The following is a 72,089-nucleotide window of genomic DNA, read 5'->3' as shown; positions in this document are numbered from 1 at the left end:
TGTGTGTGTGTGTGTTTGTGTGTATGCACATAAACAGTACACAGACATATACATAAATATGTATACAGATTACTTACATTAATATATATACATATATAAACATAATATATATAAATATGTATATATACCAAGGCAAACACCTTTGGCATTTAGTAACCAAAACAGAAGAAAGCCAAGTATTTATGATGAAGCTCAGTTCATACTGAGATCCTCCCTTCCACTCCCTTGGACTTAAGTCTCCTGGCTTCCCTTGCTATTGAATACTCAAAATGTGTTTTTAAGGAACTACCTTTTTTAAAAAAATGATAAACAGTATATTATAGTAATTAAGAGCATGTAGTTTGAAGTTACAGTGCTTGGATTAGTCATGAATCTGAATGATATTTGAAAAATTTCTTAAAATGGGGATAAAGACAGTGTCTACATCATTCTTCTGTTACTCTTCATCATGAAACAACTGGAAAAAGTATACCTCAGACAATGCTTAGTACACAGTAAGCATTCAATAAATTTTCACTACATCTATATCTGTCCCTCTCTTTCTGTTGTCTTCTTGCAGGATAAGGAACCTGCTTTCCTTTTTCAGGACTTCACAACTCTACAGTGCTTAGATTTATCAAAGAACCATGTCTTTTACTATTAGATTCTTTAATAATTTAAAAATGCCCTGCTTTCTTTTGAGACAAGGCAGGAGTTATTAGCCTTGTCCTTGGCAACCATAAGTAACTCATAGGCTGAATGGGGAGGAAAGAAATCATACAGAACCAGAATGAGATTTTTTGCCCCTGGTCTGGACAGGAAGTCCCACCAAGGTCCTCTCCAACAGCCAGTAGTCTATATTGGCCCACAGCAGGGAGTTGTGCCTGTGCATTTCACATCACAGGGAAACCCCTAATTGAATGCCTGGAGCTTCCTCCACTGGGGAAGAGTTTGAGCATCTGAGACCTCATCTCCTCTAACTCCTAATATGTGCACTTTCACTACAGCCCACAATGAACTCATCTCTCAAGGTCCTGTAAAGAAATGTATTTAGACATCTACTGTATATACTTACCTCTCTCTCAAGCTTTCACCTTACATTTGTAATTGCCTCTTCAATAGTGTGAAAACAAATGCACAGCCACCCTGCCACCATGACAGATGAGTATGCAGAAGACTAAAAATATAGAAGCCAGACTCCACAGTTACTCCCTAAGGTAAACAAAAACCAAGCAAACAAACAAAACCTAGGGTTCTTCTTTCAGGTTCTAGTACCCAAAACACTGTTAACGTTTCCTGCAAGTCAATGATTCCCTAACAAAAATAGCACAATGCTGATGTGCAAATATACAGGTGTGTGAGATAAAACTGCTGTCTTTTAACCCACACTTGGGATAATTGTAAACTTGATAATTCTGCTTATAATACTGTGTAATTTTTCCCCTTTTGCATACCTCTTGAATTTTTTCTTTGATAGCTGGTCTTTTAAAGTCTGGTTTTTCTTGCAAACTTTTCTAAATAAAATCCCTTACTTTTCTGAATCTTTCTCTAACAATAATTTACATTGATTTTTATTACAAATCCTGTTGACTAAATCCTACATTATTTTCACCTTCCTAACACTTTACCACCTAGCTTCCTAATTTCTATTCTCATCATTCAGGCTTAAAGCCTTAAAGTCATCTTTAAATTTGCTATCTCTCTCACTCCCTGCCTCAAAACAACAGTCAATTCCTGTCATTTCTTCTCTGCAATGTTTCCTACAGCACATCTTCCCATAGCTACTGCCCTTGTAAGTCATTTATTACTCATTTTATGCCTAAATCATTCCTGAATCCTATGGGTTTATCTTTCTGTATTTAATCCCTCAAAAGGACCTGGGGTATATTATAATATGGGTTCTAAATTTAACTCAAAAGCTGCTTCTATGGAATAACTTTAAGTCTTTTTCTAAAAGAGAACTCTCTCTAGAATCTTCCAATCAGCATTTGACACTTATCTAATTTTTGCTTCCTCAAGCAAATTAACTCTAGTTCTTTCATCCATATATCCTATAGTATAATTTTGAATTCCCAGTCTTGTTCACCCTCCTTGGTGTATGGAATCAGTACTGTAAGTCACTGCACAAAGGGTCTGGGATTAAGGAGGAGGTATGGAATTAATCATTAATGATTAAGTCAAGTTCTTCTTTAAAAACTAACAGCAACAACAACAACAACAAAAAAAAAACCCAAACAAATTCTGAGATAACTAGTGGCATACTAATTTTTAGAAACCCCAAAGAGATTATATCCCTGATGTTAAGTTACCTGCTTAAAGTCATATATCCAGTAAGTGATAAGGTGTAAATCTGAATCCAAGTTTGATAGTTTAAAGTCCATTCTCTTTATTCTATTTTCTCTGCCTTTAAGTGCCACACTCATTTAGCTTCTATTGCACCTTGCATGTAGTAGGTACTGAGTGCATATAAATTAGGCTAACAAACTAATGTGTAACTGGAGACAAAGGGTGGTTAATGCTGGTACTTTTTATATGCATTCAAATCCACAGAGAGTACTGATTACAAATTATGGGACTTTAAAGAAAAGAACAACATTTTACCTGGAGGTCAACAGCAGTCAAAGGTTTCTGGCCTCCAAGAGTAAAATGGTCTCCTTCTATGATCATGTTGGTGAGTTGCAGTTTGGAGGCTGTTTTCCTGTAAACTACTTCTTCCACAGTGTCTCAGCCAATCAGTCAAATAACTTTCACAGCTCTACACATAAGTCAAGGGAGAGGAGTGTGCTATGAGTCTGCAAAACTGGGGGGAAAAGCATGCCAGAAAAATACACCAAAAAGGAAACAGAACCAAAGACCCTATTCAGGAAACAATTCAAAGGATATTGGTCATTTGGACCTGAGCATTTCTTAGAGAGATCTGGCCTCAACTTCTCTCTGAACCTATCCCAGAAGAGTCAGGGAAAGGATGATGAAGTGACCACAGTTGGGACTTCATCTATAGCCAAGGACAACCCCTGGCAGGTATGTTATTCTGAGGTCAAAGGGTAGTTCTACAACCTCTTAACCCCATTTTTTTTTCCCTTTTTATGGTACTGGGAAACAAATCCAGGGAAGCTTTACCAATGAGTTATATCCCTAGACTTTTATTTAAAAAAAAGTTTTATTTTTATTTATTTTATTTATTTAAAATTTTTTGTAGATGTTGATGGACCTTTATTTTATTCATTTATTTCTATGTGGTGCTAAGAATTCAACCCAGTGCCTCACACATACTAGGCAAGTGTCTACCACTGAGCCACAACACCAAATTATTTTATTTTGAGACAGAGTTTTGGTATGTTGCCAAGGCTGGACTTGAACTGGCAATTCTCCTGCCTCAGACACCCAAGTTGCTATGATTACAAGTATGTGCCACCACACCAGTTTTCACTCCATTTTTAAAATGAGTTAGGTTCTAACTAAAGCCTAAAAGTTTCTTCTAATCATTTTGCAATTTAACTGTTCTTTATAAAAAAGTGAGACTGAATTGATCATGTGACCCTCGGAGCACAACTCTGCAAGTCAGTGCCAAAATGGGATTAAAACCCAGAGGTTTTTAACTGTTATGGGGCGCAACTTAAGAACAGACCAATCACCACTGAGAAGTCCAAATTTGAGAGTCTTTATTAAGTCAGCCGGCTGACTGTCTCACACAATGCCCCAAAAAATGGCTATTGGGAGAACAGTCCTGACCACAGGGTTGTAGGGGTTCTTATACCAAAAATCACATCAATCATAAGAATCTATTGCTATGACACAAACTAACATCATGAAATAATTGACAGAGGGGTAAGTGGGTCAAACTGACCCTCACCTAGGTACTAACTAAAGAATGGTTTCTACAAACTAACATCATGAGATCATTGACAGAGGGGGAAGTGGGTCAAACTGACCCTCACCTAGGTACTAACTAAAGAATGGTTGCTACAAACTAACATCATGAGATCATTGACAGAGGGGGAAGTGGGTTAATCTGACCCCTACCTAGATACAAACTAAAGAATGGTTGCTAACATCCACACAACTACTGTTTACATGGCACATTGGTTAAAAGCAATAGAGATCAAAGGAGAGCAATTTTTACTGCATAGGAGTTGCCATTGTATATTATTAAACATGTCACACTAAGTAACTGATGATTGGTAAAGAGGCGGGTGTTCCCATGGGAGAAACTTATTTTTTTTTTCATAACAGAGATTCTCAGAGCAAAATGGAGTCGATTTAGTCATTTCTCTTAGAGTCAGGCCTATAACATTCTCATGGAGTCAGATCTGTCAGCCCATCACATTCTCCACTGGTTTTTTGTACATAATCAAATCATTGATTTATTTGTGGTGTGCTTGATTGTAGTGAGTGTGTAACACCATTAGTTTAACAGACTGTATTTTATCTCCAATGTATTTAGTTAAGCAGTTTATTATGCATGGTCCAATTAACAACCCTAACATAATTAGGATCGCAGGTCCTGCCAGTGAGGTTATTAAAGTAGTTAACCAGGAGGACCAAGAAAACAAATTTTGATACCAATTTTGCTTAGGTGATCTGTTCTCCTCTTGCTCTTTGAGTCTTTTTCTGATTAAAGTTAAACTATCATGGGTGACACCTGAATGGTTAGTATAAAAGCAACAGGTTTCCCCCAAGGCAATATATAATCCTCCTTATTTTAAAAACAGTAAATTTAATCCTCTTCTATTTGTAAAACTACTTCAGCCAGTGAATCAAGGAAATTCTCTAAGTGACTTACAGAGTTTTCTAACTCACTTAAGTCCAAATCTATTTGTTTACTTAAAGTTTTGAAATTCTGGTTTCCAGTAATCAGGGCAGTGTTTCCTACAGCTGTGGAGCCTGCTATACTTATTACCACTAGGAGGCGAATTAGGACAGGGGCCCATTTAGATCTTAGTCCCATATGTTTTCTCCCTCCCTCTCCCTCATAATAGTATACCTGGGGATTGATGTGAACAGAAATACAAAATTTATCCCATTTGGCAATTTTAAAAAGTTGAAGAGTCAGGCATGGTGTTACTCCTGATGTACAAGCAAACCATGTTCCCTCAGGGGCCACAAGATGGTTATTATGTGTACCTGACAGGTTCCCAAGTATTATGGTAGATGTACAAGAGTGTCTGTAAGGGGAGTGGTTTATGTTAAAATTTAGGGTCCAGAAACAAGTTCCCTGTTCTTGTAAATCTCTAAGGGTTAGTTTGGGCTTTTGCCCCCACTTGCATAAAGTAGGATTAGTTCTTTTGTCCTTGTGGGAAAGATTTCTAATTTGGTCTGAGGAGGGGCCTAGAGTAATATTAGCTCCTATCCCTATATAATATGGGGGCTCTGGGTTCAGACACAGTCAGCAATCTTGAGTCATATTAGGCTCAGTAGCATTAATAAAGTAAAAGGATGGGCTGCTTTGACTAAACTGCTGATTCACTAAGAGACTTGTTGAAGTGCCTGGAGGGACTCTAAGAGATAATGGTTATCTATTTCAGCAAGTTTTTCTTCCCCAAGTTTAGGAATTAATGGAGGTGGTCGGCCAAACATGATTTCAAAGGGAGTGATGCCCATCACATAGGGAGTGCATCTGGCCCAAAGAAGGGCAAAGGGAAGGAGACTCTTGCCAGTCTCAAGCATTAGTTTTGTAAGGGTGTCTTTCAGGGTCCTGTTAATTCTTTCTACTTGTCCTGAACTCTGAGGCTGATAAATACAGTGTAACTTCCATTTTATATTTAAAGTTTTAGCTAATAATTGTGTTGTTTGAGTTATGAAAGCTGGGCCCTTATCAAACCCTATAGGTATTGGGAGGCCAAATCGGGGAATAATTTCTAAGATTAGCTTTTTGACTGTAACCTGAGCTGTCTCAGTTTTGGTGGGGAACACTTCAGCTTATCCTGAAAAAAGTATCTATAAAAACCAAAAGATAACAATACCCATGTAGTCCTGGTTTTAATGCAATGAAGTCCACTTCCCAGTGTTCACTGGGGGCTTGTCCATGAAGCCCAGTTCCTTTTGAGAGACCCACCTGGTTACTTGGGTTGACTTGTGCACATATTTGACACCTGGAGGAGACTTGTTTGACTCATGCTGTTTGATTTGCAAAGGAGTTCCCTAGGGCTTCTGAAGTACTGTTAGTCTGATGTCCTTTACAATGTATGATTGCTACCTTGTAGGGTAGCCAGAGGACTTCCAACAGGGTCAGAATTTCTGTCACATTTCTTATTTCTTTTCCTCCTGACATGATGTTGGGGGCTATGACATGCGAACTCACCGAAGATGGTGCCTGGCAGCCAGCCAGCAGCTGTTTTGATCACATTGGAGGTACGAATGCACAGGTGTTCTCAAGTGCTCCTGCTTGTGCCTGCTCATGATTGGGCAGCTGACTCCTCGCCTAATCTCAACTGGCGTGGCTCCGCCCTCCGCCTCTTGGAGGGAATATAAGCAGACAGTAGATAGAAGAGTGAGGAGCAGCAGCAGGCAGAGAAAAGTGGCAAGAAGTAAGGCATGAGATTAAGAGCAGCAGCTAGCAGAAAGAAGCAGAGGAGCCATTAGCAGAAAGGAAGAAGAAGAAGCGGCAAGCAGATAGAAGCAGCGAGTAGGGGCAGAGGTGGAAGGCAGGTCGCAGAGCAGAGAACTGAGAACACATCTTTAGGTTGCAGATCACAGATCGCAGTACGCTGAACACATCACTGGGGCACCTTGGGTAGACGCACCCTTAGTTCACAGTATGTAGGACACACCTTTAAGCAGAAGCAGCAAAACTAAGAAGACATGGATCTCTGAAAGTGTAGTCTCTCTCTCTCTTAAGCAAAGTCTTTCTCTCCAATAAGCAAAGCCTCTCTCTCTCTCTCTCTCCTCACAAAGCAAGCAAACCTCATTTCCTCTATCCTTTATACCCACGCAAAGTGTTGCTGCAGGTGGTGACAAATACCTGTGGATTTGGCACTGCAGAGAGCAACCACAACATGAGTAGTCCCCTTTCTTGGTATAAGGTCCCATGTACATGTGCTGTTGCAAAGGCATACCTATTATCAGTGTAGATATTAACTGGTTTCCCCTTTCCATTCCATCTCATTGCCTGAGTAAGGGCAATGAGTTCTGCCTTCTGGGCTGATGTTCCATGGACTAAAGCTTGGGCCCATACTACCTGATCTTGTGTGACCACAGCAGCCCCAGTGTACCTGACTCCATTGTGGATATAACTGCTGCCATCTGTAGAGAGCACCTCATCCAGGTTTAACCACAGGATGTCAGACAAATCAGGCCTTAGGTTTGGAGGGATTACAATACCTCCAGGCAGTTATGCAGGGGTTCAGATGGGTCATCATCCGGGAGGAGTGTAGCTGTGGTCTTGAGAAATTTAATCCGAGAAGTATCTAGAAGCAAGGCTTGATACTGGGTGAGGTGAGTGTTTGATAACCATCTGTCAGGTGAACTCCGTAATAGGGCCTCTACTGAGTGGGGTGCTACCAATTGTAAATCCTGTCCCAGAGTCAGTTTAGATGCCTCCTTTACTAAAATGACTGTGGCAGCAACTGCACGTAAACAATTTGGCCATCCTGCTGCTACATAATCCAGCCTTTTAGGTAAATAGGCTACACAGCTTTTCCAGGGCCCTAAAGTCTGAGTGAGAACTCCCTTTGCTATCCCCCTTGTCTCAGTCACAAATAGTTGAAAGGGCTTGGTCACATCAGGCAGTGCTAAGGCTGGAGCAGTGGTCAGTGCCTTCTTTAAAGTTTCAAATGCCTTTTGTTTTGATTCTATCCAGATTAGGGAGGTTTCTTTTCCTCCCATGCTTGCATATAAGGGCTTTGCTATTTCTGCAAACTCTGGTTTCCAAAGCTGGCAATAGCCTACTGCACCCAGAAGTTCTCTCACTTGTTTCTTGCTTTTAGGGCATGGGATTTTAAGAATTGCTTCTATACGCCCGGTTGAGAGTGTTCTTTTTCCTTTTCTTAACTCGTAACCTAGTTATGTGACTGTCTGGGTGCATAACTGGGCTTTCTTTGCAGAGACTCGGTATCCCAGGGAGGCTAATTCTTTTAATAAGTCCTCAGTAGCTCTTTTACAATCAGGTACATCTTTAGCAGCTATTAGAAAGTCATCTACATACTGAAGGAGAGTAACTTCTTACTTGGAAAGAGATGGTAGCATATAATTTTTGTAAAGGGTCTCTTCCCAGTAAGGGGTAAGGACAATCAGGCATCATGAGAAAGGAATGAGTAATTGTTCCTCTCCCCAAATTGGTGATGCGAGCTTTAACCCAAGGGTAAGATTTGGACTTGCCTGTTGTCCCTGTATGGGGGTCTTTTTCATGGATAAAGGTTCTTCTGTCTCAGTCAAAACTGAGAAAGTAGCTCCAGTATCCACCAAAAAGCTGACTGGTTTGCCCCCTATCTCTAGTGTGACCCTGGGCTCCTGGGGGCTCATCTAAATGGAGCCCCGACCCCATCAGTCTTCAGATCCTTCCATCTGGAGAATTGCAGTCGGCTTTTGTCTTTTATTTGGACATTAATTTTTCCAATGTCCTTTTTCCTTGCAATATGCACATTGGTCTCTTAATAAAGTAGACTTTTTAATTTGTCCTTTATTGCGATAGGGCTCTGGCCTAGAGGGTTCTTTTGAATTTGGACCCTGGGGTCCTGCCATGGCAGTTACCATAATTTTTGCCTTGTGTTTTGCTTGTCTGTCTTCAGGTGGGTCCTGGTTATTGTAAGTCTTCTGGGCTATTTCCACCAACTCTGACAGCACTTTCCCTCAAATCCTTCCTGTTTTTGTAATTTTTTTCTAATGTCTGGGGCCAACTGGGTAACAAAGGCAATATTTATTGCCCGCCTGTTCTCTGGGGCTTCTGGGTCAATTGGTGTGTACAAGCGATAAACCTCTAGAAGGCGCTCTAGGAATGCGGCCAGGGATTCATTTGGCTGCTGAATAGTCTCGCTTACCTTAGATAAATTAGTAGGTTTCTGTGCCGCAGCTCGCACCCCCTGAGCAGATTCTGGCGATACCAATCGAGAGCTTCCTTACCTATGTCTGAATTAGGATCCCAGGCAGGTCATGAGGATGGGAAAACAGTTTCCAATCACACAGGGTCATCGGAGGGCTGGCCATTTTGTCCCAACACAGTTTTGAGAGCCCCCCTCCGAATATGCTCCCGTTCCTCCGAGGTAAACAGAGTTTGAAGTAGCTGTTGGCAATCATCCCAGGTAGGCTGGTGAGTGTAAAAGACAGATTCTAGAAGAGATATTAATTCCTGGGTCTTTTTGGAAAAGGAAGGGTTTGAATTTTCCAATTATAAAGATCATTAGTACAAAAAGGAACATAAACCATAAAAAGTCGTTGTTCTGAAACAGGTGGCACAGGGGCTTGCCTAAGGGGCAGTTGAGGAACTGTTGACACAGAGGAATCTGGGGAAGGGGTGTCCAGGGAGGGGAGATCAGGATAATAATGAGAACCGCTCCGAGTATGGGGTGGACTCATTGAGGGAGAAGGGGCAGTGGGAAGCTGGACGGAGGGAGAAGGGACAGGTGGGGAAGAAGGAGAAGGACTGAGTGGAGCAGGAGGGGAAGATAGGGGAGAGGGATAGGGAGGGGGGAAAGGAACATTGATTCCTCTGGTATCTCCACAAGGACTGGTGATTTGGGCTCCTGACGGTCCAGGGGAGCTGATTTTGTCAACAAAATAGCTCCTGACTTCTTATATTTTTTCTTGGAGTCCTGCAAACAAGATTTGAGCCACTTGGGGTTATCAGATAGAATATCAATGCAAATTTGAATGAAAGGCATTTGATCGGGATGTCCAGGCCACCCAAAGACAATTTGTTGAATTCTATAGGTGGCAGTGGGGTCAGTGGTCCCCTGGGGGGACCATCTGCCCTCAAAAGATGGCCATTCTCTCTCACAGAATTTAGAGAGAGAAAAGATATCGCAGCAGGTTCCATGGTCACTGGCTCTCTTCTGAAATTCCTGAAAATTAGTTAACATGCACTGGAGAGGAGTACATGACTGACATGAGGGAGACTGACCCATGCTTACACTTAAAGGCAACAAAAACCAAAAAGGACAAACACAGAACAGACAAAACACCAAAGACAGACAAGTGGCCACTCCAGATTCCAGACCAGAGGGACTGAACAATGTCTTGCCAGTACCGGACTTGGGAAGTAATGCTGCATCCAGCCTTCCTCAGAGTCCCCAGATGTGGATCCACCAGAAACAGACTTACAGGTCCCCCAGGGGTGCAGAAACAGGGGACTCTCTCAGAAGATTTAGTTCAGTCCTGGGGCAGGATTCCACAGACTGTGAAACCTGGAGCTGAGGAACGTCTCTTATAGGCCTTCCCCTAGGAGCAAAGTTGTTGCCTCTCCCTTCAGCAGGAGTTTCCAGGTCAGTGGTGAGCAGTGATTACCCACCAGGCAGCGAGGATATCGCTGGGGCCTCCAAATGTTATGGGGCACAACTTAAGAACAGACCAATCACCACTGAGAAGTCCAAATTTGAGAGTCTTCATTAAGCCAGCAGGCTGACTGTCTCACACAATGCCCCAAAAAATGGCTATTTGGAGAACAGCCCCGACCACAGGGTTGTAGGGGTTCTTATACCAAAAATCACATCAATCATAAGTGTCTGTTGCTATGATGCAAACTAACATCATGAGATCATTGACAGAGGGGGAAGTGGGTTAAACTGACCCTTACCTAGGCACAAACTAAAGAATGTTGCTAACATCCACACAATTACTGTTTACATGGTACATTGGTTAAGAGCAATAGAGATCAAAGGACAGTAATTTTTACTACATAGGAGTTGCCATTGTATATTATTAAACATGTCACACTAAGTAACTGATGATTGGTACAGAGGTGGGGTATTCCCATGGGAGAAACTTATTTCTTTCATAACATGGAGTCTCAGAGCAAAATGGAGTCTGTTTAGTCATTTCCCTTAGAGTCTGGCCTATAACATTCTCATGGAGTCAGATCTGTCAGTGCATCACACAACTCCCAGTATGACACTGTTGTCAGGACTATATTCTTCACCTTCCTTCCCAATCCAGAACTACAAGCCCAAAGAGCAGAAAAATGAAGATGTCTAACTCACTCACTTGTTGTGGCCAATTTGGTGAACTCTGGCAGCTGCTTGTAAGTCATTTTGTGGATTAAAATCACAGTCAACAAAAATAACAGTATCTGCTGCTATGTTCATGCCAATTCCACCTGAAAACCATGCAAAAAAGAAGCATGATCAGCAACACACAAATAAGGAACTGGAAAACAGACACAAGGCTAGACTGGGTTATACTGAACATCTGAAATCAGTTCAACTGAGTGGTTTCCTCCTTCAGCCTGACATCTTTGCCCCCAACTCCAGAGCCCTGGAGTGGTCAAAAGTGCCACCTCATCTTATGTTGCCTGACCTGGGAAATTTTAGTTATCAAATATAACAGAATGAGAGGTAAGGGGCAGAAAAGGATGCTTAATTTAATGCTGTGAAGCCATGTTTGAAAACCTTGATTGGATTTTGCTTAGAAAAATCTGTGAATAAGGACACATACTCTTTCAGAAAACAGCTCCAAAAATGAGAGGTCTGGGAACTGCCATTGTGGCTCAGTGACAGAGTGCTCACCCAGTATGTGTGAGGCACTGGGATCAATCCTCAGCACCATATAAAAATAAACAAAATAAAGATATTTTGTTATGTTTTAGATGTGATGTCCCCCCAAAACTCACATGTGAGACAATGCAAGGTTTGGAGGAGAAATGATTGGATTATAGCTTTGGTGTAAAAAGTAAATAAATTCCTAATGGGATTAACTGAATGGTAATTAGAGGCAGGTGCAGTGTGGCTGAAGGAACTGGTTCATTGGGGCATAGATATGGAGTAGATAGTCTATATATGGAGAGTGGAGTCTCTCTCTGCTTCCTGATCATGATGTGAGCTGCTTCCCTCTGCCACACTCTCTCATCATGATATTCAGCCTCACCTTGAGCCCCAAGGAATGAAGTCAGTCTTCTATGGACTAAGACCTCTGAAACCATGAGCCCTCAAATAAACTTTTCTCCTCTATGGTTGTTCAGGTCAGGTCTTTTAGTCACATTGGTAAAAAAACTGAATAAAATAGTGTCCATCTACAACTAAAATATGTATGTAAAAAAAGGAGAGGTCTGCAATGCACATTAAGAAAAGCACTTACACACACTTGCAAGCTACAAGATAGGAAGACCCTGACACTAGTTAATGAGAAGAAGGGATGATACATGCCTCTGACCAGAGAACACTTGAATGTGTTTTCCTGAATTGGTTTCCACATTAATCAAAGACAATGTCACAAAATCAATTCAAGACAAGAACACTCAGTGCAACAACTTTCTGGTCTTTATTCAGTGGTGCAGAAAAAGGGTCAAGGAAGTACCTTGGGTTACAAGAATTTAGACTATTATGAAGTCAAATTACAGAATTCTCTTTGATTAATTTGAAAACTAGTACAGAACAGACTCATCCTTCCCAGGATTGTTATAGTTCATTGCTGAAACAAGCCTAAAAGAACTTGTTCCAAGAGGTGAATGAAGGGTTCCTTTTCATAAGGACTACTGACTCCCAGCTGAATCTCAAGACAAGTCAGGCAGGAACATTCTCAAAGCCTTCATAAAATTAAAGTTGGGTTAAAGAAATAATAATGACTGATTACTGAGAGATGCTAAATTATATCCAATAATGACAGTTCTACTTCTACATTACTATTCACCAACAGTGGTTCAAAATGTTTACATAAATTAACTATTTTAACCCTCACAACCCTGCATCCTTGCTGGTATAATTCCCATTTTGCAGATGCTGAAATGGAAACACAGCAAGATTAAGAAACTTATTTGAAGTTGCACCACTAGAAGATGAAAGAGTCAGGACTCCATCCCAAAATCCAGAATCTGTGGTTATTACTCCTGGGTTTGAGGCAGGGTTCTGCTGTGTTGTCCTTGCTGACCTTGAACTCCTGGTCTCAAACCATTCTTCTGCCTCAGCCTCCTGAGTAACTGGGACTGTAGGCATGCACTACTGCACCTGGCTCCAGAAACATTTTATCCACTCTATCCTACTACTATCTAGGCAATCATTTCATTTAAAAATGTGTTCCATAAAAATTATCTTCCTCTTTGGTTGAAGTTGGCTAGTGCATTCCTTCTTTACTAGGGAATATTTTAAGCTGTATTTAGTTGTTTGGGACATAGTCATAATCAATTACTGCTACCTGCTGGTAATATGTGTTAATAACCTCACCTCTTAAAAGTTGGAAGGAAACCCATTAAATGAAAATGCTGCAGAACTCTAGCAAAAACGTGATAGCAAATATGACAAGAGTGTTTGTAAAGGTTAACATCCAGGCCTGCTTCAGATCCTAGATAATCTACTAAGGTCTCCACGGAGATTAATGGAAAAGCAGAGGTTTCTTTCTTTCTAATTTTATATGATTCAAACATCTGCTCTCTAAACATGAATAATAAAACCTTTAAAACACAAATGGAATTCCTCTCTAAACCTGACAATGCATTTGATCAGTTCCTTAAAGTTTTCCCTAAGACTAACCATGAGACAACTGAATGAATGTCTCTGATGCAGGGTGTGGCACATGACCTTGGAAGAGACTGAGGCCAAAGGAGTCTGAATATATCTTATTATTGAGTTTATTAGGCAGATAAGATATGCTGGAGAAATAATCTTCTTATACTCAAGGTTTATATCTAACACTTCTTTTATATACCCATATCGTGAAAAGCACTTAATAAATGCTTTCTAAATAAGTCTGAACTTTCTTTTCATAAAGATATTAATCTCTCTTTCATCAAGGACACATGTCCTTTTTGTATTTCTATATGTATTCCATACAATTTAAGGTCTATAAAAAATAGGATAATGAGACTCAGATTATGAATTCAAAATTAATTTAAGGTCTTTTTGATTCAGTATGTAAGGATAACTCCATCTCTCAAAACTGATTTCAAATTATTTAATAGTATATGAGAGCACTCCATAGCTGACAAAGCACCACAGATGTCATATGATATTTATGGTTTAAGTCATATGGACAATGCCATAATAATTACAAATAGCTGGCAGTTTCACTATGATCACATTTAAAATAACAAAATGTTTGTTAAACTTTACAACACTATTCCAGGGGTACTTGCAAAGGAGGAGCAACTAGCAAAGAGATTATCTTATTTTCCAAATTCATGGCTGGGAAGGAGAGCTGCCTCCACTGAACATAAATAAAACTTCCTCAAAATTACAAAAAAAAAAAAAAAAGGCCAGGACATTCCCGGGTCAGAGGTCAAAGCAGATCAGAATTACTTTTCAATAAGCTCAGGTCCCAGTCTCACTTCTTTGTGACATCACAGCTTTGATAGGTTGGAGAGAAAAGAGCTCCAAAGTAGAAGTCCAGTACTGTGCTATGTCAACTGCCTTGATTTATTATACTCCTTTGTAATAACCTCATCTCTCAGAGAATTATGAAAAACTGTACCAATGTTTGGGATGTAAGAGTACTACACCACTCCTTCTTTGTCTGCTTTTATCAATACCTATGTGGCTTACCTGCCCTGGTATTCAGGAGAAAAATAAAATTGGGCTGCTGTCCAAAGTTCTTTATAGCCAGGTGTCTCTCTTCTCATCTCATGGAACCATCCACATGCTCATAGCTTTATCCTTTTCATAGAGAAGAACAACAATAAACAAACACATCTTAACTCTTTTCAATGACTCTTCAGGATATAAAAAAATCAAGTCATTCCTAAGCCAAATGCCTATATTGTCCTTTCCATATCCAGGCATGACCCTACTTTAAATAAATCCCATGGGAAAAATCTAAATTTAGGGGATAATACATCACTTTACAAAAAAACTCACCATAACACTTTATTCTGGGGTTTTAAAACACATGCAGCCAAAGTTTTGGCACTTAAAAGAGAGTTAATATTCAGTTTTGACTATTCCTAGGCAACCCTAAATATCCACCCCCTATGGCAGTTTCTATTTGCTGAGACACAATCCTTACTTAGGCAAGCAGTAAGACAAGCACTTAGGAGACTGATTATCCAGCATCTGCTTTTCAATGAAGCTTTCAGGCTCTCCACTTACCACAATGCATCAGGTCAGGAAGGAGAATTATAAACTCATCATGTTTTGACAGTGGAGATTCCTCAATGTGCCAATGGCATTTCTGCAAGTATCCAGGTTACTGCAGTACTTGGAGGGCATCAAGTGGATCTGGGAGACCACTCTGAACTACATTTTAAAACTCTTAGTTCTGCAGCTGATAATCTACCAAAGGTTCAAAAAATCATCCACTGTTTAAGCTTTTACCCATTATCCCACATCAATTTTATAACATATAAAACACAGTTCTCAGGTAATTACCTACCTTCCCTATTGTCCACAGAAATAATTGGTCTTGCATTCCCCTGCTTAATTTGTGGGATCTCTATACTATCAATATTAATTTTCTTACTAATCCTGAATAAGTACACAAGTGTTGAGCTGAATGTTGCAAGACACTGGAAGTTTCTGTCACTGAAACGACTTATCATACATTTTTGAAGATACTCAACATTTTCACATCTGCTTCACTTAGTACTTTCCCCTCTCCTCATTTTCCTTTGGTTCTGAATAATGTTTTTGAACCTTTTTCCTGTGTAACATTCCCACACCCCTTATTATTCTTCATGGACCTATTTGATTATAAAATCTAAAAAAAGCCTTCAGTAATGTGGTGGCCCAGGGGAATCACCACTGTAATCCATATAGTCTTGGAAAATATACAACATCTGGATCATTTGGGAGAAAAGTAAAACTCAATGGCCCCTGGCAAGGAAAAGAAAAGGAGAAACTCTAGTAGTATTTAGGATGAGTTACCCTAACACAAAATTTATCAAAGAATACAATTTTATAAGTAAGTCAAATGCTAAAGTATAAATATAAATGTCACATAACTTTCTCAGAAACTACATAATTAACACAAGAATACAAAGTGCCTCCACATGTAGCTGCATCATTCAGAACTGTTTTAAAGCTACAGCGGAGATATTCTCAGGGCATGTGTCAATTCACCAGGAACTATGGAAGCCCTAGAGCAACCAAGGTGCCTATTTCTGGAATGTCACTTCACTCAATAAAAAAAATAATCTTTCACTTTAATAGTGAAATAAATAAACATGTGAAGAGTAAAGAGAAAGATTTGCTTATGTGTGTATCCCTTTCCCAAGATCCTAAAGAGCTGTGGTCAGCTATCTACTGCTATACCCCACTTGGGGGTGTAAGTCATTATCATCTAGAAAAGTCTGAGAAGCATCACTTTAGAGAAGCAATCCTCTATGATACATGAGGAAACTTACATATAGAGAGTGAAGAGAGAAAAAAATTAAAATAATGCATTAAGAACAAAATCAAGCTGAGAACTCTGTTATCAGATATTGTTTTAAAATTTACCTGAACAAAGAAGTATAGTATTGACAAAACAATACTCTTTTTAAGAAAATGAACTTAATTTAATCTTACCACAAAGATAAGATCAAGAGCTGGGGAGAACTTCTGCCAGATTCTAGCCCAAATTTTGGGGAAAGCATTGAGCTTGAAGGTGAGTACCTTAATTCTTATCTCTGACATTTGCTAACTGTATGACTTTGAACTAGACCTTTCTGGGTCTGTGACACAAAAAACTTGGATGGAAGGTATTTATGGGTTCTTCTCCATCTCTAACAAACCCATAGTAGATATGTCAAAGAAAATTAAGCACAGTGATACATGCAATTATTTAACTTGCAAAAGATTGGAAAATTTTGCCAAATCTGAAGTTTTAGGTTAGTTCAGTCCACACCTGGGGCACTCATCCTAAAGGGACAATTTTGAAATTCTGGTCTTCTGATGCCCAACTCACATTTCTGGGAAAAATTATTCCAAGTACCCCTTGAGTTTGAATCAAACCCCACAGGTTAACAAGAATGAATGCTTGCTGAACCTTTATTATGTGTCGATTCAACACAAGATACAAGCAGGAAATTATAAAAGAAATGCTCAATGCTGACTCTGCCTTTGTGGCTCTAAACAATATAGCTGGACTTATGATGTGAACATACACTGATCAACCAGGCAGTAGATTAAGGTAGGGCTTACCAAGTGCTGGAGTGGGATCCTAAATGCTATAGGAATTCAGGAAAGAAAGGATAATGGTGGGGAAGAGTGGGGAGGGATGAGGTGGAATGGGGTGGGTGTATAATTTCAGAGAAAGTACACCCTGAATTAGAGTCTTGAAAAAGAGGAAAACTTGAATCAGTCTCACAAAATAGGTAAGTTATTAATTAATTAAGTCATTAATTAGGTTTTAACCAGTCACCAGTTCAGAGCAGTACATATACCTATACCTGGAATGCAGGAAGTCCAGCATCTTATCCAGCAGGTGAAGTTTCCCACTAGCCTCAATCAGATCATCTCCAACTTCAAAAGGCTCTGACTCTACACCTGGAAAAGAAAGGGCCTATTCCCAATCATGTGCCCTGACTCAGGGCAAAGTTCTTGAATAGAAAAGTCAATTGGTTGGCAACAGCAAAAGAACCCTTGCTCCTTTTAATCCATTATGTCCCTTAGTCACATCTATTTGAGGCATTTTATAGCTCTTTGCTTACATCACTATCTCAGTGCAGCTTAACACCAATTGCAGAGCCTGGCACATCCAAAAAGCCTAATAAATACTTGCCTAGGAATAAAACCCACTTTTTAGGAAACTGAAGCAAAGGGAGATGCCAAAGGTCAGGAAGATCCAAAAGTAAAATGCTAAGACTCTCACTCTAGAAAAGGAATCAAAAAATAGGTTTAGGTGTATATAAGTGATTCTCAAGGTATGGGGTGGCAGTCAGAATATTCTGGAAGGGGTCATTGCCTGGAGATTTTCTCTTAGTTGGGGGACAACTGCCCCTGAGGTCACTGGATGCCCAGATGCCTGGATGTGTTTTCTCCGGGTGCTACTGCTGCCCACACTGCTTCTGCACACCAAAAGACTTTTCTCTGGGTATGCCTGCTGTCAACACTGCTGCCAAACTTACATTGCTACCCGTGACATTCCTGCTGCCAAAACTGCTGCTGCTCCCTGGAGGTCACCTGGAGGTCTTCTGTGTAGTTGCCACTGCAGCTACAGTCACAGCTGCCACCACTGTGGTTGCTGATCCCCTACCACTGTGAACACCAACAACTGAGCTGCTGCTGAGCACCTGCTTGCTGAACCCCCTGCCACTAATTGCTTCTACCACTGCCCAGAGGTTCACTGCCAGGGAGAGTCCAGGTTTGGTTGCACATGATTGCATCCATTGTGAGACACCAGTCAGAGCCTGAGGTATGAGATACTGGTGGGTTTCCTGCTACTGACATCTTGGGGAGACAAGGTGCTCCTGTATGGGGACACCCACCAGGACCTGGAGGTTCAGTGTCAGGTGCCTGTGTGTTTGGCTGTACCTGGGATCTTCCTCCTGGGTGTGTTGGTTGCTGCCATCCAGCTATTGTCTCTCAGGATTGCTTATCCCTGGTGGTCTATTTCCAAATTCCAGTATCTTTGAGATCTTGGGACTGCAACATGTTTGAACCTAAGACATCTGAGGCCCAGATTGGTGGGATAGTGACTGGGTCTCTCAGGGCCTGTCTGGGCCAGGCAGTCTTGTGGGAAGTCTAGAGGCAGGGCTGAGAAAATTTTGGATGCTTGCAGAGACAGTTGTTCAATTTTCCACTGAGATTTATTTTATTTTTTCCTCTGGCATCTCTCTCCACCACATTTTGAGCATGGTGTTTTTCATGCACCAGTTTGTTGAGGATGGAGATATATGCATGGTGTTTTGCAATTCTGCTGTATATTCTTATATTTTTAACTTTTTTCCTCTTTATATGTATATTGTTCCTCTTCTTGTTTGTTTCTCTGGATTCCTTCCTAACTTTTCTACCCCTAATAGTCAATCTCTGTTGGTTCCTCTTCCACTCTTCCACTCTTCCTATGGATTTTTGCTTCTGGTTTCTCTCTTTCTCCTTCATGAACATCATGTTCTGCACAATTTCTGATTTCTGTATCCAATATTTGAGATTGTAAATCCTTTTGGCAAATTTTCTGTTTATATTGTGGACCATGATTGAACTCATCATTGCTGTTTGCAGCTAGAGGGCAGTGGACACCATGGTGGAAGTTATTAGATTTGAGGCTTTGTATTGTTTGTACTGGGTTCTGTTGATGTTGGTCTCCCTCTTAAAGGTGGGATACTAGAAAATTTCAGGGACAATATAGTTCTACAGGGTAAAGTCTGCAGTACCTCAGATTCATTAAACTAGATAGGGAAACATATAAGCAACATGAAAAAACAAGGGAACAAAGTGTCCCAAACAAATCAAGATGCCCCAATATGAGAATCCACTGACATCACAGTAGAAGAAATGTCCACAAAGGAGTTTAGAATGTACATAAACTTATCTATGAAGTAAAGGATGGTATAAAGAGTGAAATCAAAGAGAAATTACAGAAAGTGAAAGATTACTTCAATAAAGAGTTAGATTGTGGGGAAAAAAAGCAGAAATCCTTGAAATGAAGGTATCAATAAACCATATTGTACTTGCAATGGAAAGCATCACCAATAGACTAACCCATTTGGAAGACAGAACCTCAGAAAATGAAGACAATATTGTTTACTATTGAAAATAAAGTGATCACGCAGAGAAGAGGCAAAAATCCATGAAGAGACCTTACAAGAATTATGGGAAAACATAGAAAGAACAAATTTAGGAGTTATCTGTAGAGATGAAGGAGCAGAGGTATAAACCAAGGGAATGCACAATCTTTTCAATGACATATTATCAGAAAATTTCTCAAACCTAAAGAATACAATAGGTAATCAAATACAGGAGGCTTACATGACTCCAAATGTACAAAATTATAGCAGATCCACACCAAGACACATTAAAATGAGAATGACTAAAATACAGAATAAGGGCAAATTCTTAAAGGCTGTGAGATAAAAAAGCAAATTGCGTATAGGAGAAAACCAATTCAGATCTCAAATGATTTCTCAACCCAGACCCACAAAGCTAGGAGGTCATGGAACAAAATATTTCAAGCTTGGAAAGAAAATGGATGCCAACCAAGAATTTTATATCCAGCAAGATTAAGTTTCAGATTTGAAGATGAAATAAAAACCTTACATGAAAAACAAAAGCTAAAATAATTCACAATTAGAAAGCCTGCACTATAGAACATTCTCAACAAAATATTCCATGAGGATGAAGAGGAAAAAAAAAGTGAAAACCAGCAAAGGGAGGAACTACACTAAAGGAATAGTCAAAGAAGAAAATACATCAAATTAAAGTCAGAAATAAACCAAATGATGGTGAATATAATTCACATCTCAGTAATAACCTTGAATGTTAAAGGTCCAAATTCATCAAGCAAAAGATATAGACTTGCAGATTTCATTAAAAAATAAAATACAACAGTATGGTGTCTCCATGAGACTCACTTCATAGGCAAAGACATCCACAGACTGAAGGTGAAAGGATCGGAAAAAACATACAAATTGTGGAAACAAGCAAGGGTTTCCATCCTCACATCAGATAAGGTGGACTTATAGCCAAAGTTAATCAGAAGGAACAAGGAAGGTCATTTCATCTACTGAAGGGAATTATACATCAGCAAGACATACAATTATAAATACTTATACCCCAAACAATGGAGCATCTATGTACATCAAACAAACCCTTCACATTTTCAAGAATCAAGTAGACCACAGCACAATAATACTGGGTGACTGTAACACATCTCTCTCACTACTGGACAGATCTAAAGAAAATCTAAATAAAGAAACTATAGAACTCAATAATACAATAAATAACTTAGACTTAACATATATATATATAATATTTCATCAATAAATGAGTGAATACACTTTCTTCTCAGCAGCACATGGATCCTTCTCTAAAACAAACCACATCTTATGACACAAAGTAACTCTTAGTAAATACAAAAAAATGGAGATAATACCCTACAGTCTATCAGATCATAATGGACTGAAATTAGAAATCAACAATAAGATAAAAAATAGAAGCTATTCTAACATATGGAGACTAATACACTATTGAATGAAAAATGGATAGTAGAAGAAATCAAGGATGAATTGAAAAAAATACCTAGAGTAAATGAGAATATGGATACAATGAACCAAAATCTCTGGGACACAAGGAAGGCAGTACTAAGAGGAAAGTTCACTGCATTGCGTTCATTTATCAAAAGAATAAAAAGTCAATAAATAAATGACCTAACATATTTCAAAGCCCCAGAAAAAGAAAAACAAATCAACACCAAAAACAGTAGAAGATAGAAAATAATTAAAATCAGAACTGAAACCAATAAAATTGAAACAAAAGAAACAACTGAAAAAATTGACAAAACAAAAAGTTGGTTTTTTGAAAAAAATCAATAAAATTGATATATCCCTAGCCACACTAATAAATAGAAAGACAGAAAACCTGAATTACTAAAATACAAGATGAAAAAGGAAATATAACAACAGACCCAACTGAAATACAAAATAATTAGACACTATTTTGAAAATTTATACTCCAATTAAAGAAAATACTGCAGACATTGACAAATTTCTAGAGACATATGACCTATCTAATCTGAATCAGATTATACATGATCTAAGCAGAATAATTTTAAGTAATGAAATAGAAAATGCCATTAAAAGCCTACCAATTAAGAAAAGCCCAGAACCAGATGTATTCTCAGCTGAGTTCTACAAGATCTTCAAAGAAGAATTAAAACCAATACTCCTCAAATTATTCCATGAAATAGAAGGAGGGAACCTTTCCAGCTCATTCTATGAGGCTAATATCACCTTGATACCAAAGTCAGACAAAAACACTAAGGAGAGAAAACTTTAGACAAATATCCCTGATAAACACAGATGCAAAAATTCTCAATAAATCCTGGAAAATTGCTACCAAAAATATTAAAAAGAGAGCACACCACTACCAAGTGTGGTTCATCCCAGGGATGCAGAATTGGTTCAATATATGGAAAACAATAAATGTAATTTATTGTTTTCATATCGATAGAATTAAAAACAAGAATCATTATCTCAATAGATGCAGAAAAAGCATTTGACAAAATACAGGACCACTTCAGGTTTAAAAAACTAGAAAAACTTAGGGATAGTAGGAACATAGCTCAACATCATCAAAGCCATATATGCTAAACTCAAGGCCAACATAATTCTAAATGGAGAAAAATTGGAAAGTATTTCCTCTAAAATCTGGAACAAAACAAGGATGCCCTTTCATGACTTTTATTCAACAATGTCCTTGAAACTCTAGCCAGAGCAATTAGAATGAAGAAAGAAATTAAAGGTATACAAATAGGTAAAGAAGAACTCAAACTATCACTATTTGCCAATAACATGATTCTTTATTTAGAAGATCTAAAAAATTCCACCAGAAAACTTCTAGAACTAATAAATAAATTCAGCAAAGTAGCAGGATATAAAATAAATACCCATAAATTAAATGCATTCCTATACATTAGTAATAAATTCACTAAAAGAGAAATGAAGAAAATTATCCTCCTTCCCCCAAAAATGAGAGTAAACTATCCCATTCACAATAGCCTCAAAAAAATAAATAAATAAAAGGTATCAATCTAACAAAAGAGGTGAAAGACCTCTACAATGAAAACTACAGAACACTAAAGAAAGAAACTGCAGATGACATTAGAGGATGGAAAGACCTCCCATGCTCCTGGATAGGCAGAATTAATATTATCAAAATGGCCATACTACCAAAAGTGTTAAACAAATTTAATACAATTCCTATTAAAATCCTAATAACATTCTTCATAGAACTAGAAAAAACAATCAGGAAAAATTAGAGATCCAGAATAGCCAAAGCAACCCTTAGCAAGAAGAATGAAGGAGATATCACAGTACTGGACCTTAAACTATACTACAGAGGTATAGTAATAAAAACAGCATGGTTTGGTGCCAAAACAGACATGTAGACCAATAGTACAGAATAGAAGACACAGAGACAAACCCACATAAAAACAGGTATCTCATAGTAGACAAGGGTGCCAAAAATATTCACTGGAGTAAAGATAGCCTATTTAACAAATGGTGCTGGGAAAAATGGAAAGAATATGTAACAAAATAAAATTAAACCTTTATCTCTCACACTGCATGAAATTCAACTCAAAGTGGATCAAAGACTCAGGCCTAATAAAAGAAAAACTAGACCCAAATCTATACCATGTCAGCCTAGAATCTGATTTCTTAACAAGACCTCTAAAGTGCAATATGTTAAATCAAGAATCAATAACTGAAATTGATTCAAACTAAAAAGCTTCTTCTCAGCAAAAGAAATGGTCAATAATGTGAAGAGAGAGCCTACAGAGTGGGAGAAAATCTTTACTACATGCACCTCAGATAAAGCAATAAGCTCTAGAATATATAAAGAACTCAAAAAGCACCAAAAACAAATAATCCAAATCAATAAATGGACTAACAGACATGCCACAGAAGTTATACAATCGATCAACAAATACAGGAAAAAATGTTCAACATTGCTAGCAATTAGAGAAATGCAAATCAAAGCTACTCTAAGATTTCTTCTCACTTTAATCAGAATGGCAATTATCAAGAATACAAGCAACAGTAAATGTTGACAAGGATATAGGGGAAAGAGGCACACTCATACATTGCTGCTTAGAATGCAAATTGGTGCAACCATTATGGAAAGTAGTATGAAGATTCCTCAGAAAACTTGGAATGGAACCACCATTTGACCCAGCTATCCCAATCATTGTTTTACACCAAAAGGACTTAAAATCAGCATACTACAGTGATGCAGCCACATCAATGTTTATAGCAGCTCAATTCACAATAGCTAAACTATGAAACCAACCTAGATGCCCTTCAACAGATGAATGGATAAAGAAAATGTGGTATGTATATATGATGGAATACTACTCAGCTTTAAAAAAGAATGAAATTATGGCATTTGCTGGTAAATGGATGGAGTTAGAGAATGTCATGCTAAGTGAAATAAGCCAAACACCCAAAATTAAAGGCCAAATGTTTTATCTGATATGCAGATGTTTATTCACAATAAGATGGGATAGAGGAAGAATAGAGTTACTTTATATTAGGTAGAGGGAGTGAATAGAAGGGAAGGGGTATGAGGGTAAGAAGGATAGTTGAGTGAAACAGACATTTTTACCTCGTATACATGTATGACTGCATGACTGATGTGATCCTACATGTATAATCAGAAAAATGAGAAATTATACTTAATTTATGTATGATCTATCAAAATGTATGAATGCATTCTACTATCATATACAACTAATTAGAACAAATCTAAAAAACTTAAAGAATATTCTTGAAGTTTTCCTTCAAAATCTACATTCCTAATGCCTCTTCTTCCTTAAAAAAATTCTAATGTGAATTTGATTATGATCTTGTTAAACTTTTAAATAGTTCACAGTGCTACTTGGCAAAAAGTCTTAGAAAAGAAGTACAGCAAACCTTTTGCATTCTTTCTATACTGTAGCCTCCATGGCCAGAGAATTGCCTATCAGAGTGTGTAAAAAAAAATTATTTGAATGAAAATGAAAACACTACACATCAATTTTGTAGGCAAGCACTAAAGCAGTGCTTACAGAGAAATGTACAGAAGTCAGCAAGATGAAGGGGAAGTAGCAAAGGATACTAAGGAGCATGTGGGCAGGAGGAAAAGCAAGAAAAAGTGCTACTCCAGAAGCTGAATGAAGAGTATTTCAAGGAAAAAGTGACCTACCTTGTCAAGGGTTTCTGAGAGGTTAAATGAAATGTGAATTGATGATCACTGGACATCACAGAGATCACTGGTGAACTTGGCATAGTGGTTGAGTAGGTTCAAGACTAGAGACAATCTAATCATGAAGACATGGTCAGACGAATCCAGATTATGACACATTCTGTAAAACTACCAGTTTTATTCTCCATAACTGTCAACATCATGAAAGACAAAAAGTCCCCTTCCCACCCCCACAAGAAAGCTTAAAAACAATTCCAGATTGCAGAAAAATAGAGACATGGCAAATGCAATACAGAATCTATGGATCTTGGATTAAGAGAGAAAAAGAAAAACATAGCCATAAGGGATATTACAGGAACATCTGAAGAAATCTGAGTAACATTAGATAATATTAATATAGAGAAAATGAGAATAAGCAAAATACACACAGTAAATACAGGTAGTTTTTTTTTTTTTTTAAGAATTCTGCTATGATTTTGGACACAGAACTACTAAAGAAAAATAATGTGGGGAAAAATGACAGTGCCTCACCATCAAATATGGGTGATCCACACACTTTTGAAGCTGAGATAAGATATTCTGAAGTTTAACTTTCTTTGCCATCTCATTTTCAAATGCATCTGTAATTTTGAAGAGAGAAAGAAAAATGGACTAACAAATCAAAAACAAAAACAAAAAACAAACCCAACTCTTTATAAATAACCTTACTCACTTCATTGGACATTCCTCAAATTTATACTAACTCCCAATGGCTCATCTGCACTGAGAATTAACAGCATATCCACATGGAACTTTCTTATACATCACTTTGTTTTGAGAAAAAAGACTATAAATTGAACTTGGGGGTGGTTTGTTATAATGACTGGAAATTTCTGAAATTTCCTTCTTTAACTGCTATTGTGGATTTAAAAGGGGGGAAAAGCAAATAGAGGACAAAAGGCATGAATGGACATTTAAAAGTGTTTGCTTCATTGTAGGGAATAAGAAAAAACTAGGCAAGGGGAAGAAGGGAAATTTCATCAAGCAACAACTAAGTCTGACACACTTAACACTGCCATTGTCTCACTGCAGCTGACCTGAGTATCATTCAGAATACAAAATCCTACTCTATATTCTTGCTATACAAAGTGAGTGTAATTATAAAATATTTCCCTGCCCCAAAATCACATTCTCATTTAGTTTCTAAATAAATCAAGTGCCCTCTGATTACCTAGGTCTTTCATCAAAATAGCCTTGTAGTATTTTTTCTGCAAAGCCAACATGCCATGGTATATCACTATTTCTGTCTTCTTGGGAAGCTCTGTAGCTGCCTCAGCTTTTACTCTTCTCAGCAGAAATGACTGCAAGAGGTTGTGTAGTTCACTTGCTGTGTAAGGAAAAAAATACAAGACAGTGGTTCAAAAATACAACAAAGGCACTGAACTACTAGAGAACATATAGCAATTTACTTCCCTCATTTTCAAGCTAATTCTGCATTCTAGGTTAGTATAGCAATTTTCATAGTACAGACACTCCTGGATTTACAAAGTGATTGCATTTTTATAAACCCATCATGAATTGAAAATATCATGTAAGTAAAAAAGTCTTTAACAGACCTAACAAACCCACCCACAACTTAGCCCACCCTACCTTAAATGTGCTTACAAAGCTTACAATAGTCAACTCAGGCAAAATAATCTAGCAAAATAATATTTTATGAAAAACTGTTGAATACTTTATGTAATTTATTGAATACCTGCATCTAAACAACACTGACAATACAGAACACTGTGGAGTATCAGGTATTTACCCTCATGATCACCTGGGGGACTAGGGAGTTGTGACTTGCTGCTGCCACCTACCCTCACAGGACAGTAACTTACAACCTATCTCTAGCCTGGAAAAGACTGAAACTCATGTTGTCTTATGGCTGAATAGTATCCCATTGTGTACATACACCATATTTTCTTTTTTCATCTACTAATGGACATTTAGTTTAGTTCCAAATTCTGGGTACTGTGAATAGTGCTGCAATAAACCCAGGAGCAGGGATATCTCTGTGACATGTTGATGCCCCTTCCATTGATGGGATTACTGAATTGTACAGCAGTTTTAGTTTTTTTGAGGAAACTCCATCCTGTTTTCCATCAGGGTTGGACCAATTTACTCCTGCCAGGAGTATATCAGAGTTCCCCTTTCACCACATCCTTGCTGGCATTTGTTAGGTTTTTTTTTTTTTTTGTCTTTTTGTAATAACCATTCTCACTGAGGTGAGGTATTTCCTCATTGTGGTCTTGATTTGCATTTCCCTGATGATTAATGACATTGAACATTTTAATATAACTAACAATAATGCATTATATATCTCAAACCAGTTAGAATTCAGACACAATTTTGAATACAATCAACATAAAGAAGTTTGTGTATATGATATGCTAATTATCTAAATTGATCACTACCCAATATATACATGAATCAAAACACCAATACCACATACCTCAAAAATAAGCACAAATACGTACATGAATAAAAATTCAAAATTCAAAGTACTGTTTCTGTTGAATGTGTAATGCTTTTGTAAAATTGTAAAGTCAAAAAATTGTAAGCTGAACACACATAATTAGATGATCATTTGATTTCTGCCTTTACTGGGTTCTTCCCTATTCCTTCTGGAATTGTTCCAGGCTTTTAACCTCAAAAATACAAAGACTCAAAGAGCTTGAATCTTCTTACTAATACTCTCAATTCAAGAAACTGTTTTCCAAGGTATTCTTGCATTTAATCTCACTGAGCAGCATAACAGACTAGAAATGTATGGCAAGTAATACTGTCACCATTTTTACAATAGTTAATTGAGGCTCAGAGGAAGTAAGCAGCTTATCCAAGGACACACAGGTGAATGTGAATATTGCCAGCATTCAAACTTGAGTTTTTGACTTCTAATCCCTTGTGCCTTGACCAGGTATCCTGATCTTCAAAAATTATACCAGTGAAAATGGTTTTATACCAGAGACAAACCAGTGTTGCAGAATTATTAAGGGTAGTTGGGGACTACAGCATGCACTTACTTTTCTGCACTGGGAAGTGGCATGGAAAGTAAAAGCAAAATTAGAATTTTGCTTCACATAGGGTTATCAGAAACAGAAAATAAAAATACAAGAAACCAGCTAAATCTGAAATTCAGATAAACAATTAATAGTTTTTATATACAAGTTTGTTCCATGTCACATGTAATTGGATGTCCTATATTTTATCTGGCAACTCTAAACATGGGAGAAATCAATCAGAGCAGGTTCTTGAGGTAATCTTTATCCTGTGGTATGGAAATTTGTGCTATAAGAAGTCTTTGCAACTCATATCTAACCAGTACATACATAATCACTAGTTGGCCTCCTGCAATTTGTTTTGGACAATCAGCCTAGTATATTCAGATATTACAGGAATATTCAGGTAATTCCACAAGGCAGAGGGGTAAAGGTATAAGAGAAAATTACCGATTATATGGATGAAGGCTTACCTTTTCACTTCCACTCCCCACTCATCTCAGACTTTTGGTTTCTGCAAAGTGTTAAAGAGAAAAACCAGTGTTGCAGAATTATTAAGGGTAGTTTGGGACTACAGCATGCACTTACTTTTCTGCACTGGGAAGTGGCATGGAAAGTAATAGTCTTTATAAAAATTTACAATTTGAAGCCAGGCATGGTAACATATACTCAGGAAAGGAGGATGGCAAGTTGAAGGCCAGCTTAAGAAACTTAGCAAGTACACTGTCTCCAAATTTTTATAAAAGCACTGGGAATGTATCTCAGTGGTAAAGCACCCCTGGGTTCAAACTCCAATACAACAAAAAGAAAAAAATTTAAAAAGAAAATTACAAGCTGTTTTCTTATAAAAGCATACAGATCAGTAAATACTTTCTACCTTCTTCCAAATATGAGCCAAGTGAGCTCTACTGTAGAATCATGTAACAAACAAATAAGAATCATGAATAGCAGACAACTGGACACAACATGAGGGACCCAACATCTGCCCTGTGTTTGTGGTTCTTTGAAGAATTGCAGGTATCCTCTGGTTATCCATTATCTTTCTTTTCTATCTGTAACTGTTATGCATTAGGGAAGTTTGTGTGTCAATATCTCTTGGGGATGATTTGTTGAATGGGAATTAACCTGATTTGGACTTTTTCAATATCCTGGTAACATTGAACAAAATCTTCCATCTGTTCCTTGGAAAAAAGCTCAGGTTCCACAAAGCTGAGGAGAGAGTAGAGCTCCTGGAGGCTGTTTTGGATAGGAGTTCCAGTCAACAGGAGACTGAAGACCACTGGAACTAGAATATGTAAATAAACACAATTAAAAATCTCTAACATTGGGAAGCAAAACTGAGTTACTCATGACAACATTTATTGAAACACAGAGTGGCATGATTTAATGGAATGAGTTAAGACCATGAAATAAGGAGGCTCAAGTTCAAGTGGTACTCTCTGTTTAATGTAGGAGATAATACCTCTTCTGAAAAGAAGGGGATAATAATCTGTAAAGAAGACTCTGTCATAGGAATGTAAGTAACATCACTTTGTGAACTCTGAGTATTACACAATTATCCACTATGGTTATTGTTATTCAATCTATGTAAGGATTCAAACTATGTTATGACCCACAATGGGGAGTTAACTAGGGAATCTGAGTAAACACATACACTCAAGGAGTTTGAAAAGTCAGAGCTATAGCATCAGGTCTCTCTGTTACAAGTAAGAAACAAGATGTACACTAACAAAATATCTGTTTATAAAACTTTGCAGTACATCAGATGCAAGACATCAAGATTTCTGGATGTTTCTGGTCATTCTGCCATAAGAAGTCCAATACAGAAAAAACTTCTTTAAATTTTTGAGAAACAGGGCAGAGAATGTGGCTCACTGGCAGATCGCTTGACTAGCATGCATGAAGCTTTTGGTCAATCAACAGCATCACCAAAAAAAAAAAAAAAAAAGAAAGAAAGGAGGAAAAACACTGAGAAACAGAAAAGAGCACCAATAATAGGAGAGACTAATGAAGGAAGAAAAACAATGATAACAATATTAGACCAAGTAAGGTCAACCTCTAAACTGACACAAGAGCTTATGCCAGGAGAATTAAATAATACAGCAAAGTAGAAAAGTCATATCCTATTTATGTATATTATTTTAAATATTAAAGTACAAACTTATGGCAAAGAGACACAATCAAGAGTCCCTACAAAGAACGCAAAGAGGACACCAGAGAGAGAGGATGTTCTATCAGGCAGGAGATAAAAATATTTGAAACTAATAAAAACTGATAAATCTTCAGTAAAACTCTAAAAACTGCAACTTCTAGGCCATTGAATATAGAATTTGGATCTAAGATTTTCCACTAAATGAACTCAAAGTTAAGTGATTTATTATAGAATGAGGACCAAATTTCAATTATCATCTCAGAAATTATCAAGTGTGGTCTCATGAGTGAGCAAACTTTCACCAGGTCAACAAGGAGAAGGTAGTTCACATTCCACTGGCTTCTCAGAAAAAAAAGGGCAGCACTAGGTTACAATGATATTTCTCACCTACTTTGCCAGAATGATACAATAGATTGAGAGAAGGGAATGTCATCAAGGGTATCATAACCAAAAAATATGACAGATGAGAGATTGGAGGCAATGTTCTCTAAGAAATTGTTCTTTTCATGAGTCTATGTGAATGGTCAAATTTTTTGACAAGGTTAATCGGGGGGGTGGTAAGGTATGTCCAATACATCTGTGACTGCAGGCAGAACTACAGGATCATTTTTGCCAGGAAATTAAAGACACTCAAAAGAGAGTAGAAACATCTCCAAAAATACAATATATTTTATTGGAGTAGGTTCTTGCTCATTTGATAACAGAATTTTAGTAAATATTTTCTCCTATATAAAAGAGAAAGGAAAAGTAATTAGCCATATTCAATACTACTTTTGTCACTACCCCTAACCCCCCCAAAAATGTTGTGTTAGCCCTGCAGAAATCTATTTAAAAACATATCAATTTAGTTGACTATGTACAGACCTAAACTATGTGTTTTCAAAGGGGAGTTAGAGGGGAGAAGAAATGATGAATAGATGGGATATAGGATTTTTAAGCCTGCAAAACCATTCTGTGTGATACTATAATGGTGGATGCGTGTCATTACCTGTTTGCCCAAACTCAAAGAATGTGCAATTGGAAGAGTGAATCCATAAATTATGGACTCTGAGTATTCTGATGTTGTCAATGCAGGTTCATTAGTTTTAACATCTCTCTTCAGGGAGATGCTGAGAATGGGGGAGAATGTTTGTAAAGGGGCAGGGGACATATGGAAATTCTCTGTACCTTCTACTCAATTTTTTTGGAAATAACTTGCTCTAAAAAGTAAAGTCAATTAAAAAATGAAAGATGGTTATATTAAAAACTAAGACTATCCTTTGGATTTACCTCTGAAAGTGTCTTAGGCAGCAGAGAGCTTTGGTTTTTCAATCTGTGAGCTTCATCCACAACAAGAATACTCCATGTGAAGCTGTGAGAGAAAATTCAAACTTTCATTTTTGGGTAGCTCAAACACATGTCTCACAACCACATCTTACTACAAAATTGTGACTTGTTAGAAAGACTAACAGTAAGCCCACTCTGTTAGAAATATACCTGGAATCATGATCTTCCCATCTCAGAGGTTACCAAGTGATTTTTTTTTTCTTTTGCCAATATGAGAAAGATCTATACAGGAAGTAAGGGACCAGAGAAAGAAAAGAAAAGGATACATTTATAATCTTGTACTATGTACCAGACATTGTGCTTGTGGCTATATGTGTCTTTTAATCCAAAAGAATAAGATAAGCGACCATAATTGTGCCAACGAAGAGACTAAAACTCAGAAAGGTTAGGTAAATAGGTCAAAATCATAAAGGTAGAACTAAGATTCAAACCTATAAAGAAAATCAAAAGACTTTAAAATGGGGGAGAGGTGAACAGGATCACAGAGATGTCCAGGAAGATGCTGCCACTGGACTTGTTAATATGGAGGTCATTCCTGACTGTTGCCAGAGCATGTTTTGTAGTATAGTAGGTTATGACAGCAATGTTTCAAGAAGTTCAGTCATAAAATCATTTTTTTTAATTTTTTTTTTTTTTTTTTTTTTTGGTACTGGGGATTGAACTCATGGCCTTGTGCTTGTGAGGCAAGCACTCTACCAGCTGAGCTATCTCCCCAGCCCATAAAATCATTTTAAACAGATGCTATTGGTGGAAAGCTGTGCAATCAAAAATATGGTAAATGATTGGATGATGTTCTAAAATGCAATATTTATAATATAACACAAAACTGAAAAATAAACTAAATATCCAATAATAGGTGATAAGATGATAAATACTATGCTGCAAAAATATTTGTATAACTAAAAAATATAAATATTGAGTATTTTTTTAAATGTAAAATCATGCAAAAGACAGTAAAATATAAGTTATATAATTTATAACTTTGAATTTTGTATGTAACATTATGGAATCCCATTGCATTGTTTTTGTACTTGTAAAACTAAGTGGATCAAGCAAAACAGTGAATAAAGAAGGACAATTCCTGAAAGATTAAAAGAAAGATCTGTGTAGAGACTGGCCGACAAAAAGGAAGGCTTCTTCCTCTGAGGCTACAGAGAAAAATTAGAGCAACAGAGGTACCTACTGCCATTCACCTAATCAGAGTGGTATAGGTGAAGGGTGATCTGGGGATCCAAAGAGAGGGCAGGAAGTCCAAGGAGAGTACTGGGCAGTGGAAGCAGAAGATGCATTTAAGTATTTAAAGGAGATAGGGTCTCAGCAAGGTTGGATGGTGGTTATGACATAGGTGCTGAGTGTTCATACTACAGTATCATTCAAAATAGATTAGATCCTATTCCATTGGAAGGACTAGACACAGGTTTGTATATACACAAACATCTAAAAATGCTTATTCAATGCAGAAGGCCAAGTGAAGTGGATTTGGTTCAATGAATGAAAGTGGGCTGAATCACTAATCAAAGGAAATTATTTTCAGAATGTATAATATAGTAATGGAGAAATATAATCTTAAAAATACTGAAAGAATATATGTATGTTGTTGCGATTCTTAATATGAGTCAACATTGTAAATATCCCTTTGTTAGTAAGGTTCTTTACTCCACTCAGAAATGCATTTAGAACAGACTGAGATATAAATATGTATTTCTGCTGAATAAGGTGACACTCAAGTGCTTCTAGATGCTTAGAGAAGCCCTCTTAGAAAGAAGAGCAATGGCACCAAGTGATGGGTTTGAATGTCTGCTCAAATGTCTGCTCTGCCTTACTGGGATAACTGATCTGTTAATTTCCTCATTTGTAAAATGAATGATAATACCTGCCTACTAGTGTTTTCATGATATCTAAATGGGACAATTTATAGAAAGTATTCAACAACATTTATGTACCAATTTTATTATCTTTTGAGATTTGCCACATATTACCTTGTATCATGAATATCTTTATAATTCTTATCCCTCTACTGGCTCATGGTATAGCTCAATGATTTACTTTCCTGGTTATTACCAGTAACTCTCAACAGTTCCTTTCCATGGAGACACTTTGAAAAAATTAAATTGGATATTAAGAATATAAATTAGAGCTGGGGGAATAACTAGTGGTAGAGCAGTTGCATATCATGTGGAGGCTCAAGGTTCAAAACCCAGCACCATAAAGTGAAATGACATGTAATTAACATGATATGACATTAAAGAAATAAAGTAAAAGAATGAAAAAGAGAAAAATCATATACTCTTCTGAAGAAAAGATAATATAATCATTTAAATGTAAATTAAATAAAATAAAATACTGGACAAAGTCATAAAATCTATGACCTAGTCTTTAGTATTTCAAAATAAAATTACAACAGAAATCCATGCTCAATAATGTAGATGAGCAAAAAAAATATTTAAAATATTGATAAGGCACTCTAAAAATAAAAACTTCTGAATGGCAAAGCAGCACACAGGGCATGATGGTGCACATCTGTAATGACAACTACTTGGGAAGCTGGAGGATGGTAAATTCGAGGACAGCATCAACAACTTAGTGAGACTATCTCAAACTCAACAATGAAAAGGGCCAAGCATGCAGCTTAATGGTAAAGTGCCCTTGGGTTCAATCTCTGCTATGAAAATGTAATTTAAAAGGATGAATTAGAAGTATACTTTAAACATCCTTTCTAAAAAGTTAATTCTACAGCAATGATTGCTACTTTGTTATTTCTTTTTTTAAGGTTTTTTAAAAAAATTTTATAGACTGCATTTTAATTTATTGTACACAAACAAATGGGGTACAACTTTTGTTTATATGGTTGCATACAATATAAATTCACATCATTAGTGTATCTTACATGTACACAGGGCAATGATGTCTATCTCATTCCCCCATCTTTCATATCCCCACCCCTCCCCCTGTCATTTTCCTCTATATAATCAAGTTCCTCCATTCTTCTCTTACCCCACCACCCCCACCCCTATTCTGTATTATCATCCGCTGATCAGGAAAAACATTCGACCTTTGGTTTTTTGGGATTGGTTTATTTTATTTAGCATGATATTCTCTAATTCCATTCATTTACCTGCAAATGCCATAATTTTATTCCTCTTTATGGCTGAATAATATTCCATTGTGTATATATACAACAGAACTTTGTTATTTCCAGGAAAAACCTCCTATGTTACAGTAAAATCACCAAATAGCAGTCCTGAAAGATGTATATGCAAGTTACAAGGTAACGAATCTAGTGTCTAGGCAGGATGCAGTGGAACCCACCTGTAATCCTGGAGATTCTGGGAACTGAGGAAGGAGGATTACAAATTCAAGGTCATCCTTGGCAAGTCACAGATACACTGTCTGAACATGTTAAAATAAAAGAAATAGGAGTAGAGATGTATCTCAGTGGTAGAGAACTCCTGGGTTCAATCCCCAGTACCAAAACGAAAACTAACAATCACACACAAAAAAAAAAAAAAAAAAAAAAAAAAAAACTAGGAGTCTACTAAACACCAACCATGTAGATGTAATCTCATTTCTCACAATAGTCATCCAAAGACTGTTATCTCCTCTTTACCATTGAGGACACTGAAGTTCAAGGAAATTAAATAACTAACTCAAGGACATATAGCTAATGAGTAGAGATTAGAATGCAAGACTCCCACTATGCCTGCCTTTGAATAAAGAGGACCCAAAGAAGACAGACCAGACATATCAAGAAAGTGGCAAAGTACCAAACAATGTAAGAAGAGACAAGACTTCCACACACACAGCACAGTTTCTGATAGAGTAAATCATACTCATAATTTTAGAAATGGTGCATCTTTTAAGCAAATCTGAAAAATAAAGGAAGACACATTAAAAAGACTGATATTGTTAGGAATGGTGGTGCATACCTGCAATCCTAATGACTTTGGGAGACTGAGGCAAGAGAATGACCAGTGCAAAGCAAGCCTCAGCAACTTAAATGAGGTCCTAAGAAACTTAGTGAGACCTGGTCCTATATGAAAAATAAAAAGTGCTGGAGATATAGCTTAGTGGCTAAGCACCTTGGCCTCAATCCCTGGTTCTAAAAAAATAAGAAATTAAAAAGATATAAACACTGGAATTGATAAATTCTGATATTAATAAGCTAGTTTCTTATTTCTTCTTAACTCTCATAAACCACAGGATCTAAGTCTTTTAACTTGTTGCCAGGGTCCAGCCCTAGCAGGAGTCCATGGGTTCCACACAGGTAAATGGGGCATGGGGAGACAGCATTGGCAATGGATGGAAAATGAAAGACACAGACTCTAGTTCTGGTGCAATCAATCCCACTTTATTCTGGGGAAGGTTGGGTTTATATACATTTTTCTTCAGGCTGTAATGGCAGTCTTGTGGTTAATATTAAAGAAGTTTCCAAAGCATAGGAAGAAAACAACAACCTTACAGATTATCCTTACCTAATCACAATTGTTTTAAGAATATCTAACTACATCAATGAGCTAATACAATGTTTATTTCCTTAATATCTAAACTCTGTGTGACTTAAGAGTATTCTTATTATTCTCACAGTTAAAGCGATAGACAAGTAATCTCATGTGACCATCTCTACTAGGTCCATCTGGTTAATATCTAAATTGCTGAGTTAAGGGTTACAGGAGGGCAGCAGTCCCAATGGTTATTTTGTACCAACGTTTATTATAGGGGTGACATATTCTTTGTAGGAAGGAAGGAATGTTGTGGAACCTTATTCTCTTACCTCACCACCACTCATAAACAAAACCATTGTTAAAATTCAACCAGTCTGTTGGAGACAAAGGCAGATATATAACTATTTTCTCCAGAGGCTTTCAGGGACTCATTGCATGGTTGCAAAATTATTTTTAATTTTGTTAGTGGTAAAGACCCATTGTTTTTCAGATTGTAGGTAATATTTTCTGGAATTTTTGTTGTATTCCCCTCGTCCCTTAAGCGATCCATTCAGACTGAAATGAGTAATATATTATCAGAAAAACACAGCAGAAAAAACACCATGCTTCAGAGCAAAGCATCCGGCAATTCCTTTTAGGATGAGTCTTTGCAATCATCCTCCAGAGGATCTTTGTCAAGCACTGGATGGAATTCCAGATGCCCCCGCAACTTGTTAATTCTGTAAAAAAAAAAAAAAAAAAATGTAATCCCAATTCCTAAAGTAGCACTATCATATGAACAGAAGGAAAGTATGGTTAAGTGGAAGGTCTTACAGTTACCCAGTCTTAGTTTAAACAAGGCTATAAAATGAGACTGGAATTAAGCATCCTCCATTCCTATAATCCCATTATCAGCTATGATGCCTCTATATACAAAACCCTTTCACCTGCCTGCCAGTCTCCTGCTAGTCATCAACAGAGGAATCTAAAGAGTCACTTTCCAGGGAAGGTTTCCCCCTTGATCAACCAGAGGAAAATATATCCAGATAAATTGAAGGATAGTGATCCTTCACTTTGTTTGGTCACAGTCCCTCTTTTAGAATGTGATGTAGGTAGACTGTGCCCCTAGAAAAATGTGTGCTATCAAAAAATTTAAATATAATTTCAGTGGATTTTATAACTTCTAAGGATCCAGGTTAGGAATTCTTGCTTTAGAGAAACAAATGAATACCTCATAGGTAGTCAGTAGCACATGAAAATGTTACTCCTGCTTTAGGTCTTGCTGAAGATGTGCTCTTTCCTCCTTGTCCCCTGCATATGTTACACAGAAAATAAATGGAGCAAATTTAAATCCAAGAAAAGAGGCAGATAAACCCAAATACTAGAGTCATGAGATGGTGTGTGCATGTCATGAAAGGACTGCAATGTGCAGACACCATTCATTAAGTGCTGATACCAGAAAGAATACTGGGAGTCTGAATTGTTATCTAGAATAATGATTAAACCTCAGGGGAAGTTCTGTGGTAAGCAGGGAGAAGGATCAGGTCTAAGAGGGTCTTGTGCTAACTGAAAATGCAATGATATTTCTCATTTTAGCTACTATGTTTCTATGGGAAGGATAGTTTCTCCTTTTGATAAGTAAAATTTATTTATGATACATAAAGATGCAATTTATATGACAATAAGAGCACTAAGAAGGGAGAGAGAAAACTATATTGAAGCAAAGCTTTGTATACTATTGAAATTGTTGGCATCAATCTGTACAAAATTTTATTAAGTAAAGATGTTTATTATAATCACTAGGGCAACAATTAAGAAAATATTTCAAAAATATATAAAAGAAAGGAAAAAAAGACATCAATTGGTATGCAAGAGGATATCTACCTCAAAATCAGGCAGTAATGAATAAATAAAGGAACAAAAAAAAATGAGTACTGGCCTTGAAATTGCAGAATGGTAACAGTAACACCCATTGGGTCCTCCCCCATCAGATGCTGTCTTAAACTACACTGTTTTGGTTCAATCATTCTGTAATAAAAACATTGAATATGATAAGATTTTGATTTATGCTATTTTACACATCATCTAGAAAATATCAACATAAACAATACAAGTCCAGCTGTTGGGGGCTGTGCCAACCAGAACAGCGCCTGATCACATCGGCAGTGAGGAGGTTAATTAACATAAGCACACTCAGGTGATTTATCACTGGCAGTATTCAGTTACGTCCACGTGCACAATGCGTGCACAGGTGTTCCCAAGCGCGCCCGCTCAGTCCTGCTCATTTTAACCCTTGCCGTGATGGGGCAGCTGACTCCTCACCTGATCACAACTGGCGTGGCCCCGCCCTCTGCCTCCTGGAGGGAATATAAGCGGACGGTGGGTGGGGGCACAAGAGTAAGGAGCAGCAGTAAGCAGAGCAGCAGCTAGCAGAAAGAGGCGGAGAGAAGCCACTAGCAGAAAGGAAGAAGAAGAAGAAGCGGTAAGCAAATAGAAGTGGCTCGCAGAGAGAAGCAACAGGCAGCAGTAGAAGGCAGATCACAGAGCAGAGAATTGAGAACACACCTCTAGATTACAGATAGGCATATTGCAGTACGCGGGACGCATCACTAAGAAGCACCTCAGATAGACGCACCCTTAGTTCACAGCATGCAGGATGCACCTTTAAGAAGCAGCAGCAGAACTAAGAAGATATAGATCTCTGAAAGTGTAGTCTCTCTCTCTTAAGCAAAGTCTCTTTTTCTCTTATGCAAAGCCTCTCTCTCTCTCTCTCTCTCCCTCTCTCTCTCTCTCTCTCTCCTCTCAAAGCAAGTAAGCCTCATTTTCTCTATCCTCTATAAACAAGCAAGGAAGGAAGCAGTTCAGAGATAGAAGCAGTTCATTTCCAGTCCAGCACCGATAAAGACCCGTGCAAATTGTTGCTGCAGGTAGTAACAAATACCTGTGAATTTGGCACCGCAAAGAGCCAGTGACAAATGGCGGCCCACATGGGGATGGGGAGTGTATGGGGAAGGAGAAAGGGGGAAAAAGGGAATCTGCATGGTGGGGAAACAGGAACCTCACAGGAATAGGGCAAGGAAAAATTCAAGATCCGTCTCCGGGAATAGGTATGGCAGGGAAAGTAGGAACCTCACAGGAGTTTCTGGCCAGAGCATTTTAAGGGAAAGGGATAGTAGGAAAAGATCACAAAGGGCATAACAGTAAAGTGCAAAATAGTGTGTATTTTGTGTTAACTTGTGTGTTTGTCATAACAGAAGACTGTCCTGAAAGACAGCAGAAAAGGCATAACAAGAAGGTTCCCCTAATGAGAGCGTAATGAGAAGATCCCCCTAGTGAGGGAATGTTAACAGAAGATTCCCCTAGTGAGGGAATATACTTCCTAATGTATTTTGTATCATTTGTGTGTTTGTACTGTTAGTGTGGCCTTTGTATCACATATTCAAACTCTAACAGAAATGAGTCCAGGCTTTATAGAAGAAAAGCTGCTCAGTGTGCCACAGGGGGATCTTCATTAACAGGATCTAATAGCAACAGAAAAGAACTCCTAAAGAGAACAACGTGAGGAAGGATTGAGTGGTAGTAACGTAGAAAACAATTACTCAGAAAATTTGAGAACAAGGGGAAAAGGAGAGAGCTAAATCTAATACAAAGAACCCCCAAAAGGAATAACCAAGTGGTAGTGAAAACTTAAGAACAAGGGGAAAAGATAGGAGAAAGCTAAACCTAATACAAAGAGCTTCAAAATTTGTAGAACCTGCCCATATTTGAGGACCAAAATAGAGATACCATCAACCATTAGAAAAACTTTAAAGAGACAGTTAGGACTGATTGAAAACAGCTATGCAGAGCAGTGTTATCTGGAGGACAATGTCTAATTGGAGAGCTCAGAGGCAAGAAATAGCTGTTGAAACTGCTTGCAGAAATGCAGTAGCAAGGTAGAAATGTTGGAGAGCTCAGTGGCAAAGAAATAGCTGTTGAAACTGCTTGCAGAAACATAGTAGCAAGGTTTCCTGATAGAAATGTTGAGATGTTAATAGGAGAAGGCCAGTACACTTCACTAGATGCACAAAATCAGCAGCAAAGAGATAATTCCCTAACAAAAGATAAGAGATAACTATAGTAAAATCTGTTACACCTCATGCCCCAGGTCTTTGCCCAAAGTGCAGAAAAGAAAAACATTGGGCTAACCAGTGCAAATTAGTTACTGATGTTGAGGGCAAGATGTTATCAAATCATTTGAGAAACAGGGCACAGAACTCTTCAACTCAAGGCCCACAAAATGGAAGCAGCTGTCATACTCCTTGTAGAGTTTAAGGAGTAACAGATCTTTTTGCTGAGAGTGATTGCATCACTCGGGCAATTCCCAAATTGGAATTGGTTGGACCCTTAGCCCCTCATAAGCTGATTTAGCCACTCAGATGATTTTCATCTTTTTCTCAGTAAAGCAAGCTGCTTAATTTCATCCTGTGTAACTTTTTAATTCTTCATGTTGATACCTCACCTTTAAGGAGGGTTTATAAGTAAAGGGAAGTGCACTGATCAAAAGGTTAATGGAGTTAATATTGAAAAATGTAGAGAGGGTGAAATAATTGCTTTTTCAGCACAATTTGGCACCAAATTTTGGGGATTTTTAGGTTTTATACTAATAGGCTTGGGTATGCTTGTGTTAATTCTATTCTACATCTACAAATGCCTCAAAGCCAGTCAGCAGGCTCATAATGAGATCATAAAACAGGCTATGGTCACCCTTGAAGTGGAACAATCTCCCAGTATATGGCTTAGTATGCTGGATCGGTAGTCAAAGACGGGTAAGATTCATGGGGAGCTCATACCAACCTAAGACAGGAAATGGGGGCTAGAGCCTCATTATCCAATGACGGGTAAGGATGTTGCTCTGCCGTGGACAACCTAAGATAGACACGATCCCTGCCAGCTTTCTTTTCATTTTATATAAAGAAGGGGAATTGTTGGGGGTCGTGCCAGCCAGAATGGTGCCTGATCACATCGGCAGTGAGGAGGTTGATTCACATAAGCACACCCAGGTGATTTGTCATTGGTTGTATCCAATTAAGTCCACCCACACAATGTGTGGACAGGTGCTCCTGCTCATGCCTGCTCATTTTGACCTTTACCATGATTGGGCAGCTAGCTCTCGCCTAATCTTTGCATAATTGACATCAGCCCTACCCTTCACCTCCTGGAGGGGGGATATAAGCCAGCTCTCCTCAAGCACCGAAAAGGGTTCTTTTAGAGGTTTGAGGTTGGAGGTTGGAGGTTGGAGGTTGGAGGTTCGAGGTTCGAGGTTCCAGGTTGGAGGTTCCAGTTCCTGGGTTTCCTGATTCATCAATAAACCATTCCAAATTTAAGAGCCTCGCTACTTTTTTGTCCCCCGCACCAAATTGACTCCGCTGGATGGCATCATCCAGCTACATCTACTCTGTACCTTTCCATCTCTTCTTTCCACTGTTCAAAACAGACAGGGGACAGAGAATCAGAAATGGTCCATCATTTATCCTTCCTGCCAAATAAATGATGAGAGCAATCATCTGGAACAAAGCAAGAAGGCAGTTTTTATCATATTTTCCCATAAGAAATAACAAAGTTCCCACAGCTGTGGGTTGAAAACACAAACTCTTACATATGACTTGCTTCATAAAGAAATTATGTACAATCTTTCACACATTAGGACACTAGTACATTCCTAGAGCAAAATCAGGTAAGCATCAGTGAGCTTGCTGAGGGAATTGATGGTGTTCAATTACTTCAGGAGTTAACAAGGAATAAGGCTCAATATTTATATAATTGAACCTCTAACACAAACAAAAGTCAGGAAAAACAGAAATCAATGAAACCAAACCAACAGATGGAAAAGAGCAGGCATACTTGAAAACATCAAGCCAGAAGTGCTAAGACCTGACTATAAACAGGACTCACACATTGTGGCCTCTGTCAATGACCCAGCTACCCTGATGAAAGTGCTTTCCTTCCTTCCCAACTATCTCCCAACTTCTGTGTTTTCCTTCTGTAAAAATTTATAGGGTACCTTCTATTGGCTCAAGTTCTATGTGAACAAAACAGATAAAAGTCCTTGGTATTTTTTATTTGGCACCTTATGATTAAACTGAAGAGTGGAATTTGTTATGCCATATTTGTATATGCTATATCTAGAACACACATTCAAATGGGGAAAATAGAATTTATTATCATTCTCATAAGAAGTAAGGATATAAAATGTAACTTTGTAAAGTCAAATGGGCATACTTCAGGAGATGCCTGAAGGAACTTATGACTCTAAAGTTGTGATATACAAGAAAAAAGAATGCTATCAATAAACAAAAACACTTGAAGAGATTGCATCCCCAAATACTGTGCTATTTCTGAAGAAAAAAATATGCCTTAAGGATCATATTCAAAATCCTGTGAAAACTATATGCTCAAAGATGTTCACATCAAAATTAGCTTAAGTAACCCCCCAAAAAGTGGGAATTCATGATTCCTCATCAATAGAACTTTTAAGTAAATAATAAATTCTCCTGATGGCATTTTATGCAGCCAGTTGAAAATGATTGTGAATATAATAAAATGCAATATTACAATGGCAGTGGTGCATTAAAAAATAGAAATGATATGAGCTATATGTGCACTATAATTTTATTGATATAAAACATACCTTGCTACTTGCAAGTGGTTAGAGTTCTGTGATGATAGAGTGGCAGTTCATTTTTTTTTTACGTGATCATATTAATTTTATAAAGGAAATGATTTTCTTATGTAACTATCCCAGGCCAAAGTGTGCCAAGAGCAACCCTATATTAAGTGACTTAACTGTATTAAAATCATTCTGTTTAGCATTCCCTGAGGATACAATTTAGAAAAAAGTTTACCTTTTATTACCAAAAATCATAAGTGTCTACAAAATAAATTTGGAGTCATTAGTGAATTCTATCAAACATCTAAAAAAGAAACAGTAACAATTCTACATAACTCTTCCTGATAATTGAGAAGGAATACTTTTCAATTTTTTCTATGAGGTCAGGTTTACCCTCATACTAAAACCAGACAAAAACATAAGAAAGGAAAAATGCAAACTAATGTTTCATATTGTAGATGCAAAATTTCTAAACACATTTTTACCAAAACAGATTGGGAGTTGGTATATATTTAAAGAATTTAAACTAAAGCTGGAAAAGCAAAAAACAAGTGGAATTTTCTGGCTCTCAATGAAGTCAGTAGGACAATTTCAATGACTGAGACAATAGAGATTATAGGGAGGACACATCCAGGAATCTGAGATTTATTTTAGTTTCATATTTCTCAGTGCAGGAATAAACCAGGAACATTTTCTTTGCCCAAGAAAGCTAAGGGGGAAATCACTGATAAATCTCAGGGGACCTTACTGAGAGGTCATACTGTGTTCTGAATAATGCCAAGATTGATGATGTACACCTGGTCTAAGTAAAGTAGCCTTCAACATATGGTCAGACAAGCCTCCACGTAGCACTGCTCCAGCTCAAACTTTATATATATAAGTTGAGCATTGGAGGGGACATTGAACTTCTAAAAAGATGATGAGACCCTTGCTCATTCTCACCAGTGGCCACTGATGAAACTTTCTTGGGATTAGGAAGTTTTTATCTTCCTAATTCCTGATCAAGCTTCCTGTGACATATATCATAATTACACCAGGATAACTTTGGAATCCTTCAGGTCAGTAATCCTTTTGTGATTAACCCAAGGAGTGTCGTGACTGATTTTCCATTAATCCAAGCCCACATATGTCAACCCAGGGCAGTATTGCTGATTACCCTGACAGAAGCATCAATTTCAACACAACACCTACTGATCAATGCCCAAGGGGGCCACATCTGATTCTCCAGGTTTCTAGGCTGTACCTCACCTGCAACCCTTTTTTAAAAAAATATTTTTTAAGTCTTCAATGGATCTTTATTTTATTTATTTATATGTGGTGCTGAGAACTGAACAAGGTGCTTCACACATGCTAGGCAAGTGCTCTAACAGAGCTAAAACCCCAGCCCCATACCTCACCACTTTTTAAGGCCACTAGATGGCTAAGTTGTATTTTGGAAAACTGTGTACTTCCTCTTCATTTCTTTATCACAGTATAAAAATGTGAAGCAGCTCCATGCCAATCCACTCCCATTGAGGAAGGGAGATTAAAATTAGAAGCAATACAGTTAAGTCCATAAAGTGTTACTAAGGAGGTTAGAGTCAATTTGATTCTTGGGCAAGTATACATGCTTATCACAGAGAAAAGGTCTAAGCCTGGGCCCATTAACTGCACTTATAACTTAAGTAATTAACTCTTTTCACAGATGCATGTCAAAGTTCAGATAAAATAAAGGTAATGACATGATTCTTAACCACTCCTACAACTGGAAAAATCAACTCCAAGTTTGTGATCTCTTAATATAAGTGAGACATTTCACATGCTAGTATAAAAATAGATCTTGTAGCTAACAGCTAAGATGGTAATGAAATGTGAGGAGGTACTCCAGTGGAGGTGAAAAAGTGCTTGTTCCACACTGACATACCTGGCAGGTCTTACTGAGGCCCATCTCATCTCCCAGGATGCCATTCTGACAGAGAAAGCATTGGGCCAGCCAGCTGACTCCCTCCAGTTGATAAGGGCATAGATGAATTTCTAGAAATAAAATACATCAAAACCAGAGAGTAGACATATATGTTGGCTAAGCTCTAAGATTTTAAATGAAGGACATGGCTTACATTCCCTTAATTTCAAACTTTACTGCCCATATCATTTACTGGGAAGTTCTATGTATGAAAATAGCTGATTTCCAAATTACTTTATGTGCAGACTTGGGTCACCAATCAAAGCCCTAAAATAGTCTGTCAGTGTTATATAGTCAGTGTTAATTGATAGATGAGAAACTCAGCTTGGGATTTGTTCTCTAATACCCAGCTCATGCCATTGTCCTTTCCTGGAAATGAAGTGCTCCCAGTAATGATGCAACTTAAAAAACAACACATGGATTGTTTATGTGCTTGCTTAATGGCACCCATTTTAATTTGCCATTTGTGTTGTGTTGTTACTAAAGAAAAGGGGAATAGTAAAACACCATGACCCTGAATGTTCCCTTTCTGTTCCCAAAAACCTACCAAAATTAAGGGAAGAATGAGAGCAAGCCTGATCTGGAAAGTTCAGATACATATTATCTTAAAGGACACTGGGTTTCTCTCATGCACACTGGAAACTAGGGCAAGTTAGTGTTATGTGTAAAAAGCTAGTTTCTTGCATGTACACTGGGTCAGTTGCTCCTTGGAATGCTGGTCATACAAGCAAAGTAATGCTGATATCACTGCTTCTTCTGTCTAATACTTAAACCCCCCTGAATGGGGATGAAAAAAGAATAGAGGACATTGGGGAAATGATACATGTCACTCATTTGGCCAGTATCACTAGGCAAAACACCACAAGAAAGAAAGGTACTGCTTGGAAAAGCACCTTAAGGGACACAGATGCTCTTGGTCAGTCTGTTGCCATGGAACTCTTCCTGGAGCTAGCACTGATCTGCTATAAGCTTTCCCCAATGAATCATGTCTCCCATGCTGTCCTCAAGCACCTTCTCTGGTCTTTCCACAACCTAGCACAACTGGGCTATGGAGTGACACATGCTAAGGGGCAAAATGAAAATAGGACTGTATGCTTCAACAGAGAAGCAGAGATGAGAATGAAAATGTATGAGCATCTATCTATCTACCTATTTATAAATAGTGCAAAAGTAAAAGGTTGGAGTGGTAGATAAAGAGTGACCTTCAAAGAGTTCATGCGTAGACCCTAAAATCAGTGAGTATGTTACTTTATTTGGCAAAAAAGACTCCACAGACAAAACTAACATTCAGGGTCTTGATGGGAAGTTTGTACTGAATTATCCTGGACTACGCAATCTAATCACACACATCTTTAGTAAAGGGGAACCTTTACTAGTTGTGATTAGAAGGAGGTGACTATAGTGAAGTAGACTAGGTATCCCCACCCAAAAGACCCTTGCCATAATTAAGCTTCTCCTCTTGTCAGATCAGCAGGATGTCTTGGTGTTTGAAGCTTTCTCTTTCTTATAAATGCCAGGCTTGCACACAAAAGGTGTGACAGAGTTAGTCTGTAAGTTTATTGTACAAAAAGATATTATATCTGTTTTCTTGATTAAAAACTTATGAAATCTGGTCTAGGGGATGGATCAGAAAGCAATAGTCATGTAAAACCTCCAAGTCCCTCCTCCCACTGGATATAAAGTTCAAAAATTTTCCAAAATCTTTGTTCAGAGGAAGAATTCTTAGGCAAGATCCACCCTGGACCCAGCGGTCAATGAACCTGCTTCCTGAAAACTCCACAGGTGTCCAGTCTCTCCTGTCCTACATCAACAAAAGGATCCAACATATGCATTTTGCAGGATCTAGAAAAGGAGGACAGAGGCCCTGGAATGTTTTTTATAATTACTTTTTGTTTAGTTTTTTGGAAGAGTGGCCACACCTGATCTGTTGGATCTCCAGAGTTAAGCCTCTGTCCTAGGACCCCAGTAAAAGAAATGGTCTGGCTCTTGACTATATCAAGTAAATGTCTGGGCTATAATATTCTAAATAGTTTTGTAAGATATTACCATTGGAGAAACTGAGTTAGGTTAAATGGGATCTCTATTGTTTTTTAAACAGAATGTGAATCTGTAATTATCATAAAAGACATTTAATTAAAATATGAAACTATATCCATAAAGATAACAGTATTTAATACTTGAGACAACTGCAAAACTAAATATATATATATATATATATATATATTCAAAAAAGTTAGGCAGAAAAGAATTTAATATAGGAAATTAGGTCACCATAAAATTGTTGGAAGGACTAGAAGAGTAGCCTCCAGGTTTAACTTCCTGGTACAACTACTGAATTACTACCATAGAACTGGCTCATTAAGGTAGCATCAACCTCTATGACCAGGAATCAAGGAAACAAACTGAAAGCACTGGCACAAACAAAATTTAGGTTATTTCCCCAAATGTTTTACAAAGAACACAAACTAATTCTGGAATTAGGAAAATAAAAATAATTTAACTCACAAATATTAATTTCCCAAAATATTAATTTATTTTGGCATGAAGGAATTACAAGTTACAATATTCAATAATTATGCCTTGGGCTACTTCTACTTTCTTTCCCTACACTATCAGTTTATAAAAACCAGTTGATAAATACCCCCACTAATTTTCCTATATATTTCTTTTACTCATTCTATCTCATCCTCTTCATCTTCAAACCTCTTGTCTACTCAATTTCATTAACTCATATACACATGTAGGTTTCTCTGTAGCTGGATATCAAAGTGCACACACTGTTGATAGGCAAGCACTTAGTTATTTACACTTTAGTCAAGATACGCTGAACACACAAAGGCCAGTCCAAAAATTTGTACTTAGTTTGGATAAACACTCTGCCAGACTTCTACTCTTCAAACATGCACCCTCTCCATACATCTGTATCCATCACTCTTCTAAGCAGAACCCAGAACTGAACCTTTGGTTTCCTTCGGAGAACAACAAAAGCTCACACTCCCATGGTATTTAGTGCGTAAGTATGAGCTGCATGAAAGCTTGCTTTCATACTTTGAAAAGCATTGTTCACTAATCTAGAAACTCAGTGGACAAGGACCATCTCGGCTTTGTTGTCTCCTGCACCCAACACCCAATAGCATGCTCTCAGTAGCATTTCAATAAAATGATGAGTAAATGGTTATATTATTGAGAACAATTCTGTCACTCCGCTAAGGCACCACCATGTTTCAGGTCTGATAAATAAGGACAAGGTTGGGAGAGGCTGGGCACTGCGGGTCACTCCCCGCACTCTCCAGGCTTAGAAAACTAAAAGGAGGGCAGGTAGACCTGAAATCGACAACACGTGCCATAAGGAGCCTACAAACTTTTGCTTGTTTGCATTTGCCAAAATACAGCTTTGAGGGTGATTAACCAGTGGCAAATCATCAACTGCGCCTGCACAGTCAATGGAGAAGAAATCAAAAGTGGGACATGTGTTTTCAGAGTTTTACCTAAGCAACCACCGCAGGCCAGGCCTCCAAACCACCGGAATCTGAAGGGCAATCACACAGCCTGGGGCGCCCCGAAGCAGTTTCTGCTCTGAGACCTAGGTTTCCCTCATACCTTTGCAAGTTTCCTCTCCCACCCGCCTGGCCACCAGGATGGGGCCTAGGCCCAGCTCCGCCCTCTATGCAAGCAGCTCAGTCTTGGCACCTTCCGCACCCACCCACCACCAGCAGACCAAAGACCTCTGGCCAGTGGGAAAGCTGCCCTCACGACCCGGCCAGCAAAAGGCCAATGCCAGGAGTTGGTGGGTATGAGCAGTCGTTCGCCGGGAGCCCACTTATCTGTCAGGCCGCACTGGCGTAAGTCCTGCTCTTCCACGTCCGCATCACCTCCGTTCTGCCCTTCGCCTGTTGAGTTAGTAAGAAGCCCCGCACATCGCCCTCCATTTGGACTCGAGAGACTCCGCCCATGGGCCCTGCATGCTTGGCCTTTCAGCTGCACCAGGAAGGACCCAGCGGGCCCGCGCAGCCCTCAGTGGGTGCATGCTGTGGATGTCTTTGAGCTGGAGCTGCGAGTCATCCTCAGGGTTAATCTGGGAATTCTTGGGTAGAGTGCTGGAATGGCTACTAGGTTCTCAGGAGCGGATCAATTCTGTTGACTCTAGTGATAAATTGGTTTAGACTCTGAAATCCCCTGACCTGAACCCTGTTAGCTGTAGGCCAGGTGAAAGCCTATGAATGTAGTGAATTGAAATCACCAAAGATGTTATGCTGCCAAGGATGTTTCAAGGAAACCATTAGGAGTAGATTAACAAACGTGTTAATTTAAGGGTGACTCAACCTTGGTTTTGAGTGATTTTATGATGGAGTATACCACTAATCAAATATTATGATAATAACAAAATAACTGCATTAATTTATGTAGTTCTAGGTGCTACCCTAAGGAGTTTTCACATATTTTCTTATTTGACACTCACAAAAACCTATAAATAGACCCTATTTACTATGATTTTGAATGGTAATTGGCAAAACAGGGAACACAAACTGTATTATTTTCTTTTGTTTTATTGTTTGTTCTATTTAGTTATACATGACAGCAGAATACATTTTGATTCATTGTACCAAATGGAGTACAACTTTTCATTGCTCTCTTACTATACCATGTATATTCACACCATTCGTGTAATCATACATGTACACTGGGTAATGACTTGTCTCATTCCATCGTCTTTCCTTCCTCCTGACCCCTCCATTCCCTCAATTCCCTCTACACAATCAAAAGTTCCACCATTTTCCTAACCCCCCCACATGTATCAGCATCCACTTATCAGAGAAAACATTTGGCCTTTAGTTTTTTGGTTTTATCTCATTTAGCATTATATTCTCCAACTCCATCCATTTATCTATAAATGCATAATTTTATTCATCTTTTATGACTGAATAATATTCCATTGTGAATATATACCACAATTTCTTTATTCATTTATCTATTGAAGGGCATCTAGGTTGGTTCCACAATCTAGCTATTGTGAATTGAACTGCTATAAACATTGTCATGACTGTGTCACTGTAGTATGCTGATTTTATGACATATGGTATAGGCCAAGGAGTGGGATAGCTGGGTCAAATGGTGGTTCCATTCCAAGTCTTTGAAGGAGTCTCTATACTGCTTTCCAGAGTGGTTACACCAATTTTCAAAACCACCAGCAATGTATGAATGTACCTTTTTCCCCACATTCTCAGCAACATATGTTGTCACTTGTGTTCTTGATAATTGCCATTCAGATTGGAGTGAGATCAATCTTTAAGTAGTTTTGATTTGTATTTCTCTGATTGCTACAGATTTTGCACATTTTTTCATATATTTGTTGATCAATTGTATATCTTCTTCTGTGAAGTATCTGCTCAGTTCCTTAGCCCATTTATTGATTGGGTTAATTTTTTGTTTGTGTGTTAAATTTTTTGAGTTCTTTATAAATTCTGGAGATTAGTAATCTATCTGAAGCATGTATGGTAAAGATATTCTGTAGACTCTGTATTCACAATATTGATTGTTTAGTTAGCTGAGAAAAAGCTTTTTAGTTTGAATTTATCCAATTTACTGATTCTTGTTTTATTTCTTGTACTTTGGGAGTATTGCTAAGACAGTCTGGTCCCAAGCTGACATGATGAAGACTTGGACCTACTTTCAGAAAGTATTATTTTCTAAGTAACATGATCAGAATATTATTTCCATGTAAGTTAATCTTGGTGCTGCCATTTTAGAAGTGCACCCCCTTTCAATAAATTCATTTTTAAAACTACAAAAGAGTTCAATTTAGGTTGCTTTTTCATAGAAACTCCAGCAAAGTACAGTTTTATGAAGCTTATTTTGTGCCTTGAGTCTTTGTGAATACTGATTGAGCCACCTTCTTTATGTGCCAAGCACTCCTTATGATACTAGAGATAGAGGGTACTAATCTCATGGAGCTTATATTTGAAAAGGAAAAGACAAACAGTAAAAATCCAGTAGTAATCAATGCTAAGATCAATGCTGAGATGGACAAGCTGTGTCACAGCATATGGCCACATTGATTTTGTGCAGCACCTTTCCTGTTACCCAAGTCCTATGCCAGAGGCCTAATTCTGGGGGTCCTAACAAATCTAAAATGCCCCAAAACCAAATGGAAAATAATGGGGAAAAGAAAGAAAGGAACTTTATTCAGTGTAGCTGTATTGGAAAGACAAGTGATGTCAAATGTCTCAGTCCTGTCTTTCAGGTTTGATGTGAACTTTGGCTTAAATAGAAAAAGAACTGGGACAGGAGACTAGAGGTATGTATAACAAGCAGGCTTGATTAAACTGTGGCATGGTTTATTATTGAGTTCAGATCACACCAATTCTTACTAGTGTTGAAAAAATTGCAGCAGTTCCAGGGGTAATTTCCTCTTGCATCATAGATTATGTATCTATTAGATCTATGACTCTAGAATGGGGGACAATTCAGTTCCCATTGGACTATACTGTTCCGGCTGAGGGAGTGCAATCTCTTCATGGTTGATCTGCCTGCAAGACTCACTGTGGTAAATGTAGGGTAATGACTGAAGACTTCTAGGCACTACTCCAGGGCCATGGAAAAGGACACAGTAAAAATAGGCAGTTTGTGGAAAATACCTTAGTTTTTCTGACCTTAATGTCTTCGGCCTTGAAGGAAGCACTTATCAACTTTAAATGAATATTCCTTTAATGATTACTATGCTTATGCTTATATAAACTAGTATAGCCATTATGAAAATGCTATGGGGCTCCTCAAAACAACAACTAGAAATAGAACGATCATATGTTCCAGATTTGAGCAGGAATCCAACCCAAAGTTTAATAAGGTAATGAAAGAGTAACACTAAATGAAGATGGAGACTTTATCCTGCTTTTAATTACCCACTGGGCATCATCAAGTCCAAAAGAAGAGACAGGGCTTTTAGCAAAGGCAGTCTAAGTCCCTGTTTTACTCCCCTATTTGGATATTTTCTCAAAACCTTATGATTTATTTCCTTTGGCTTCTCTGGAAGATCCTCTGTTCTATGAAACTGCTACTGAGTGTTTTTTGCATCCTGTTCTGTTTGACTTATTTCCTCCCATCCAGATTCTCATGCACTATATTTATCTGGTAAAGCAATGATATCAACCACCTGCCACTTAAACAAGAGGATGCTGATTATTTTTAACTTAAACATTTCAGAGATGGGTCCTAGTTAAAAGCTAAGTAGACCCTTGATATATTGAGTCTGTAATTTAAAATATAGTTGAGAAAGACTAGCTGAGAGACTCCAGGTGTGCAAGTCACATAAAACACTTAAAAGTTTTACTATGAATGCTGTATGAAATGAACCTAAAGAGGAGAAGCAGAGACTTCAGTTAGGAGGATATTGCAATAGTCTGGGGAAAAGATGATAATTTGGGGGCTGGCATGGTAATAGTGGTGTGGTGAGTAGATATATTGGACAGGTAATGCCTAGAAGGTTCACAAATTGAGAATTGGGGAGAAATAGGAGAATAAAAGATGATTTCAAGGATTTGACATTAGCATATGGTAGAATGAAGTTGCCATATGGAAAGAGGAAGACAGAACAAAGAGTTTGGGGAACATCATGAGTTCCTTTTTGTGCTGACAAGTATGCAGATATAGAAGAACTCTCATATATTGCTAGTGGGAATGTAAATTAGTACAGCCATTATGAAAAACACTATGGGGCTCCTCAAAAAAAACTAACAAAAACTAAAAATATAACTACCATATGATCCAGAAACTCCATTACTGAGTGTATATCCAAAGGAAATGAAATTAGTATGTCAAAGAGGTATCACTTCCATGGTTAGTACAGCACTATTTATAATAGCCAAGATATGGAATCAACCTACGTGCCCTTTTGTGAATGAATTAATTAAAAAAATGTGGCACATATATACAATGGAATATTTTTCAGCCAAAAAGAATGAAATTCTATCATTTAGAGCAACATGGATGAGTCCGTGGGACATTAAATGAAATAAGTCATGCACAAAAAAACACTGCATATTTTAACTTAAATGTGGAAACTGAAAAATTTGATGTCATAGAAATGGAGAGTAGAATAATGATTACCAGAGTCCAGGAAGAGTGAAAAGAAGAGGGGAATGGAGAAAGGATGGTTAATGGGCACAGAGGTGCAGCTGGATAGGAGGAATAACTTCTAATGCTCTCTAGTACAAAGGAGTTCTTATGGTTGATGATAATTAATTGAATATTTCAAAATAGTATAGAAGATAGTGAATGTTTCTAACACAATATAATGATAAATATTTGAGGTGATCGATAAATCAATTACCTGGATCTGATTATTTCACATTGTATACACATAATGAAATGTCACTGTTTCCCATAAATATGTACAATTATTATGTCCAATAAAATTTGTAAAATATATATTGAAAGCTTTTTTCAAAAGGAATTCATGTTGAGAAAAAAATTCAATTTTGGACAGAGTATGAGACAGTAATACAGATCCAAGTACAGGTTTTGCATAGTTAACTGGATAGACTATTCTAGAGTTCAGAGGAAAGGGTTAGAACTGAGCACACATAAGGAAGTCATTATTTTAGGATGGAGTTTAAATTATAATGTCCCCAAGACCATGACTGGAACTATAAAAAAAGACTAATCCTTGGTCAACTCATATTTAGAAATTGAGAAGAGGAGGCAGCATAAGAGACTAAGATCAGCCAGTTGAAATACTATGAGAACTAAGAATATAGTACTTCTAAGACCAAATGAAATAGGGTTTCAAGAGTGATGGTCTGCATCAAATGCAGTTAAGTTGTAGAGTAAAGATAGGATAGAAAATAAGCACTAAATTGGTCAACATTATGGTTTTCAATGGTCTTGGCAAGGAGTTCAGTGCCTGACTGGAGTGATTAAATAAAGAAAATGAGAGGAAAGAAGGTGGAGACAGCCTATCTAACCCCTTTTGAAGATTTTTGATGTAAAAGGAAGCAAAAAATTGGCAGCAGTAACTACCAGGTCAAAGGCAGTTTGTTTTGTTTTAAGATGGTGATGTTAGAGCATATTTAATGCTGATGGAAATGATCCAGTGGAGATAAAATATAAGGATACCAGGGTAATGTTCTTGAGTGAGAGGAGGTGGAATCTAATAATGCACAAGTAGAGGGGTTGGCCTAGACAGTAGAAGGCACAGTATGAAAGCAGATTTGGTAGTGACAGCACCTGATCTCTCCTGACTCTATTGTCTAAATGAAATAAGAAAAAATGGCATCTGGTGAGCTTGTGTGGGAGGGGTGTTGGGGGTTTGAGGATAGAAAGGTATGAAATAGTTGTCTAGGAAAGTGGAGAGTGAAAGCACGAGAGGAATATGGTACCATTGCCAAACAGCAGTGAGGGCCACTTGAAGTTGATGGTCAGGAGACCAGGCAGCATGGTGTGCATTGGCTGCAGGTGGGGAAGAGTTAGGGAATTGAGTCTTACCAGGGTAGGATATTTGCCAGATGAATGCAATAGAGTGGTAATAAAGTTGATCATATCCCCACTGTCTAGAATAGAGATGAACATGATAGATAAGCACTTGTGGAGCTCAGGTTCTAGTGATGAAGAGATATAAAAAGTAAAGAAAGTACAAATAAACTGTCAGGTAGAATAGTGCTAAGAGGGTAATGATATTGAGAATAGGACTGGGGAGTAGCTGAGTAGAGTGGGTTGAAGAGGATGTCAATAGAAAAATGACATTCAAATTAAGGTCTGAATGATGGGAAGTCACCTTTATAAAATCAGAGGGAGAAAGTTTAGAGGGATCACAAAGGCAAAGCCATTGAGACAATATGTGTAAGGGATAATAAATATATTTAAAAATTGGTGAGAGAGCTGGGTACAATGGAGCACACCTGTAATCCCAGCTACTTGGGAGGCTGAGATAGGAGGATGGCAAGTTCAGGGTAACCCTGGGAAACTTAGTGTCACTGTCTCAAAGTAAAAATGACTGTAAAATGAATTAAAAGGTATGTAAAATGAAAAGCAATGTGGCTCAATGGTAGAACAATTACCTAGCATGTGTGGGACCCTGGGTTCAAACTCTACTGCTGAAAGAAAAAAAGATAATGAAGATACACTTGAAGGGATTTGGTCATTGATAAGCACATGGTTGAAGGTGAGAGAAACAGATTCCAGGAGAACTCCCACAGGTGTTTACCCTGGGATATGGATGTTTGTGCTATTCCTGAGGGATTATAAGAGAGAAAATCTGGTTTGAGGGAGGAAAGATAATAAATTCACCTGTAGGATGTATTGAATTTATACCTAGAACAGTGTCTAGCCCATAGGTAGCACTGAGAAAGTATTCTTAAATACTTGAGTGAGGGGCCTTTGGAATGTCTGAAAATATAGGACCTATGATTGTTATAACCTTGAGGAAAAGACAGGACATTTAACAAATGGGCAAACTAAGGCACAGAAAGTTTAGGAAACTTGTTCAATATTTTCTAGTGAGTCAGTATTAACTGCCAGAACAAAGTCTAGCTCAATTCCTTTTTCATTCATTGCTAAGGCTACATAGTCATAATGCTTTTATTAATTCTTTTTTATTCTTCCACAAAAGGGAATGCCCTCTGACAACAGCAACCTAGTAACATTAACAGTAACCAAATCATGTCTTTGATAGATCTCAGCATCAACCTCAACCAAAAAAATCATGATTAAAGCACAGGTTAGTGTACAGGCTATATTTGCTGTCCACTATGTCCTTGATCTACTGGGTTACAGTAGGATACTAGTTGGCAGCATCTAGTGAGTCAGATATGGAGCTTCAGTAAAAGATGTGACCATAGGGAAAAATGTTTCAGACCTCTTCTTGCATTCATGAACTTGGATTTTGGGGCTAAGGTTAGGATTATGTCAGTGCCCTACACTGAGTTGAAAGCAATTTGGGTTTCCTTTCTCCCAAGCAAGGAAAACCTACTCTTGACTTTGATGTAATTATATATCTTAGGCATCAGATTTATATAATAAATGTAAAACCCAGAGAGCCCAATGAGACTGTGCATTTAAGTATAGCAGGAAGTGCTTTACAAAAGCACTTCTTGCCCAGTCACCTCTGAGAATTGTCACTCCCTTTCAATACCAAAGGTAAGGGCACACACTAAAAAATTATCAAAAACTTATTGATTTTTTTTTCTTGAATGTTGATCAGGTTTTTAATCTTTATAGTTAAGAACAGCTTCAAGAAAATAATGTACTTTTAATATCTTGGTATATTGATTGCTATCTTAGGACAATTGCTGAAGAATATTTATATGGAATTGTGATTTATAGAAGAGATGCACAAACCTTACTCTATGTTTCTTTTACTATGCTGGTGGCTTTCTAGGAGTAGTATTTGTAATTAAAATGTATAAAGAGATGCTGAAGGTAATCTATATTTATCCTTTTACTACAATTTCTGATCGTATCAGTAGCCCTCTGAAGTGTGAAATAATCATGGGCATTTGGTTAATGAATTGTGCATTGTTGCTGTTCATTCATGGAATTTGCTCTTTTATTATATTTGATGCTTCACTTAACAACAAATTTTGCTTTCTCTGTGTTTGATATGTTTTTACCAAATTATTCCTGATTGTATCCATTAATCTTTAGTCACATTTGACAAAAATAAATTACTGTGATCTTTTAAAGTTACCAGTTATAATTAGATTTTTCAGGACATCAAAGTTTTGGGGGAACCACTAGATGTTAAAGGGCTTATATAAAAATGTTTGCACAAGCTTTTTGATAAAATACTGTACCCAAATGCAAAAAAAAAAAAACCAAAAAAAAAACTTATTGAGAGCACAGGTCAGAGATTGTAGATAGCTTTTCACTGAATCTTCTCTGTGTCTCTTTTGTTTGACAGAGCAGTTCTTCTTTTCCTATTTCATTTGTTTAAAGTACTAGAATTGAACCCAAGGTTTTATGTGTGTTAGGGAAGCACTCTCCTACTGAGCTACATCCCCATTCCTTTTTATTTTATTTTATCTGGGGCTTGGGTAGTCTGGCTAAGTTGCCAAGGCTGGTCTCAAACTGTGACCTTCCTGCATTAGTCTCCTGAGTAGTTATGATGACAAGCTTGTGCCATTTTGCCCAACTTTTTTTTTATTCTAATTTAATACTTTTTTCAAATTGTAATTTGAAAAAAGAGCAATTTCACTCTTTTTGGTCCAGCAGGAAAACATTTATGCAATCTACCTAGCTAGTCCCTGAAGACTTTGAGTGTACTACTGCTGGAGTTTAACTTTTCTGACAGATTTTCATGTAAGGAGCAGATTATCTCAGCAGTAAAATTGCATAAAACCAATTGTTCCTCTCGATAGAGCCTACACTGAAATCCGAAGAATACTCTGTGACCTTCTCTTCCTCTGGGTTGATAAGAACCCAAAGTCATCTTTTACCCTAACTGCACAAAGCCTTGGTCTTAGGTTTGAAAAATGAACATACCTGTTGCACATATATCTGTATTCCTGAGGTACAGTTGTAATATTTAGCCAAGGAAATTTTCCATTTTGATACCCCAAAATGCTCAAAAATGGAATGTAAAATAATCTTCAACCTCAGAGGACTTAAATAATCTGAGAGTGCTTCCAAAAGGACCATGACACATAGTAATTCATAGTAAGGACAATATAGTTGTCCTATAACACTGTTGAGAAATAAATAGACCACTTCTTAAAAAAATATTTTTAGATGTTGATAGACCTTTATTTTATTCATTTATTTATATGCCATACTGAGAAATGAACCCAGTGCCTCACACATGCTAGGCAAGTGCTCTGCCAGGGAGCCATAACCCCAGTACCACCTTTAAAAAAAAAAATAAGAAACCAAACACAAATTTGAATTTCCATGGTATTGTAAAAGACCAAAATACTTTAGCTGGAAATAAATCTGGAGATCACCCAACTGTCTGCATCTCACCAGTAAAGACTCAAAAGATCAGGAGTTATCCTTCATGGTTGAGGTTCCATGGTAATCTCATTAGCTTGGGAAGTCCACAGGCATAGTGTTTTCCCCATTTTCATGACCCATAGATGTGGTCTCTGAAAGCAAACAGAATCAGAGTGTGCTTTATCTACTCAATTATAGTTCATGCATAGCCAACTTTGGTAGATTGTATTCCTCTTCCCAACTCTCCATCTTCTCCCCTAAAGGATCACTGTGCATCCAGACCCTTAGTCATGTGACTTTCTGTGTCTCTCAATGTACACAACCCATGTGCTTTGTTTTGGAATGTTTATGAATATATGAATTGAAGCTTTAAATGTGCCTGCTTTGATTGTTCCTAGTGCCTACTATGAAAGCTCTATAAATCAAATAAGTTCCATGGTGATTAAAATTTTTCCTAAACTTCCATGTAAATATTAATTCATATAATTTCCAAAAGTGTATGTGTATAGATTATGTGCGTGTGTCTTCACATCATCACCTGTAGAACTAGAGTTGGAACTAGAGGTGTGCCTGCATTTTCCTTCATCATGCCTCTTTATGACTTCCATATCTCCTTTCCATGTTAAGTCTCCACCTTAAGTCTTCTGCTAATAGATAAAGGTAATTGTTGTTTATTTCAATGGCTATCCTGTACGTGTTTGGCCCTCACCACCTTGATTTGCACTTATTGTCTGGGAAATTATCTGCTATTAATATTTTCTTTATTTTTTAATTTAATATTTTATTTGTTCTGTTTAGCTATACATGACACTAGAATGTATTTTGGCATATTATACATACATGGAATATAACTTTCTATCCTTGTGCTTGTGCATGTTGTGGAGTTATACTGGTTATGAATTCATATGTGAACACAGGAAAGTTATGTTCAATTCATTTCCTATTCTCATTCCCCTTCCTTTCTTTCATTCTCCTTTATCTAATGTACTTCTATTTTTCCCTTCCCCTACCTTATTGTGTGTTAGCGTCTACATATCAGAGAAGATATTCAGCCTTTGGTTTTGGGGATTGGCTTATTTCACTTAGTCTCCATTTCTGTCCATGTATTTGCAAATGCCATAATTTCATTCTTCTTTATGGCTCAGTAATATTCCATTGTGTATATATACCACATTTCTTTATCCATTCATTTGTTGAAGAACATCTACATTGGTTCCATGGTTTAGCTATTGTGAATTGAGCTGCTATAAACATTGATGTGACTGTGTCACAATAGTGTTGATTTTAAGTCCTTTGGGTATAAACCTAGGAGTGGGATAACTGGATCAAATGGTGGTTCTATTTCAAGTTTTCTGAGAAATCTCCATATTGCTTTCCAGAGTGGTTGCACCAGTTTGTAGTCCCCCCCAGCAATGTATGAGTGAACATTTTTCACCATATCCTTGCCAACATTTATTCTTACTTGTATTCTTGATAATTATTATTCTGACAGGAGTGAGACAAACTCTCAATATCATTTTAATTTGTATTTCTCTAATCACTAGAGATGTTGAACTTTTTTTATGTTTGTTGTGTTGTTGTCAGATGTGAGTTGGCCTCTCGGGAAGAGAGTGAGTGCGACGGTGCCCCTTTGCCCAGACACCAGGAGCCAGGTTCTGTGATGCAGACTCAATTTATCCAGAAAGTGCAATAATTTATATATGAAGTGAGAACCAATCATTTTAATGAGATAGCCAGGCCACTGCTCAGGTTACATGTTTACACTATCGTACTACAGGGAAGAGCAGACTTCTACTGGGGACCAGGGAGGCCCAAGAGGCATTGGGTCATCACAGAATGCTCTCATGTTACATGATGAGAGCCCAGTTTTCTGTGCTCAAACCCAGTCCATACCTTGGATCCATGCCTGGTACACCCCAGGATTCTCCTATATTTTCAAAATAGTATAATCCTCACAGGTTAGGTAGAAGTTGCTCACATTTGCTCTTCTTATGTTCCTTGGTGATAACTTGATCATAATTTTACACATAGATTAAAGGAGAACCAGGAAAATACAGTTCTTCTTTGTGCAGCCCCATTCCAAAGTGATATTGTAAGAGGAGGAACAAACATTTTACTGAGTATCTAGCAGTGTATGCTTCTTGTCTAACCACTAAAATTCATTGTTAATTCTGCTCTTGATATGCTCATTCCTACCCCAAGGACAACAACTCCAAATCCATCTGGCTACTGCATCCAACTTGAATTGTATGTCTGGGTGACATGCAGTTGTCTCTTTCAGATTCAGATGTAGCTCCTTGTGGTCCAGTGATTCATTAACAGAAAGAATACCATCTGTGTTCTCCAACACCTGACAAACCATGGTTTAATAGAAACTGGACGGTTGTAGATGAGATGTCTTGTTCTTAAGTATCCCTTGACACTTCCACTACCATAGGTCTTGGGAGAAATGGAATGGGAAAGTAATTATTCTGAAATCTCAAAGGAAATTTAGGTAAATGAAAAAATAACATTGCTTTATCTTCCTAGGAGAAAGTAGCATTAAAGAGAAGGAAAGGTCCTTGGTGACAATAGTCACTCTTTTTGGTAGTAATCTGTGAGGACAGACACTATTTAAATAAAGGTTTTAGTGGAAGTGTTGCAGGAGCAAAGTGAGATAAGAATTCAGAGCAAAATTAAATAGCAGTTCTTTAAAATAAGAACTACTTGACTAGGTCATCTTGATGGGTCCATTGAAAGATTAGTATATTTTGATGAATAACTTTTGACAGAACCACATCAAAAATTTAAAACATTCTGCCCAGTGCTGTGGCACTCACCTGTAATCCCTGCTCAGGATGTTGAAGCAGGAGGACCACAAGTTCAAAGTCAGCTTCAGAAAAGTAGTGAGACCCTAAGAAACTTACTGAGACCCTGTCTCAAAATGAAAATTAATGGGTTGTGGCTCAGTAGGTAAGGACCCAGGTTCAATCTCTCATACCCCAACCAAAGTGAAAACATTCCTTTTTATACACATATACATACATATTAATATATAATTAATATATTATATATAATATATAATCAATATGTATGTATATATTAATATGTATGTATATATACATTTATGCACACACACACACACACACACACACACACACACAAACTCCACCTTTCATCCTCCTTTCATTCTCCCATTAGTGATGTGGACATTATGTGTTTCCCATTGTGTGCTTCCTATATTTTTATAAAATTCAGACCATATATTGGTCTAAGACAGGCATCTTCCTGGTGGAGTAAAATAATTCTCCAAGCCAAAGATCTATTTGTAACCATATTTAAAAGTAGTTGAAATGAAAGTAGCTCTAGTTCATCTAAAAGTAGTTTAAAACATGCATGGGGATTTTAAAGTAAGTTCTACCAGTAGTATAGATCTGAAGATTCAGTTTGTGGGGTGGGGAGAAGGGAGAGAAAGGGTTAGGATCACCTGTTTGAACAGATTTCCTGCAAAGAGGGTGTTTTCTGTATTTTGGCATTTCTATCAAGCTTGCTTGGGAGTTGTTGACAGTTTTGTTTTAGTTTTGATGGGTCCATTGAAAGATTAGTATATTTTGATGAATAACTTTTGACAGAACCACATCAAAAATTTTAAACATTCTGCCCAGTGCTTTAAGGGAAAACCAGGAAGTTAAAAGTGAATGTGCAGAGTAGGGGAGCAAAAGAGATTAGAGGACCATGCTGTCTCCAGAGGGAGTAAAAGGGCACTGCCTATAACAGCAGCTGAAAACTACAGAAGTTGTAGATGATTTTTTTGTTTTTTTTCCCGCCCAAAGCAGATTCACTTTGCATTTTCTGCCCATTAAGAGAGGGAGAATTGCTGCCAATGAGTGAGTGGGGTGTTGGCTGAAAGGAGGTGGGGCAGAACAGCTCCTCCCCATCTACTATTGCTTCTGTTTGTACTTCTGTAGTTTATATTTCTTTTATTACAGCAGAAAATCAGATTAACTTCCAGATTGCAGCTGAAGAATCAGGCAGACGCTTCTGGAAGCAGTAAGATAACACTATGGAGCTTCTCAGCTCTGGGTCCTGGAGACAACAGGGCTGCCTTGTCCTGTGCAGGAGATTCCTTCTGAAGAAGACAACTAGATCTGACTTTCCCAAAGTCACCTCTTGTTACAGCATTTATTTGAGTGTCATGGCAACTGTCTTTCTTAAAAACCCTTGACAGATTTGTGCTTTCTGTCTCTTGTCATTCTTTCTTTAGGACAAGTGACATTGCCATAGCCAGGTAAAGACCTGTGGAGATCATGACCAAGAAAAGAATTGCTGAGATTGGGAGTGAATCCTGTGGGCTCTCTTCTGTCAAGTGCTGCCTGGATAAAGACTTGGAATCTGTTTGCTTTGAAAGGACTGACATTGGATGACTGTGTAGGTATCAGGTAAATCTCCTTGTCCCTTAATATTGAAGTCCTCCCTGCAGATGGGTGCATGCAACATTTTATTCTCATGTTAGGAAATATGAGATCCTGATAGTGACTAAACCTGATAAAATTCTGCCTGTTGACTTCTTAACATCCCCCCACCCCACATTTTATGAGAGTTTCTCTTTCCCTCTGTTGACTGAAAAATGCATTGCAAATGTCCCTTTTCTTCCTTTTCTACTGTCTATGAAAACCTCAGACAACTTTTTCATTTCATTAGTTTTTTTTTTTTTCCAGAAGAGGGAAACAATCTGGTGAAGCAGGGAGGATGAGTAACAGAACAACATATATTAGAAAGCACAAAGGGATTGGAAAATGTAGAGTGGTTGCTTCTGATATGTCTTAAAGGTAAATGATCTAGAATTGCCTGCTTACCACTCCTTCCAGGAATACCCCCCTCAAATCCTCAACATTATGTTTTCTATTAAAAAAAAATCCAGGTATTTTTCTGACATTTCTCATCCTTGAATAAAGTATAAAATTTGATAGAATTGTTTGCTGTAAATTTCTTGCTTTGAGAAGTTCAAAGTCCCTTGTCTTCCAGAAGAGGGTAGAGGGCACCTGAAAATGGGTTTTCTTGTACTTACACATACTCAGTTTTAAAGTTAAATTGTTTTAATATGCACATCCACCCCTACAACTTGTTAGTAAACATTGACAATATCATCTATTTAAGTGGTATGCTTATTAAGTGCCAAAAAGTATCAGTCACCTTCATTGATCTCTAACTTGGTTTATTTTTAAACTCATTTTCTGGACAAGTGAATGGAATTGAGGCATCACAGGTATATTTCACATCATAAAAACTAACAGTGTTGGCCAGCTACTTAAAAGTGGCCTTATGACATTTCTTAGTTAACAAATGTGTTGTATCTTAGCTCCATTTTGGGAACTAATTTTGACTATAGTCTTATTCAGATCTAAAATGAATCCCCTTAACAAATTCCTATACCTTTATCATAATCAGATATGGGCTGAAAACCCTGTTAATTTGTTTTTAGTAACAGAAAATTCTACACTTGAAATCCAGTCACACCTTAGTTTAGAGGTTAAAAGCACCATTTTAGATTCAAAGACTGTCATATACAAGAAGTATGACCTTGGGCAAATCATTAAACCTCTCTGGCCACTGTTTTTTTAATCTTTAGGAAGGGATAATAGCAATACCCCCTTTGTACAGTGATCATAGGGAGTAAGAGAATGAATAATTACATCAATCACTTACAAAAGTGACAGCTCTGCATATGGTTACTTGTCAGTTATTATTCATGCCTAGAGTGAGACCCCCACATTTTGAGTCTCCTTAAGCACCCTAGCCAGGTTTGGCAATTATTGAACAGCAGTGAAATCAATTGAGGCAAGGATGATGTTGGGAGTGTAGCCATTATTCTGCCTGATTATCAGTTTTGTGGTTTTTAAACTCTAAAGGGATTTGAAGTTAAAATCTGCTGAATATACATCATGGGGATTTCTTTTTTATTATCCTATGGGCAAAATTTCAACACCTTATAAACTGCTTCTATAAAAAAATAAAGTTTCATCATATTGCTCTGACTTCTCTGACTTTTCTTAACACACACATACCTATGTGGTTCACTATTATATTCTAAAACCAAGAATGATGCCTGGCATATATTTCCTACCCAATATATTTATGTTTAATAAGTGGATTTCTGAGAAGGAAACTGTCCTGAGTGGCTGCTAAGAATGTTTATGGAGCTATAGAACCTCTTTTTCACATTTTTCAGTTACATAGCTGTGGAGACTAAGGTATTAAAAACATCCTTTAATGGACTGAACATATTTTGCATGCTGCTGGTGGTTACCTTGAGAACTTTTTCCTGAGATGTACTTCTCTATCAGTCCCATGATCATTACTTGGAGTCTAGTTGTCCTTGCATCTCCCAAAACTTTTTTATAATTTGTTAGAGGTTTCATATGTAGAATTTATCTAAGCACTTTGAAATACCACCTCCACTGGTATGTGGCCAATAAGAACACTGGGAATTCAGGGTTTCTATTTTTTTATTTTTTGTGACTGTTTCCTGGGATTCAGTATATTTTTATTTTCTTCTCAGGTAGTACCACTTGTACTTTCCTATTGTGATTCCTCTTTCATTTTTCTATCTGCCAAACAAGTATTTTCTCAGACACCACCATTTCTATTTTCTGACCATATTCCACCTACCAAACTGGTATTGTCTCCTTCTTGTACAGCTGAAAACTTTCTAATAATAATTATATGAACTCTCAAGACATTAATTTCAATCAATTCTTGATCTCTTCATTAACATTAAGTAAGATTGATGGTAGAAAGTAGGTTGTGATATGATATATATATCAGTTTACTTTGATGTTACCTTATGAATGAAATTACTTGAAAATTTAATAAAGTTCTTTCAAAATGCTAAGGATTTAATAAGTACTCAATGCTATAAAATAATCTTGATATTTTTTAGTCAAACTGCAGATCTAAAAATCATTAAAGCATGCTAAACTGTGCTTTTCAAACTTTAATGTACACATGATTTACTGGAGATTCTCATGAACTAATTTGGAGTATACCAAAATTCTCCATTTCTGACAAACTCTAAGTGATATTTATGCTGATCATCAGATAACTATTTCACATAGTAAAGTTTTAAAGTATAGACAGATAGACAAATAGATGCCATGTGGGTACAATATAATATAAAGTGTTACTGTTACTGTTTAATCAGAAAATTAAATAATATACACCCTTTAATGAAATATGTTTTTTTAAAAAAACATAAATTTCATAACTCCTCCTTTCTCAAAAACATGGCAAAAAAAGAGAATAAGACAATAAATGGATTGAAAAGCACTTAAAATGATATAATTGTCCACTTTTGCTACATATTTAAGAATTAATCACTGGGAGAACACTAACAAAAAATGATGTCAGCCCATTCATGAGATTATGGTTGTGTTGATCTGGAGTCCCAATAAAGCTCTCTGCTAGGTAGTATAGGAAACATGAACAGCTAAAATGTTAATTAGGGCAGAGATATAGTCATAACCACAACTTAAATGAATACTTTGGTTGAAATAGGTAAAATAAATAAGAAAAGACTTGAAAGGAGACTCCTGAAACTTTATTAGCAGTCAAAAAGAAATAAATATGGAGCAGACAAATGAGTATGGTCAATTTTGGATTCCTAGATTAAATATTTTTTAATAAGAATTGGGAGGCAAATAAACCTGAATGTGGATAAATCCAACACTCTGTTTTCTGGATATTTAATGTTTTGTAATACCCACTCTCCTAATATTTATACATTTCTGTAATACAATGGAAGGAGAGGGTCCAAATTGTTTGGATTTTGTATAATCAAAAAGAATTTAAATGTAATAGATTTGAAAACCTGTGTTTTGTGACATTTCAGTGACAGAATAACAGGCTGGATTCATAGTGCATTATTTTATTGGATTACGACCTTAACCCATGAAGTAATTAATTGGACATCTTTGAGGAAGCAAAAAGTTTGTTGTAGGAAGGAAGACACCAAATTAGGGATTAATGTCATGTGAATCAGTGCTTCTCAGTTTTCATGTGCATCTGAATCAGTTGAGGATTTTGTTATGTTAGTTCTGATTCAGTAAGTCTAGGGAGGGTTCTAAAATTATGCTTTTCTAACAATGTCCCTAGTGATCCCCTTTGTTCTGGTTCAGACCATACTTTGGGAAGCAAGGATCTAGAACAGTGGTTCTCAAATTTCAGTTATTTTTAAGCTTTAAATTGTTTTCTTTTTATTTTATGAATAATGCTGACAGTAACATCCTGTAACAATAATTTTTGTTTGCAAGTCTGAATATTTCTTTAAAAGGCTATGTAAATTTCAAGGATTTTTATATACATTGCAAAATTACTCAGAAAATATTATACTAACTTATACTCTCCCTAGTACGTTTTGATCTAATCCTTTTTTACTCATTTAAATGACTGTTACCCAGCAATAGTAACAATGGGGTAAATAACAACTTATACTGGAAAGAGACTTAGTACATTTTCTTGAGAACAGTGTCTCAATATATATGAAAATTCTTGAGACTTATTCATTCATCTGGGAAGTTCTCACTTGGAATTTCTTGTGATTGCCATCCAATGAGTGCTAAGACTGAATTTAATGTGACTACTTTGTTCACATGTTTAGAACTTTAGGTGGGATAGCTAGAATTTCTGGGGGCTATTTGAATATTTCTCTATCCTAGATATTTTCTTCCATGTGCCTAGGTTGGACTTCCTAACAGTATTGTGGTCTCAATGTAGTTGGAATTTTTATAGTAAAGATTTAGAATATCCTCAAAAAGCCCAGGTGTTCAAGTCTTGGTATCCAATGCAGCATTGTCCAGAGGTGGATCTTTTGGAAAGTGATTCATTCATTAGGGTTCTGACATCATCAATGAATTAATTCATTGACAACTGAATGGATTACTAGGCAGTGGTAGAAACTGTAGGCAGGTGGGACATGGTTGAAAAGTAGATCACAGGTTCAGGGGGTATAACTTTGGGGACTCTATCTTGTCCTGGGCCTCTTCCCCCAACCCCTGCTTTCTGGCTACCATGAGCTGAGAAGATTTCCTCTGCCACACCCTTCTGCCATGATTTTCTGCCTTGCCTGAAGCCAAAAGCAGTGGAGCTGAATCCTCTGAATAGATGATCCAAAAGAATTCTTTCTCATTGTCAGGTATTTGGGTTGCAGCTACAAAAGCTAACTTCTTACATGGCTGCTAGGTTCCACCAAAGTGAGCCTTCTAAGACACCCAGGTGGAAGCTGCAAGGCTACTTATTACTTAGTATTGAAAGTCATTCAGTGGCATTTCAGTTGTATACTGTTGGTCAAAAGCAAGTCATAAAGATACTGAGATTCAAGGGGAAGGAACTACACAGAGGCACAAGTACTGGGAGATGTATGGAGGTGGTGTATGTTTGCACCTGTTTGAATTGGCATTTATTACAGGAAATTTTTCAACTCTTCACTGGCAATTTGTAAATCATGAAATTAGTTCTCAATTTACCATGAATACTTCTAATTTACTGCAGGAAAATCCTGAAGGAGGGAGACTCAGTATTTACAAATTGGTAATCATCAATTCTTCTAAGGAGATGATGTGCTTCAGTGACTACAGCATCCCAGATCATTATCTTAACTTCATGCACAATTCCTAGGTCCTTGAGTATTTCAGGATGTATGCAAAAGACTTCAACCTTTTAAAGTATATCCAGTTTTAAAGTGGGTGTCTTTGTGTTTGAAGTTCTTCATCAAGAAAATGAATAATGTGACTTCATTTACCAGTGCTTTTGTGTAAATATTAGCTTGATATGTTCAAGTACAAAGACTCCACTCTTTGTTCTCTCTCTAAAATACCCCTGGGAAAGGCTCTCATATATTTTGGCTTCTGATACAGAAAGATACCTGCCACTAGTAGTTTCATTGTCTTCATTTCACACTCTGCTTATAATAAAGGAGATGAGGGGAATGAATAGGTATGGGAAGTTTAAGTCTTTCTGGTTCCACAACTCTTCCACTATTGCTTTATTCTTTTATACTTTCTGAGGCACTTTTCAATATATTATTTTATGTGATCACCAAAACCACTTGGTGAAGTACTTAGTGACTGGGAAGTTATTGAGGAAGCAAAGAAATTAAATCTGGTGGAGAAAGTAGAACACTGAATTAGGAAACAAAACCCTGAACTCTGGCCCTTGTTCTTACCACTAATTAATTTCTGACCTGAGATGAGTTAGTTTCTCAACTTGAATTTATCATAATTTTCTTTTTATGTAAAAGAAGATGATTGTACTGTATGACTTTTGGTTCCTTTCTTCTCTAAAGTCTGCTGTGATTTTTCCATAATTTATAATCATGATTTATAATCATAACAGATATATCACCTGGCTTAAAGCCCAAACCTTCCACCTTTTTCTGTTTAGCAACAATAATAAAATGGTATTATCTGGTGACAATTTCCAAAGCCAGTCATTTATAGCACAGTGGTGCATCTCTGACCTGTTTAAGTGACAGTTCTCGAACAAGTTTGTTACTGTACTAAGCAGTGATGGTGCAAAGACAAAAAAATAAGTAACTTAACTAAGTAACTGTGTTTAAAGACACAGGAAAATGAAGAAATTATTATTATACATATAAGTAATAAACCAAGTGATAAATGCTATAGAGATCTATACATTGCAGCTCAGAAGAGGACTGTTTAACCCATCAGGAAAGAGGAATCAAGTTCCAGGAAAGATTTTTAGAGAAGATAATGTCTAAACTGAGTCTTGAGTAGAAAGAAGTCTACCAAATGAAGAAGGAATAAAAGGATGATCCAAGTAGAATCACCAGCTTGTGTAAAAACACATGACAGGAACTATAAATAATACAGAATGGTTAAGTCTTAGTGTCTCTATTATTCAACCAAGACATTATAGCCAAGGCCCTAGAAGCTCATTGGAATGCATTCTTGATGTTTCCTTAAGCTGGCAGAGTAATCCATATTTATTGCTTTTTTTTGATAAACTAAAAATTATACCACTATTTTCCTATCTCACAGCCTCTTTCTCTATAATTACTTGTAAAGTGGGCATATGTAAAAGGCAAAGAGAGATTCCTTTAAAAAATAAGAGCCACTGAAATATTTTCCTGCTCTAACATTAAAGGGAACCTCATAGTCACATGTTTGAGGTTAGTCAAAGAGAACAGGATTTGGGTGTCAGAAGACATCAGAGAATTTGGGGATGTCTGGGGTTAGTGGAGGAATAGGTGTTTAGTGCACAGTGTGTCACAGAAGTACAAGAGAAATTCAGGATTTATTCAGGTGCTACAATGCCTTAAAGCAGAGACTAAAAATTCTTGCAAATCCTACTTTTATAGAGGCACAGGAGAGTACATTAGTCTGTCAATTCCATTTTACTTTATCTGCCTTATAGAAGTCTTCTCATTCGGACCACAACCTCAAACAAAACTGTTCTTTTCAGAGTATAAAAATCAAATATTCTTGCAAGCACCCTGATGATGTGATGGTACCTGTGATGTGATGGTACCTGCAGTATCAATGTTTTGTGTAATATTTTGCAGGATAAGTCATGTCTGGGAAGATATATATCATACTGGCTATGGTTACAGTCCCCTGTGTATGTTACTTTGCTTTCAGACCACTGTGTACAGTGCGAAGAAGAGGCCTGATTTCTCTACTTCAGGCCAATGGGAGGTGGTCACTGAGTGTAATGGGAAAAAGGAGGTTAATGTCTTTGATGGAGTCATGCTTTGCACTGTCCATCACCCTAATGCTCACTTACCCCTGGAAAGCTTTCCAGGTGAGTGACCTACCAGAAAGGAGGTTGACCCTCAAGTCATGCCTTTGACACTGAGGAAAAGAAGGTTGTGGTCTGAGAGGGCTTACCCTAATTGTGCATGTTCCATTGAAAATGGGATACTTTTTGGTTGCCATTTGGACAATGGTAATTTTAGAGTTTAGAGGTCTGTGAACAACCATGCCACCACGTAATGCCATTTCAGTCAAGGCTGGAATATAGACAGAATGGTGATCCCATAAGATTATAATGTGGACTTAAAAATTCCCAGTGGCTGAGTAGTATCATAGCCATTGTAATATCATGGTGATGTTGATGTACAAACCCATCTGCACTGTCAGTTGTATAAAATTATAGCTCACACAATTATGTATGTGGTACATAATAAAAATAAACCATGTTACTACTTTATGTATTTACTGTACTACATTTAGCATAGAGTATACTGTTTCTACTTATAGAAACATTTACTATAAATCAGACTGCCATGTTACACCAACTAGCCTCACATGTCTAATGTTTATTGTGGGTCTTGATTGCATCGGGAGGCCACATCGAGTAACTGGCCTAAACAATCTATGCTTATGTAAGAACTTCTGTGATGTTTTCACAATAATGAAACCAACTTACAGCAAATTTTTGGGAATGTATGTATTTCTGACAAGTAGAACATGATTATATTTAGTTTCACAATGACTTTAGTCTTCTTAAGGATCAAAAAGGAAGACTGTGGAACTCTTACACATTGGTTCACATGTGGAATTTTTCAGTGATTGAGGAAACAAACAAATATTGAGTTTCTAAGGATTAAATGAAAGCTTGAATAATTTAGTTTCAGTTTGGGACCTGAACTTTCTTTTTCTAAAAAATGCACTTTATGTATATCCTGAGTATACAGAAACATATATACTCTAGTTGAAATGGGAGTATGTATCTAAAGGAATGAAAAGACAAAAGAGAATGGCAGTTTTCTGAGGCAGTTCGGATTTGTGAGTCTGCAAATACAAAATAAAAAGTACTCACAATAAAGGAATCACAAGTTACTATTCTGGGACTATGGAAGAAAAAAATAAGCAAAAGTATTCATAACAATGACAAGAATAGCTGAATAAAGGGAGATCATATGGATAATATGTTCTTCAACTTTAAATTCTACAAAATAATGATTTTACAAATGATATTCATCATATAAACTATCATCCAAAAATTATTTTATGTTCTCTTGCAGGAATTGAGAAGTTCAAAGGACAGTACTTCCATAGTCGAGACTATAAAAACCCAGAGGCATTGGCTGAAAAAAGAGTCTTTATAATTATTGGGAATTCTGGAGGAGATCTGGCTGTAGAGATTAGTTACACAGTCAAGCAGGTTTGAGTCAATGATTTACTTTAATTTATTCTATCTTCAGTCTTATCAAGAAGGTAGACCCAACAGAGTATGGATGGCTGCACATTGCCCATCAGTACCAGTGGCAAATATGGGGCTTGGTTTCATTGCCTCAATTGGCATCATGATTGATGCTAATGGAGAGGCATGATCACTGGTTAGAGTTCCACTATTCAGTTGGCTTTATGCTAAGGAATAAGTTCACTGCTTCAGACTGCACTCAGAATCCCATTTAGGGCTGGGACTGTAGCTCAGTGGCAAGGCCTGGCATGTGTGAGGCACTGGGTTTCATCCTTAGCACCACATAAAAATAAACAAATAAAACAAAGGCATACTGTCCATCTACAACTACAAAAAAATTTTTTTAAAGAATTCTAGTTAGCCTCTCCCTGGCTTTGATGAAGACCAGGTATTTGATGGAAAAGTTTGTGTAAATGTAATATTGAGAGTGTGAATTGTTCATTGGCCAGAGGAAATGCCATGTTCTCATATAAAGGAAGGCACATTTTGTTAATTAAAAACTTTTACTTAACAGGATGGTGGGTGAGTTTCCTTTTTGCCACTCAAATGGAAAAAAAAGAAGCAATCTAATCTTTACAAAACCATATGGATATCAGCACTTACCCACTGAACCACTTCCCCAGCCCTTTTTATATTTTATTTAGAGACAGGGTCTCACTGAGTTGATTAGGGCCTTGCTAAATTGCTGAGGCTGGCTTTGAACTCATGATCCTCCAGCCTCAACCTCTGGAGCCACTGGGATTATAGGCATGTACCACTGAGCCCAGCCTATTCCATGATTTTTAATGAGTCCTATAGATGGTAAGTGCTAGTGAAGTTCAGAGGATGGAGAGAGAATTCTCAGCCTGAAAGGTCAGTGGTGTTCTCATAGAGGAAGCCAGTTTGATCTGGATCTTAAAAATGAATGAGTCAAGGAGAATTTAAAAGAGAACTTTTCAAACACATTAACTTTAAACAGAAACATAGTGGTGAATCACAGTGAGATATATTCTTGGACAGTGTTTGAGAAGGAAAATGGCAGGAATTTTTTTTAAAAAAGATTGTACAGAACTAAAATGTCACACTAGTGAGTTTGAACTTAGTCTTGAATAAAGTGGGAGTGCTTTCAGATTGTGAGACAGAATGATAAAAGTAAACAATATTTTCCATGCCTTAGGTATTCCTCAGCACCAGGAGTGGGGCTTGGATCCTGAATTGTGTAGAGGACCATGGATATCCTTTTTATGTCATACATTTTTCTGAACTTAAACATCTTATATCAAAGATATGTGGCCAAGCATTAACAAATACATTTTTGGAAAAAAGTATGAGTCAAAGATTTGATTATGAAATGTTTGACCTGAAGCCTAAACACAGGTATGTTCTCAGGATGGGAATGGAGTTGATAATGGTTAAGATACAAGATCAAGGATTGTTCACACAGGCTAACAGAGCTATCTCTACCCATACATTAAGAAAATCCAGAGAATTTGAAATTAATTTTTTACCTTATCAACTACAGAAGAACAAGATCTGCTGGTCTAAAGGAATTTGTCATTTATTCTCATTGGCATTAACCATTTTCTTATTCTTTCAGGTATCAGTTC

The 72,089-nt window shown here is 37.4% G+C and overlaps 1 pseudogene; it reads left to right on the top strand.

Annotated features, from left to right (window-relative positions):
• The first annotated feature begins 61,511 nt into the window (after window positions 1-61,511).
• Window positions 61,512-71,859, top strand: LOC124974671 (flavin-containing monooxygenase 5-like; annotated as a pseudogene).
• Window positions 71,860-72,089: the final 230 nt, after the last annotated feature.

This window comes from Sciurus carolinensis, unplaced genomic scaffold, assembly GCF_902686445.1.
Source record: "Sciurus carolinensis unplaced genomic scaffold, mSciCar1.2, whole genome shotgun sequence".
Classification (NCBI taxonomy): Eukaryota; Metazoa; Chordata; class Mammalia; order Rodentia; family Sciuridae; genus Sciurus; species Sciurus carolinensis.
Note: the sequence above shows the minus strand (reverse complement) of the source record. Positions and strands in the feature narration are given on the sequence as shown.